Consider the following 60,320-nt stretch of genomic DNA (forward strand, 5'->3'; position numbering starts at 1 on the left):
CCAAGTTGGTTTCCACATCTCTTTTTTTTTTTTTTTTTTTTTTTTTTTTTTTTTTGCGAGATGGATTGCGTAAAAGCGAGAAGTGAAATTTTGGCCGAGGAAGAATTTATTTATTTTTTCTTTTTCACTTTTGCTTACATTCAGTTTCAGAATCTCTGACCTGTTTTTTTTTTGTTTTTTTTTGGTGAAAGTCCCTGCAACTTTATCGCTCAGAGATTTGTTTGCAATTACTTTATCGCTCTCACCCTTACAACTAACCCTTAAAATCATCCTCGTCTACAAACCAAAGGCTTCATCCGAAAACGCGCACCTGACCTTTAAACGATAACCGATCAATTTAGCCCAATCGATAAAACAAACTCTTCAACCTCACTGTGACACGACATGTTCACTTGCACAGGATCTGACGTACAGCTGAAAGGTTGCTTAAAAAAACAAAAAAACAACAAAACAACAACAACCATCGAGGAGGTCTCATTTTCAACATCAGTCTTTTTGATTCCGGAAAGGAAATCACTTTTCCGTCATCTGGCTTGTGTTACACGTGAAGTCAGCTGGCAGCACGTCGACTTCGACAAAATACCCTGTGAAATTACGTGGGCAGACAAACCGCGCCGAATACACACTTCCCATTGTGTTTGAGTGCGTAGGTGGACATTCTTCTTCCATTTCCTCTTTTCTGGTCACTGCTCATACAGTAGAGAGTGGAGCCAACTTCCCATTCAGATGTGATGTGACATCGACCATCCAGATGGGGAATCGAGTCTCATTGTAATACTTTTTTTTTTTTTCCCCCCAAGGTCTTTACACACACTGTAAAATTATACAAACACAAATTGAAAAATATTAAATATATAGATTCTTGTGTTCATAAATCCTGTTTTATTTTTTTTCAAACCTACAAGCTTTGTCATCTCACAGTAACCGTCAAAAATCACGCAAGAGGTACATTCAACCGTTGCTTTCTGTGGGTGAAAAACGCAGGATGGTAGAGGATTTCAGACATTCAATAATCTCTTTCTAATCTTGACAGCAAAAATGAAGTAGCGTTTCAAACCCTTTCGTTTTCTTTTCTGCTTACAAAGTTACAGTTCAATAACGCCGTGCACCCCCAAACAAAATGGAGTTATAACCTGCAATGGTGGGGCCGGGGTATTGTACGATGAAAAAGATGCGCACGTCAAAGCTACAAGCTGAGCAGAGGTGCTTTGCTAGTTCTGTACCTTTCCACACAATAAGTTTTGGAAAAATAGAAACAGACTAAGGTGTCATCTGGCAGATCGAATTAAGGTGTGGAATGCGGTCCCGTACGAGACTGTGATCTCATCGTAGCGCAAAAATGTGCCTGGCCATGCATCATGAGATCATACACATGGCAGCTTAGCCCAATCTTTATTCGTACGGACGACTGAGGTTGGAGCCAACTGTGAAGTTTCTTTGGACGAGCCTCTCGCGTCCCATCTGACGGAGTCTTGGAAAACGTGCTGTCTCGCCGCAGTTCTTTTATGGCCGACGAGCCATCAATCACGGCCTAATGTAAACATCCGCAGAGTACGAGCGGGGATGATGAATGAAGAGTAAAGTGCGACGAGCAGGATGTCCTTCGGGTAAGGACGGGATCCCGCAGCAGACATCTGGACTCGTTCACGTTTTGCGCTTCCTGCGCAGCCAGAGCGTTTCTGACAAGCGTGCAAATGATCGCTGCCGGCCTTTTAACGGGGACATGGCGGAGTTTCGTGGGGGTGGGACGGGTAAAGCCTGTTTTCAGAAGGCAGGACAATCTCATGCTGGCTTAATTGGGAATGCTGTTATTGTCATTTAGCATTTAGGAACCAGGAAGTAGCCTGCTAGCTAACACACTTGTGAAGTGAGTTGACTGCCACCATATGGCGCTAGTCTCTCAAATCCTCAAATCCGAGTCCAGACGTTGAGAATGAAAGGCCTAACTGAAGACGAGCAAGAGAGTATTTAAATGTACTTTTAAGATCATGCGGCTTGCGCCGACATGTAACATATTCACGTTCGAAATGTGTTGCTCTAGTGTGTGTGTGTGTGTGTGTGTGTGTGTGTGTGTGTGTGTGTGTGTGTGTGTGTGTGTGTGTCTGTCTGTGTGTGCGCGTGCGCGCCCGGCAGTTGTGTCACTTTCCCACACAAAGAGGAGTGACACCAGCGTTTGGGAATTCTCACACAACGCAAACATCCTTCAGTGCTTGGAATACGCCATTGTGAGCTACACTCAATGTTATGCGGGAGCTAATTAAAATGTGTGACCTGAGGTTACTGCGTAGGAATGGCGTGCATACGCTACGTAACTATTTTTGCATATAATGTACGTTGTGAAAGTATTGCATTGTCTGTTTTGAACAAAGGGATGTTTATTAATAATCTACAAACACGAACAGTGACTTTCCATGTGCGCTCGTCATCATGGGGAACTGCACCTCGTGCGGTCAGTCGACGCACCGTTTGCTATGGAAGAGAGGTATTTATAAAGTGTTTCAGGTGAAACGTTTGCGCCTGTGGAAAGTGAAAAAGTGATCTGAAATCGAAACGTGGTCTCCAACTATTTGGGCGGAATGTGCCATTAAGATCCAACGGCAGTGGGCCCTCGAATAGAGTCAGGTGGAACCCCCGTTTTAAATGTTTGTGGAGAAACTGTTATGGTGTTTGTGGATCATTTGATAAACATCGACATAGTTATGATTCATGAGTTCAAAATAGAACACAGGCGGCTTGGAAGAGAACCAAGTGAAACAATGCTTACTTTTTTTTCGCAGACTGAGGAATTGTACTGAATTTGATTAACATTTTCTATAACCGTGCATCAGTCCCGAAACATACAGAACTGTGATTGTTTAGCATCTTGTTTGGTCTTGTGAGCCTTTCCAAATTGTTCTTTTATGGCGAGTTTGTCAAAAGACGTTTTTGTTTTTCACATTTGTGTAATGATTTCGATTGACACTGTCACCAACTCCACATCATTCAGTAAAGATGCATAGTTCTGATTGTGTATTTTTAATCATGTGTGTCTTTCGCAATAATAAAGGGGCCCTTAGAACAGAGCCAGGTAGAGCACCACTTTTGACCCCTGTGGAGAAATTATTTTGGCTAAGACTGTCAATACGTTAAATAAATAAATAGAGATTGATGATTATCACGTTTCTGAGTCAGTGAGTCCTTCAAAACAGAAATAAGGGGGGCGTAGAATTGAACCAGGTGGATTGCCTTTCATACCACATGCATTCAGAGCGTTATCATGTTCGTCCAGGCAGATTTGCTGCAGTCAAATGACACTCTATCGACTTTATATGCTATAAAAATGTGTGTTTATTAACATTTCCGGTCCTTGGCCCATATTTGGCCTTTCAGAAATGCAACCGTACAACACCACCTGGCAACCCCGGCTGGGCCGTTGTGATTGTACAGCGGTTTTAGGAATGCGAGCAAGTACTCTATAAAGCAAAAGGAAACCTTCAAAAACATCCCCACGCTTAAATTGCTAGGACACGCGTGACTCGCCCGCGGCGGCTTTGCTAGCTCTGATTACATTATCACGGCGCGTGTTGCTCAATTTGGCCGATGAAACAGAAAATTGTGCAAGTGTGTCAGATGAAAGAGTGCAAAACGAGAAAAAAAAAACAACCTTTCGCACAGCTCAACCTGCCTTTCCTCTTTCTTAGAACGCTGCTATTTGCTTTGGGCAAAAGAGGCCGACGCATTGCGCAATGGTGGAGCTCCTTCACACACACACACACACACACACACACACACACACACACACACACACACACACACACACACACACACACACACACACACACACACATGGACACATCTGCAATAAATAGTGATTGGAAAAGCAGGCTGAAGTACAGTATTGTTTTTTTCTTTCGCCACTTAATTTGATTTAAAAGAAACAAGCTATAAATTAATGTCAACTCATTGCTTTTGTTTTTTTTTTCCCCCAGTGTGTTAATACAGAACAGTGATTTCATTGCACAATGAATGCCTACAAGCACATTTTTCTTCTGGCTTTTATAGTTTTGTCCCCTAATCGCTGGTTTGCCTTCCATATTATAATCAGAAGTGGGGGAGTTATGATTGAGCTCCGTGATATCTGCCAAGCAGCAAGTGAGCTAGCTCGAATAAAAGTTCCCAAAAATTTTTGAGGGGGTTCGTGGGGGGTAGTCCTTAGTCCTGAGTTTGTCATCCCTTCTCACAAGTGCACAAAGTAGTGATTAAATTGCCAATTCTCTCATCAGCGTCAATAAGGAATGCACCCTGTGAAATCTGCCTAGCGACAAGTGAGGCGGCAAAATGATGGCAGAAATACAAAACCTACGCTGGGAAAAAAATTGGACTTTTTTTGAAAAAAAAACAAGTGTATTCTTGCACAATGCTACTTTGTCAACAGCATGTCATTTTTCTTGCCAATGAGAGTTTTATATTTAACACCAAGCAATGATTAAAGTTGACAATTTTCTCATCGGCCTGTGGGGCAGTTATAATTGAGCCCTGTGAATTCTGCCTAGCAACAAGTGACCATGTACTGCTGTTTATCCATGTCATGTCCACTTGTTTTTATTTTTTTATTTTTTTTATTGTGTCCCTATATACTAGTTTATCATTCCTTCTTGCCAATATGGATTTTCTATTGAATACAGAGCAGTGATTCACTTGTGAAATCCGTGGCTACAAGCCCATTTTTCCCCATGATTTTCCATCCCTGCAGGCTCATGAAATTGCATTAGGGTCACGTTACGCAAAAAATGCTCTCCAAATGATCCCGATCGGACCAAGTTTTTCATTTCCAGTAGCTTAGAGTTGAGGCGGCGCACTGCTGTGTGTTGCACGCTCACTGTTCAACATGCATCGGGGTCACGCTTTGGGGCTGGAAAACACAGCCCCCTCCAAAAAATTAAACAAAACATGACGGATTACCGAGCGAGACAAGTGAAGACCACACGTCAGTCATCGGACCAATGTAGTTTCTTTTCATAACAGAGATGGCATAAGTGCAGCTGAAGCAGAAGCACTTACACATGAAATTCATTCCACGGGAAATCCCCCTGCAGACAGTTGTGGGGGCCCTCCTATTAACTTCATACTTTTTCCCCCCCCCCCCCCCCCCCGACAAAAAAAAAACCAAAAAAAAAAAAAACAAACCTTTGCGTGTCCTGTCCCGTCACATCGTCCTTGGTGGAGGTCCTCCCCCCTCCCCCAGTCAAGGGGGTAGGTTGGCCCCTCCACGCTCACGCCAAGGTTAACTGCGGCAGCACGTGTCCCCCCCCCCCGCATATTTTGCCCCTTAGGTGGGAACACGTCGGTAACTCGAGATGAGGACAAGGTGACTAGACCTGAGGACTTTAGAATACACAGTGGTGCCTTGAGAAACATGTTGAAATGGTTCTGTGGCCACTCGTATCACAAACAATCTTTCCCTATTGAAATCAATGGAATGCCCCCCCCCCGCCAAAAAAAAAAACAAAAAACTTTTGCAATATTTTTGAAAAAGGAAAACGCAGACATATGCATAAATACAGTCACAATTGGTCATTAAACTGCCGTACAATTAGAGGATAAAGAATATATGCCTGTCTACATGTGTTGCGGCACATTTGGAGTTCAAATATCCGCTGCTTAAAGGGTTAGAACAGAACGACACCAATTATATGTTAGCCATTCTATGGGCTTATATATTGTTTCTAAGCTGGAAGCTAAGTGGCCGTAGCTTGTTCTTAAATACACATCTATTTGATGTTTATTTTGAAAGTAAACTTCTGTCTAAACTAAACTGGGAGTGGCAATGTATTTTTTGAGTCACTTCTTGTTCACTCTGTGCCAAACTGCTGTTTGTTGTCATGTCAGTTGAGTTGACTGGTTCACATCACATTCTAATAAAATAACGATATGTAAATGATAACTGAAATGATGCAAAATGGGGAAAACATTTAACTTTTTTTTTTTTTTAGTCAGCATGTTATAAAACTATCGGGTCACTCAAGTAAAATATAATTGGAAAAGTGTTGGAATTAGTTCTGCAGCAATTCAGAAATTTGAGGAATTGTGCACCCATTTTTTTTTGAGCAAATGCTCACAAATGTTTGACAATTGATTTTATTTTTATTTTTTTGTGTACTTGCCACTCACTAGGGGGTCTTCAATCAGAGCAAAAAAAAAAAAAAAAATTACTAGGGTCTTCAATCAGAGCAAAAAAAAAAAAAAAATAGCGCTCTCAACTTCTCTGCAAAATGTTTGGGAGAACATGTCACTGCTTTCCCAATACTTGTTAACGAGGCGAGGACGAGGATGTATGCGGATGAAGCAATCTTTGCATCCGCTACAGGCCAGTTGTGCAATTGGCCGTTCTTAATTACCCACTGTCGCCATGGCAACAAACTTTCCAAAAGCAAAAAAAAAAAAAAAAAAGTAGGCATGCGGTGGTGTCGCACACCAAAGCTTAGCTGCAGTCTACTTTTTTGTTTGTTGACAAGCTATCTAAAAGTTGTGGCCGGTTTCCGGCGTCTGGCTCGAGAACACAACATATCCTGCGACCGGTCGTCTGACTGCCTCTCGGGTTCGTGTCACATTCCCCCGGTGGGCTCCTCGAAATCTCGCTCCCCCCCTTGCTTGCATGACCAGGCGTCCTATTCCTAGATGCCTTCTGTCACTTCTCAGTCATGTGTAAAAGGGCAAGGCCGGGACAGTGTGTGTGTGTGCGTGTCGGCGTGTGTGTGCGTGTCGGCGTAGCTCAGCCATGAGAGCCGAGAGGCCGCATTCCACCGAGGACAACTAAATCCTCAAGGGATAGACCTTCTTAGTCCACTGACGACCGTTCCCAGGCTGTCCCATGCTCCTCTGTCCGCGTGTGTGTGTTCTTGTTTTTTTGTCGCAGTGGGGACACCGCCCCCCCCCACCCGTGACGTGCCACATTTATTGCGTTTCTGTTTTTATGTTGTGTGGCAACATGGAAGACACAAAGATAGGAACCGTTTTTTTTCTCGGGGGATTTTTTTTCTTTGAAATATTTTGGATTTGTAAGAATGTTTTTTGGTTTCTAATTGCCTTGTGCATGTTGCCGTGCAATCTTTTTTGATAATGAAGCGAGATCGCTATTGATTTTGAAGGCGAGCTGTTCATCTTCCTGACCCATCCGCAAAATTGAAGGAGCCCTATTAACTTTTCCCTAACTGGTTCTCACTTCAAAATCAATTCTTTCCGCCACCGCTGCTCAATAACAATAAGTCGCAGTGCGCAGCGGGTGCGTTGATGAGGCGGGCCAAGGTTCAGGCATTTTTTTTTTTTTTTTTATGGAGTTGACGAAGGTCGCCGGCCCACAGATAACCGGTGCACTTGTCTACCAGGAAGCGTTTCACTGTCAACACAGCTGAGGTTGACCAACGCCGAGACAAACTTCGCCAGCTCGCCGTGACCCCGTCGTAGCGCGCCGCTAACTCCCGGAAATCAGAAGCTGTTCGCTGACGTCACAATACGGACAAACAGATATCATCTCCATGGTGACGCTCACCACTCCTCAGGAAGCTGCAGTAATAGTCGTCAGCCACACTCAACGCACAGATACAAGCCGCTTGTTGCTCGACAGTCCTTGCGAGCGCAATCTTAACTGAGCATGTCAAAAAAATAAAAAATAAATAATTCCATGTCCACCACAACAAAAATCCCATTCGTTTTACGTGTATATTTTGACTTAGCAAGACACGTAACAGTGAAATCAAGCTTCTGCGAGCCCCTCATTTTTTCATATGAGCCCTGATGATGAATACCAAATATGGACTGAGGTTTCCCCTTGCCCAGACCAAGTCACCGGGGGCCCCTTTGGAGCCAGGCCTGGAGGTGAGGCTGGTTGGCAAGCGCCTGGAGGCTGGGCCTGGACCCCATGGGGCCCAAAGAGGCAACGTGGGTCCCCCACCGCCCCACCCTGCACTTGAGCTCAGCGCCTGTGGGAGGGGGGAAAAGGGGTCGGGTACTTTGACATTGAGTCCGAGTGAAGCAGAAGGAGGAGTCCTAGTAGCTAAGCGGTGTACAACTTTGACAAGGCGGAGTTTTTGGGGCACAAACATAACCGCTGAACGTGCCATTAAAAAAAACAAACAAACCAAAAAAAAAACATGCTATTTTACATGTAGCTCCGCAGTATTTTGTCTTTTGCATAAAAAGTCATGTTTGCATGGTTGGCTGTTGCTAGGCAGAATCATGGCGCACAAGTGTAACTGCCCCATCGACCTCATGCAAACCACATTAGCTACTGCCGCTCGCCTGCTTTTTACACACTCATGGCATGTATCGCTATCGAGTAGAAGTACAAGACAAGTTTGTGTTGAAGCTTGCTTTGGTGAGAGAGAAGTGCGGTATTCTTGTAGTTGTACTTTTCTTATTCTTAGAATCACCACTCGTGCACTGTTGGTCTGCCAGAGGAGCCAAAGTGTGAGAAGCGCACGCACCCATCCAATAACAGCGCCGTGAGTGAGTCAGTGCGTGAGTCACGCTCCAGCAATGTTGTTCAATTTTATAACAGCCAGACAGTCAGCGCGGCCATACACACTACTCAGAAAAACTGTACGTACACGCACACACATGCAGTTGTTTTCATGCAAAAATAAAAAAAAAATGCTGCTCACAGTCACTGATGTCGGCCGCAGTGTGTCAGGGAACCCTAACGGCAAGTGTTTTTGTTTCTGTCAGAGATGCTGTTGTTAAAACACACACACAGACACACACACACACACACACGGCCAATTATGTTAAGAACTTGCGAGGAGTGTATTGTCGGGAAGTCACTTAGACTTTGAAAGGTCACCTTACCCCGAATAAGTCTCGACTCATTGTCATTAAGTCAGTCAGTCAGTCAGTCAGTCATATACATGCTCAAATATTATTTACATTTGGAAAACATTTTGACCCCTGAACAAATACAAATGACTATTATTCCAAAAAATTATTCAAATTAAAATTATGACATATTCAGAAAAGGATTTTAAAAAAAAGATATCAACTAAATAATTCTGCTCGGCCAAAAGAAACGGGAACGAATTCGTTGATGCGACATTTGGTTTTTTGTGACGAGCCCTCTTTGAAATGCCAATCAGTCCCCTCCCTCCCCAAAAATGACACACAATTTTGAGACGTAAGATATTGAATACAAGATGCTCACAACTGCTCATTAATTAGCAGTAATCGTAGTCACTCTTTGCAGATGATAAAGAACTTGTGGAGCAAGCCCATCTTCATGCCTTCATGTCAGTGTGCCGAGCGCGATTCGATCTGTCACGCTTTGCTGCGTGAGTCACCGGCTGAGGAGTTTCAGTGCGTTATGAAAGGGAAAATGGGGGCCAAGGGCAGAACATTTCCTACATAAAAATGCAACTCTGAGTGCTGTGCAATTAAAAAAATCAAAAATACAAAAAAAAAGATTTCTCTCAAATCTTACTTAAAGACGGTAAATTAGCTACAGGTTTGTAATTATTAAAAACATTGGGGCCCAAACTGCTCTTCTTCAGAAGGGGCCTCACCACCGCCGTTCTAAAGTCGGCGGGGAATACGTTCGTCTGAAGAGAAGACTTTTTGTGTTTATTTGAATAGTTAAAGTGGAGCCACTGAATGTAATGTTGGTTTTAAATTCCTGTTAAAATTATCAACAATAAAATCACAGGGTGCAGGTAAAACGTCAGCAGGAGCGCTCTTTAAAATCTTCATAAAATCTGCACTTCAGAAGTTGGCTACAGCGTTTCCTCACTATTCTGACCGGGGCCGAGGAGGACTGTTATAAACAAAGGCGTGGCGTTGAAACGATAAATATCTGTTAAACATTATTATTAAGAGTCGTTTTAAAAAGTGGTGCAGTGCCACCTCCTCTTTTCACATCCCTGGTAGAAAATAAGAAGTGAAAATTTGGCAGGCAAGCCTCGGTGAGAGCAGCTGGTAATGGCCTGTAGGTGGGTGTAGTGAGCTTTTGATTTCAGTGGTTGCTGGTAGAAGAAGAAGCAGGGACCCGCACTGATTGATTTGTAAACAAGAGGCAGGTGGGAGCGGAATTGATGACTGCTGGGTGGATATTGGCTGCTAGCATTGAGCTGCCCAAAATGTTTCGACGGACACCGTCCGGCTGGTAAAAAGAACGACGATTCCAAAATAGGTTAAATTTGTCAATAAAAGCAAAATCGAGATGACCACAGGTGCTTAGGAGCCATGTAGTCAGACTTAAAAGGCGACTGAAGCGCTCGATGCCGCGGGATAGAGTCGGTAAAATGTCGCTCATCCAGACCGACAGCTCGCAAGTTCTCAGCAAAGCTCAGACGGCATGAACGTCTCTCTTCGTCTGCTCCGACTGTCGACGCGCAGTCTCGTTCGTCCCCAAGTGGACAATGAGCCGGGATATGGATGGTGGAAGAGAATCAAGAAGACAAGGCAGAATGCTTATTATGTCAATAACTTTGCCTTGTCCCCGACTATAATGGCAGTTGGTGGAAACAGAGGATGTGAAGAAGGAGCGCCAGGGGAACCGCAGACTCTTGTGGCAGAATCCCGACCCCGTTGTCCAAAAATGGTGCTGTTGAGGTCAGGTGGCGGCTGAGGACGGCCCCGGCAATTGGCGCCGAGGATGTGACTTACTCTTGACCGCCTTTGAGCGGGCAACCGGGCCACAGGTGGACTAACCCGCTCCGGGATTCCTGGCAGAGTTGGTGATGGTTCTCTGTTCTTCTTGTCGCGAGACATCCCCTCCACCCAGTTGGTACCACGCAGTGGTGTTGAGCAGAATGGACCCGGGATGGCGGCCTGATCCCAAATCACCGTGTCCGTCAGAGAGGAGCCTCAGTCGTCTTTGTCAAGATCTCGCTTTGAGTGCCCATCCATGATGAAAGCGAAGAGTTGGTGGAGACAAGGACTCTTTATTCCAGACATCCTCTCTCAGGTCAGTGATTGTTTTATTTGCGTTTTCCAGTAGGCTTTTTGATTGTCGCTGTGATAGTCAGGTATTTCGATGCACTAACCCCGGTGTCATATGTCAGGCTAACAACGGTTTGATCAACCCGGGCCGGCGTATGCTAGCTGTATGCTAGATGGGAGCATGTCCATAAAAATAAATAAAAGATTCACTGCGTGCAAAAATGGAAGAAAAATAGCTTGAAAAGAAGCTCTGCCAACTGGAAACAAACTGGGAACAGCAACAATGACTTCAAATTCCCTCTGGCATCCTTTTTTATAGCCTTCACACCACTTGGCAAAAGTCTTTACAGTGCTGTTAAAATGCCAGATTTTTGTGATTGGGGGGAAAAAAAAATATCCATCCATCCATCCATACATCCGAGCTGTTTATCCGGACGAGGGTTGCGGGCAGTCGTTGTGTTTGGAAAAAAAAGTCACAATAAGTCTTCAAGAACAGTTTATTTGGAGTTCTTAATAAGATGGCTGCCAGTTCATTTTGAACATAGCCATGCCGCCGCTTATCTTGTTTCAGGTTTGCACTTACTTTCCCTCGAAAAGTTTTCCCTTTTTTCCCGAATAATTGGGAAGCTGTGAAAAATGTCAAAAACAGTGGGATATGATCAATGAAGTAACACCTCCCTCTAGTGGTCCGGCTGACATGGTACAGATGATATGTCCTGATTGTTGTTGACTGTTGAACCACCAGAGGGCACACTTGGACAATATATGCTGTGCATTGTTGTCACTGATTGAATGAATGAATATCCTTTTTTGGGGGGTTAATGTTCTCGAAAACGCGCCAGTTTTTGCAAGACTGTTCTGTTGCAAATGTGTCCCATCGGTGGTCTCCGAAATCACCCTGTAGCGCCCCCTGCCGGATTAGAAAAGCGGTGTCCCTGACAACAGGTTGGCCAATTGAGATCAAGGAGGAGATGCCAGGAATCGAACAGGAAGTTGGCCATTTTAGACTGAAATGGCAATTTTAGGGTCGATTTCATGGCTTGAAAGTTTAAAAAAAAACAAACTACCATAGGGCCTGACCTCCGTTTTGCCCCTCGTAAAGAAATTGGGCTGTCATGAGAGGACACCACAAGATTTCTCAAGCTCCAATTGCACCAGAAGTTGACCAGTTTAAAATGAAAGAGCCATCTAGGTGAAATTTCCAGGGTATGTAATTAGGGTTAGGTGGCTAGGGTTAGTCGCTAACACCTTCAAGGGAATTCACCCAAATGCCCCCAATCGGAAGCAGATGGTTGACTCTAATTTGCCGGAGATTTTAGTCTACCGGTACGCCGTCATCTGTCAGAGGGGTCTTGGCTTCAAATCTGCATCATTTCAAGGATTTTAGTTTGTAAATGAAATACTGTCATAGAAATAAAGCCTTTGTGATGTGGCGCTCCTGGCGGAATGAATGAATGAATGAATGAATGACGGGAGGCACGACCGGCCTCTGCCTCAGGATTGTGTGCGTGTGCGTGTGTGTGTGTTTGGGAATGCATGAATGTCACCAGCTGGCGCATCTGCTCGGCTGGTGGAATACGTCCAAAAAGCTTAATTATCAAGCGTAATCATGCGTGAGATTGAAGCGAGGGAGCGGGCTCTGCGTGTAAAAACAACACACACTGGCTGCTGTGTGTCGCACATCCCACGAGGCTGCCTTGCGTGTGTGTTTGTTGTGTACTCATGTTGTTCATTAAACTCCACTAATAGAAGCTTTCTCCAGCTCCAGCGCTGCTTCACCGCGTGTCAATATTTGGCTAAAAATGGGACATTTAACAATTCATGCGCAAACGCCGTGTTGCACTTTTTGGCTCCACCCAGCAGACAATTCAAGAGGCGCACCTTCTTCCGAATGTTTTGACCTTCTCACGTGGTCACTGGGGTGACTGACAGCCTTTTTTCGCACTCCACCTCCAACCACCTTGAACAATGTCACCGCAGCCAAGACACCGCTGACACGCTCCATCGCTTTTATTGACCGGCTGACAAAGCCCAGGGTCCTGTGGTTGCGGGGGGGTGGACAACCAGGTGGGGGTCCGCACTCATTAGTGTCCATGCGGCCGTCATTGTGCTTATTGGGCTTCCCGTCTCTCGGGCTCCCTCAGGAGCCGTGTGGCAAAATGTCAGACTAATTAGCCTCGGACGACTCTGAGACACTACCTGCTGCACTCTCCAGCGGCTAGCACGAGAAGCTAACGTAGCACTTTTAACATTATCAGGCAGCAAGGGATGCAAATGTGCACAAGCCATGAAATTCACCCCCAAATTGGCCACTTCGAACCAAAATATTTGCCTTCAGCCTCAATTCTGGGCATGGGAATTTGAGACTTTTTCATGCATCCTATTATGATAGACATGTCATTGACATTTCGTGTCCATGAAATTTTTTTCCCAAACTTTCAAGACGTGAAATTTGCTCAAAAGTGGTTGCTTCGAACCAAACTGTCTGACTTTGTTTGATTTTGGTGTATGGGTCCATGAGACTTTTTCATGCATCTTGGACATGTCGATTTTGATTTCAATATGGGGAGTGAAACTGGAGTCGTGGGCAATTTTCTTTTCTAATTTACCAGTCTTAGAATTCACCCCATAATGGCTGCTTCAATACAATACAATACATCTTTATTTATATAACGCTTTCACAACAGCTCCAGCTGTAACAAACCGCTTGACAAAAGGTGGAGGTGTTCCTAATAATTGCACGTTTCCCAAAAATGTGTTGAAATGGGTGTTCCTCAAGGCTCACATCTTAGCCCCCTGACTTTATTGTTTTCGATACAACCTGTCTTGTCAGATGTGATGGCAAACTGATCGATGTATATTCCATTTCATAATGGGCAGTGGCTCATGACGTATTTGTATGTATTTGGTATCACTGGCAAATAATTTTCAAATGTTTCCATTTTCAGACTCCAAAAATCCGTTGTCCACCATTTTATTTCTACTGGGTAAAACACCTGAGTTTTGACCATGTAGATCGAAGCGAGAGTGTCTTTTTTTGGGGTGGAAAATCTCCACTCTGAGACGCGTTCAAACCTTTTTACATTGCGGGTGTTTTGATTTGAATGTGCATGCCTCAATTTGATCGTTTTGAACATTTAACGCCGGCGCCATTCATGGTGCCATTTTGAAACGAGCCGGTTAAAAGACTGACGTCTGTTTCCGCGGCGATCCATCATCACCCCCACATCCCGCCGCCATCAATATGCAAATGAGGGGGAATAAAACGGCCGCCGAAGCGCGAGTGCCTTCCCCAAGTGCATTCATTAGCCACCGTTAGCATAATTGATTCCCAGCACAGCCGTAAAAAAGACGGGCCACTCCTTCTATTCCCCGTAGTGTCGCCCTTTGGGACCCGGGCGGGCTGACTTCCATCATCAATCATTAAAGTGCATAAAGTGCTCGACTCAAAGAGGGGAGTCCCAGAGAGGAGAGCCCCAGAGCGGAGACCCCAGGTCGGTGATGCCTAAATCACCGAGTGACACGTACTAAAGTCCACCTGCACCCCAAACAATCATTTCTTAAGGAGCTAGGTGAATTGAAGTCCGCAACACAGAACCCCATTCATGTAAAAAGTTTAAAAATGACAAAAATTGACGTGTTTTTCGCCAGGACGGATATGAAACTTCACTTTTACCCCACCTCAATGACATCATATTTATTGCCTCATTCTTTCCTCAATTAAACTAGCTTACCGAATTAGCATATTCGCTAATTAAAATGCCAGCGTTGTCGTAACTCTGAGACGTCGACGTTCCGAGCAGGTGTAGGCCCCATTGAGGCGCCATAACCAAACTAGAATTCCCAAACGGATATTTCATCTGCCTGTCAACATCCTTCATCTTTAAGGTTATGATCGGGCGGCAAAGGCCCGACCCACATATCCCCGTCCCGCCCACCAAAGTAGGGACGCCCCTTTCCGTGATGTGCGGCACCTTGCAAAATGGCACATATTCATCAAGAATATTCATGATGGGCACAGATGGTGCGGAAATGGACTCGGTGTTGAAGACGCCGCAACCGGGCAGGCATATTAATGGAGCACGGATGCAAATGATGCATTTTGATATTTTGCCGCGATAATGCCTCGGCTTCAGGGGAGCCAGGAAGTGAAGCTGCAGCCAGCAAGTGGCTCCCACTTAGTCAACTTTTCAAGATATTGACGCGACACTAAGTGAAGTCAACCTTCAGTTCCAGATGCTTCTCCTAGAGGGCAGTGATGCTTTTCCTCCACTTGAGATGATATCATGAGACGCTTTATTAAGCACACGCAATGACAAACCAACCGTACTGTTTTTAAATCCGTTGGTTTCATATGCATCTGCACACACACAGACATTTATTTTCTCTTTTTTTTTTTTGTGACGAATACATGTGTTGAATGTTGGAAAAATAGAAAAACGAAAGACGCAAGGCCTTTTTGCCGTCCCCGCTCCTCCGGCTTTTTAGTGCCTCTCAAATGAAATGGAGGCAGGTGGCGCTCATGCATTTTTAACACTTGTGCGCCACCGTCAACGCTGATTTGCAGGCCGCCTGCACCTGTTTTCTTTGCCCGCCTTGATCCTCCATCGCGCCGCGTCGACTTCGAAATGGACTTTGGCTGTGAGGCTCAAAAGTTCTCCGCCGACATCTGCAATTGCCTCACACCCTGGAAACAAACACAGGGCGGCTTCGCTACAGCTGACCCCAAAATAGTTTATGGGGCACTTTGCAATTAAAATAAATAAATAAAATCAAAAATAAAAATAATAGTTTTAAAAAATGGTTTAAATACCAAATAATCTGCCAACAAAGGTTTTCCACCCCACAAAATTATATATTTTTTAATATTAAAAAAATTTATATAAAAAATATTGTACTTAAGTGACTGGGTGAATCCAAGATACTGAACCGCGAGTCTGCGCGATCCACTGTAATTTGCCATCGGGGGGGGGGGCTGATTGTCACCAGTAGCAACAGTCAAGTGGTTTGGTCATGCTAACCATAGTTGTAGCACATGTGGCTGTTCCACGCCCAAGCGCACTTTTGTCCAAAGTGCAAAGAAAACGCTTTCGTGTGCGGCAGCCTGGCGCCGTCCTGGCTAAATGCACTTTCACTGTTGACTGCTAACAGCAGTCAAGTTGCTTGCGTCTGAGAGCAAAACATCTGTCCAACGGGCTTTTTTTTTTTTCTCCTTTCTAACATGCCTAAAAATGCCACTAAGGGAGAATGTGGGCCGGAGAGATGGCAGGTCGACTAATGGGCCCGGACAACAGACAGATGCGCAATGGACGCGCATGCGCACATGCACATGATGGGCGGCCATGGCCGAGGGGAAAAGCAGCACCTGCTCCTCCAGTTGAAAACTATTTAAGGAGGCATCAAACTCCATCAGGGCGAGTCTGATTGCTCGAGTCTCTTCACACTCGCCGAGTCAATTACCCCCCTTCCCCCTTTCACCTTACACACGCACACTTTTTTTTTTTCCTCCTGCTGCCCAGCAACACCTGAGCCGCAGCCTCGGCCCTTTTGCGGGCTAATAGCGGTGCTCCAAGGGCACCTGCCGCCACAATGGCGTCCAATTGTGCCCCAATGTCACCCTTTTACCAAGCCTAATAGCCTCGGCAAGAGATGTGAGCTCGAAGTTAGTGGCAGCGTTTGCACATTGGCGTTTTTGCGACGACTCCTTGGCCGCGGCTTATTTATCCGTCGCTGTTTTGTTTTTTTGTTTTTTTAATCATCATCTTGACACATCTGTCAGATGGCGCGAGCAGGAATGCTAAAAGGTCAGCGGGCGATGCCGGCAGCTGCTCCCGCGCCCAAAAACCCCTCCCACCACCACCGAATAGCGCCGTCGTCATTATGCCGCAACAGATGGGACTTTTATTTGGCGGCGGCGGCGGGCACGAGCTTGTGAGAGAGTTACGCCACATCTGTACTCCTGAGCAGGTTCGAATGCAAGGTTGAGACGTGCTTTCAAGGACAAAAGTGGTCACACTTCAAGTAAAGAGAACAACTACAGGTACCCTCGTCGTCATCTTTTTAGCAGAAGAGAAAACCAATCCGGGGCCCTTGTCTTTTTTTTTTTTTGGAACAACAGAGAAAATAACTCTTGCCTCTTTTAAGAGTACCATAACCATCTCCATGTCTCCTTTATTAGAAGGGCGAACAAATTTGTGTCGCGTTGTGGTCGCTTTTACTCGTAAACAACTCTGGGTCGGGCGGTCCCGTGATCTAGTGGTTAGCGCGTTGACCTCACATTGCAGAGGTTGTTTGTTTGATCCCGGCTCCGGCCTCCCTGTGTGGAGTTTGCATGTTCTCCCCGGGCCTGCGTGGGTTTTCTCCGGGTACTCCGGTTTCCTCCCACATTCCAAAAACATGCATGGCAGGCTGCTTGAACACTCCAAATTGTCCCTAGGTGTGAGCGTAGATGGTTGTTCGTCTCTGTGTGCCCTGCGATTGGCTGACAACGCGTTCAGGGTGTTCCCCGCCTACTGCCTGAAGACAGCTGGGATAGGCTCCAGCACCCCCCGCGACCCTTGTGAGGATAAAGCGATTCGGAAAATGGATGGATGGATGGACAACTCTGGGTACTCTGATCAGAGATGAAAGTCCTCCGGATTTTCCCGGAATTCCGGGTTTTTCAAATTTTTATGAAAATTTCTCCGGAGAATTGAGGAAAATTTGCATAATCCGGATATTAGTTGACAACATTGAACGAAGACGCGTTTGAGTTCGTTGTATTGCTTTCACGAGCTTAGCCATATTGAGGCACTAACACTAGTAACAGTAAAGAGATTTTTGTTTGTGTAATGACAGAAGGCATGATGGCGTTTGACTCATGGTTTAGTAGAACGAATGGCAACTCGCAACAACAGTAGCAAGCGTCATTTTGCCTCTCGGGTTATACCATCTCAACTTGAACGTGGGGGATAGTCCCCAAACAATTTTCGTCTCTTTATAAACACACCTGCTAAACCCCAGTGGAACGAATAAAAGACGCCGTCAACAAGACAGTTGTCGTAAAAAATATATTTGGCCAAAAAGGGAAAAACACAGATTGGCAGAAAATCGTGTCCCTCCGACTTCGAGTGTCGTCTCGGCTAACTTAGCTTAGCTGTTGTCGTGTGTGACGTCATTTGCGTCGGCGCTGATTGGTTGAAATCAAAAGACGCGCTTGCGTACATGTTCGAGCTGAAACACGCACAGCAGAGAGCAGCGGACTATCTACTGCTGAGGCTCGCTTAGCTTGAGTGGAGTCGTCACAACAGTAATACCCTCGCCTCGCATTCTCATGGCCTCGTCATATCTTGGAGATTTCGAAATTTCGGCCCTAACGGAAGCCACAAAGGGTACCACACACACACACACACACACACACACACACACACATTTATTTATTTATTTTCCGGAATTTTCAGAAAAGTCCACTTTCATCTCTGTCTGATGGTCGCATTCACGAGGACAGAAAACAACCTCTTTGTGTTCACCTTTTATTAGAAATGTAAAAAACTCTGGGTCCTTTTTTTAAAATATTTTTTTAATCAAGAGCAATATGTACGCTGAACAGAACCAGGGAGCAGATGACCCCTGACCTCTGGTCATCTGAACAAGAAGAGAAAACAAATGCAGGTCCCCTTTTATTGGAAGAGTGAACATCTTCCGGTTTGTGGTCATTTTACTCTCTTTGGATGAGCAAACACCTTCAGGTCATCCTGTGGTGACCTGTAATCGAAGCGGAAGCAGCTCCGCGACTCGGTTTCTTGGAAGAGTCAACAATTCAGTGTTTCTTTCCCCTTTAACTGGAAGAGCAAAGCGCTCTTGCTTCTCATTCGGTCACCCTTTTTTTTTTTTTTTTGGAAGCAAAAACAATTAAGTAGAACAACAAACAATTCCAGGACCCCGTTTTATTAGAGGAGCAAACAACTCCAAAAACTCCTTTCTTAGAAGAGTGAACAACTTCCTGTTTGGGGTCATTAATTAGAAGACCAAACAATTTCAAGTCCTCTTATGGTTTCCTTCGCTGAAAGGGCAATCAATTCCAGATCCCACTGTGCTCACTTTTATGAGAAGAGCAAACAACTCCATGACCTGCTTTATTTGAAGGGTAGCAAACTGCAGATCTTGGTCTTGTGGCTCCATTTATGAGAAGAGCTTCTTGTCATCTGATCAAGTCTTTCAATTCCAAATTATGCACACAAACACACACACCATACTGTGATTGGTTACAAAACTAACATGATCATTTGTTGCTAGGTGGAATGTGTGTGCCATTTAAGAGTTGTTTTCTTTATTAGTTCAGACATAATGACCATTTGTGTGTTTGTATGTGTCAGCGCTCATATTTTTAACAAATGCGCCGCTCTGCTTTGACTGACAGCTCCCTATCTCATGAAGCCCCCCCCCCCCTTGCCAAATAAGCGGCCCATTGACTTTACAACTGCACTTTCCCTGAACTTCAGCGTCTGAACGCAATGTCATACATCTTCGCTGTGAGCGTGGGCGTCGGCAGCTGGTTGCAGTTCGACTTTGAGGCAATCAACAGAAGAATAAAAAGTTAATTATGAATGAATTAAAAGTGGATCTGTAACGGTTGCGTTTGGGAGGATGTCGGGCGTGATGGATTCTGTGAATTAGATGTCGTAATGGGCTTCGCTGAAGCACTTGTGCATCCGTGATGGGACTGGAAGGGGCTGATGTGTACATTATGTAGCGCTATTAACCTCTTGATATACAATTTGCCACCCACTTATGGCGCGGGTACAAGGACATTAAGGCCACTTGGATCTCCTTATATTCGGCGTTAGCTGATTTATGGAATTCTATAGTGAGGAACTTGACATCCTGGATAACAAGGAACAGACAAAAAGTACATTAAAACAAGAAGCTTGAATGCAGTAATAAAATACAAAATGCGCGTTTCTATACTAGCTAGCCAACAACTGCGATAATGACTTGATGGTACCAAGCCAGCTAGCTTGGGACTAACGTTAGCAGCTAACATTCTTAAACATCCACAACTGTCAGCCAGAAGCGAATTGCTAGATGGCCAGCAGCAGCAGCTAGCAGTTGTTGGTTAACTAGCTAGCTCATGATTCATGTTGGCCTCAAGCATATTTAAGGACTCAACAGTCGTAAGAGTGCTAAAATAAGTGGCAGCTATCTAGTAGCTAACAGTCTGCAGGTGGCTAGTTAGCTTGTGGTTAATGATGGCAACTAACATTTTGTCTCCTGCACAAGTGTAAAAATAAGTGCCAGTTTGCTAGTTGCTGACAGCAAATTAGCCAGCTAGCTGTCTAGCTAACAGTTGCTGACGAGCTTGCTTGCTAGATCAAATTAATGTTAGTAAACATTTTTAATAACCACAACTGTTATACGAGTATAAAAATAACTGGTAAAAAATAAGCTGTTGGTAACAGCTGACCTTAGATGGGTATACAGCTAGCTAACTTGCAATTAATATCAGTGGCTAACATTCCGAAACACCCTCAACTGTTACACAAGTGTAAAAATAAGTCGTAGATAGCTAATTTCTAACTGGTAGCAGTTGGTGGATATTTAACTAGCTATCTAGCTAATTAGCTTGAGCTATTTTGCACAAATGTCATGCAAGTGTAAAAGTATATTTAACTCTATATTTGATAAGTTTGCATCTAGCAAGCAGCACTCATACAAGGTAACCATGATAAAAACGCCCAAACAGCAAAATTTGCTGTTTGGGCGTTTGCTGTTTGAGTCCACTGTGGTTTAGTATCGTCGGCCCGCAGAAAACGACAACGCAGGAACACTAATCACCATTCCGCCTTTCACCGTTGTGACTGATGAGCTCCTTTGACCCATCAAGTCGCTAATGTACCTCTTTTGTACCGTTCCCGCTCATTTTCAATTAAGCGGCGTGGCCATTTACATATGTTAATGAGTGTCATATTAATTATCCTGGAATTGGCTATGGATGAAGTCATTGTTCGTGACATGGGAAAGGTGTGTTAATTTTTAATTTTTTTTTTTTTTTGCTGGGCCGCATGCCATGTCTGAGTCGAGCCTTGCTGACGTTTTTAATAATTGAAGCGTCCCATCTCGCACAAAGGATGTGCACCCGCGAAACACCCCCCCACCCCCAATCATGTAGCTTTCACGGTTCGCAAGCATATGGTTGTGTAATGAGCTTGTAAAATAGTCATGCCAAGTGGCCAGCATCTTCTTCCTCTTCTTCCGCCTTGTTTATGTGAGATTGATGACAAATCATCCAAGTCTAGCAATGTGGACTCGTCCATCTGTTTGGCACACGGGGTTTAAATTTGGTTATAATCTGAAAAAAAAAATCGCTCAGACAGGTGCTCATCGAAAGACTGTCGGAAATGGCCAAAACGACACTGAAACTGTTGATTTGAACCAAAATGAAATTTTGATGTCTTTTCCAGACATTTCATTGAGACTTTTTAGTGGGTCTTCTCATGATATTGCTACGAAATTCCATGTTGCAAAGTGAAACTGTTTTCGGCGGCAGGATTTTTGTACTTCACTTGTTGGCTCGTGATCAACAGAAGTAACTAGCCTCTAGGGAGAGCTGTAGCACACATTTGGAGATGTCTCCTGCGGTATAAAAATCCGACACATAATCCAGCATCCTTAGTTCTTTTCAGCTACAATTTGAAATGAATAGGTAGCATCAAAAGACAAGTGGGCACTCCACATGAAGACGCCTCCCCCCACCCCCACCCTCTTTCACCCATGTACCCCTCCCTTTATTTCACACAGCTACACTTCACAGGCACGAAGTAATCACACACCCCCTGCTGAGATGAAAGCCTGATTGGATATCTGAGGGCGGCCTCCCGCCTTCATTTGCATGCTAATTGATGAACGTGCGCACACGCGCGCACATATACAGTTACACACTCAGACCTGACATCTGTGGCATAGCGTTAGCGTTTTGGCGAACAGCATAGCGTTAGTTTACAGATTGTCATGGAGTGCGTTGTATGGTGATGGGACAAAAACAAAAACACTTGTGCGTCAGCATTGTGCCGTGTTTGAAACTCCCTATTGGTGCGTGTGTCACTTTAACAACAACAAAATCATGTGATCAATATAGCAAGTGTGTCGTTTGGATGTGCCGCGCCAAATTGTGTTTGCAAGGAAACAAACTGTAGTGCTATGTTGTGGGTTTGCTGGATGGATATTATACCCCTGCCCGTGTCTGTGTTGGAGTTTGGCTTTGCTTCTACAGGGATCGTTCTCGAAAATTTTCCACAAGTTTGCAAATATTTTCATCTTCTGATCCCAAATAAGCGAATTTTTTCTCCTCCATTGGGCTTAGTTTACGGTTAGTTTTTAATCAAACGTTTCTATTCTTCACTCGTAAGAGATTTGACTTTTTTTTTTTTTGGCTTGTAGACGCAAATGACGATGCAGACGACCACGTAGCTGTTGATTTTTGATGGATGTAACTGAGTTAGTACGGACAGAAGCATGACTCTGGGCCTTGTTGACTTTAGCCTCGCGTTATTTGAAAAGTAGCCTACCAATCCATCCCTGCTCTTCTTTCACCTCATCAATAATACGTGAGCACACACACACAGCAACACAACACCCATGTAATATGTATGGACACACGCGCAGCAGGGCTTCTTCTTGTTTCGTTTGAAACCAACCAAAACTATTTCAAAGATAGACACTGCTGAAATTTTGATGAGTGCGCCGCTCTCTCGCTCGCCCCCCCGCCAGACAGAATTGATTCTCTCACACGACATCAATACGAGCAGTGCTGTAACATCAGAGACACGTCGAGTGCGCAACATGCGCATGCACGAGCAAATCAATGGAAAGTCCAAAAAAAAAAATGCAATCAATGTGAAACCAAAAGAAATCAGTAACAGCAATATAAGTCAAATGTATTAAAATAAACAAAAATTACATTTCGCATCAAATCATGACCTTAAAAAGGTCAAAAAAATTAGAACATGATGAAATTTGCATTACCTAGTTAGCATGGCATTATTTTACAACTATTACACAGTGTGCATGGTCCAACTGAATTCGCGGATGACATCATAGCTTTATTCTCAGCCTCCGTTTGAGGTTTTCTGAATGTTTTGGTGTTGTTTTTTGTTTTTTTGCCACAGAGGTGACATTAATATTTTGCGAGGCTGCGCCATACCACTAGCATGTCATTTTCCCAGCATCCTTCCCGACCTGCTTTTTGCGTTTTCTTCTGTCAAAGCTGTGATTTCTTTTTTTTTCTCTTTCCTACACTTGCTGCGTCTTTGTATGGAAAAATACCCCGAAAAAATGGATAGAGTTGAAAGTCAATAGGCCGCGTAAGTCCCGGCGTCAGCTTGGCAGAACGATTGGTTCTGCTGGCCTCTTAATGAATGTGGACTGCAGCTACAGGGCGCCCTTTGGGTCTCTAAAAGCCGACAAGATGCTAAGCGCTCCCTCGAGGATCAAGGGGGCCTGTCATGGCCGACCCTAATGCGAGCTGGTGGCCCGCGCAGATCAGCTAGCACCACCAATAGTTACTAGTATCTTAAAGTGAGCATTTTGATCAACAAGCTAATAACACCAGAGCAATATTGGACGTACCGGTAACGTCTTCCCTTCAATTATGTGTTCCCCGACTTGTATTTTTCAAGTTGTAAATCCATCCATCTACCCATTATTCGAGTTGGTTATCCTTTAAATAATAATAATTATAATAATAATGGCGAGTAAGCCAACACCAGTTTAGCATTTTTACATACAGGGTTAAGAACAGTTAGTAGCCTACCGTTAGCATTTTGGCTAACAAGCGCGATAACAAAATGAATGGCTGGCTTTTTTTTTTTTTTATGTTTTTTTTTATTTTATTTTTTTTATTTTTTTTTATAAAGCACTACAAAATTGTCACAGAAGTGGCACTCGGCTGTGATAGAAATTGGCAGCGACCCGGATGGATGGCTTTGGATTTTCGAGTGGCGGCGTGGATGAAAGGCGCCTTTGAAAAGAGCCTCGCTGGTGGAGAAGTGAGCAAGGAGGAGCTGACAAAATGTTGTTTTCAAGGCTTTTTATTTTTTTTCCCCTACATCAATTAGTAAAACCGTCTCTTTCCTTCGCGTTCCCCTTTTTGAACCTGGCATTACGCTCACTTTTCAAACAAAAACAGACACAAATGCAGAGACGCTAGCTAAAGCTATGCAGTCAATTTTATATATATCTCAAATGCTTCACGGACAGAGAGCGTTGGAAGAAAATGACTTTGAACTTAATGTCAGCTGACATGAAAGCAGCCAGGCGGGATCACGGCCTTTCTTTCTCAGGTGTGATGAGGCGTCAACGTTCTATGAGCGACGGGGTCGCCGCCACGAAGGCGGCGGGTGAGGGCGGGCCGCTTACTGAGCCAGATGATCGCACGCCAAGCGGGCCTCTTTTGTCACCGCCAGACAAAAGTGTCGGTTCTCCCACGGGAGGTGAAAATAACAGCTGGCTCCAAAATGTTGGGTCTGTTGGTATTTGGTTTGAAGTGTTCCAATACTTTTGTCCATGTTGGAAATGATCGTGGTTTCTGACGTCATCGTGCAACAACGATGAACAGCTTCGATGAATGGTTTAAAATTGTGAATTTCTAACAGAGTGATTAGAATCCAAATCATCTTTCCTGGCCATGTATGTAAATATATACATTTTATTTAAAGATGTTAATTGTGCATGTTAATTTATTCATGAATTAATAGTTGAATGTGGAAATTAACAATCAGAAGAAAAGAATTGTAGTGCCTTATCTTTGTATAAGAGAACCGTTCAAAACAAATGCAACTGGTTGACGAACGACATGGCTGGAGATTAACAATTTTACACACACACACACACGCACACACGCACCCGCGTACGCGCACACACATTTCACACGCATTTGATTAATTGTATCCGTGCGTCATTATGCGGCAGCCTGCTGCTAATTAACTTAAGCGCACTTTTGCATATTGCACTTGTTTAATTTCTTCAGCGGCAGCGCCATTAATGACCAAAAAAAAAAAAAAACAACAAAAAGAAATTTCATCGGTTTTCACTTGCTGCTGAATGCCAAACGAAATGCTCGCAAGAAAATGCTCGCCAGCGCGAGACGCTTTGTCCTGGTAGTGTCCACTTTAGAATCATTTCATCCTAAATTATTCACCAAACAAGTTGAATTAAATGAAGCTGTGACATTTTGTCAAACTATTTGAAAGCATGTTTGATATTTTGTGGGAAATTGCCCAATTTGGGTCTGTTTTCAAATTTTTGTCGATTTCCTGCTGAATTCTTTGCACACTGTGCACCCAAACAGTGGCGTGTATACTGTGTCCTGTTTCTTTTCATTGATTTATTTGTTATATCGATGTCAGTTTTTGTTTAATTTCCGATTAAATTCTTAGCACATTTTCCACCAGAACAGGATGTGAAATGTTGCGCTTTCTAAAACACCCTTGACAGCATTTGTTCCTATTTGTCGAAAATTGACCAGTTGGGCCAATAATAGCGTGTTATTTTTTTTGTATAATTACCTACAAAATTATTCAGAAAAACATGTTTTCTACAGCATTTTTTAAGTCATTTGGGCAAAATAGGTGAGTTGGGAAAATAATCGTTTTTGTGTGATGTCTTCCTGGATTATTGAGAAAACATGTTTCGGGCTAAATTTTAAATTTGTTATTATTATTATTATTATTATTATTATTATTATTATTTTTGCACCAAAACAAGATGTCGAATCCCTGTTTTTATTTCTGGAAAATAGTTCAGTTCAGACAAGAAAATCATGTGACACGTTTTTGTATGATTTCTTATTATCAAGTCAAGTGACGCACAAATTTATTGTCAAATGTGCTGTATGTGCAGCACAGATGAAATTTCTTCCCTCTCAAGACAACATGCAACAAGAGGAGCCGCTGCGGGTGCCCGCGCCGCCATCAAAAGAAAAGTGAACATAAAATGACAAAATAATACAAGACAACACATTATAATAATCAGATAACCAAACAAGACACTTTGAAGTCTCATTTTTTTGCCATTCATACATATTTTGACGATTGGTGTGATTTTGAGAAATTCTCCTGTGGGCGTTCATGGTCGTACGAGTAAAACAATTTCCAAGTGAAGCGCGGCCACCTTCCCCGCCAAGCGACCGCCGTGATGACTCATTTGCCTCCGAATGATGTAACAGACAAACGAGCGGGGCGTCGCGGCGATTCACGGCGCCCATGCGTGGTCGTCGGCGCGGCGCTAACTTGAACCTCTTCATTGCCATTGACGGCTAAAAACGTCAAAGATCCATTTGAACCGGACTGGGAGTGAATGGTTGAAAACAAAAAAAATGAAAGAACTCTTTTGACGACACAAAACACGGAAATGCCTGTTCATTTCCCATAAATATCGGAAAAGAAAAACTGCCCGCACACAAAGTGAGGTTTGTTTGTCGGCTAAAAACAGCACTGCAATTTCGTGCAATCAGACACAGGCTGCTCACCCGAGCACCATTTTTTTTGTGTGTGTGTGTGTGTGTGTGTGTGTGTGTGTGTGTGTGTGTGTGTGTGTGTGTGTGTGTGTGTATGTGTGTGTATGTGTGTGTGTGTCTACCCTGCAGTGCAATAACTGTCAACAACATCACCCCCTCCCTGCCACCCCCCCATAGCGTGGGTCAGCTGTAAGAGTAGCGCATCATTATGCACCGCATCACGTATGCCACGCCCCCTTTCAATACATTCGCTTGTATTTTACCCTCGCGCAAAACAATTTGAATACTTTACTGCGCAAACGGACGTCGGAAAACGTCAGTCTGTCGTTTCATTCATGATTTGTGCGCGAGTGGCACCGACGCGCGTAGCAACACGCGTGTGAGAGAAAACCGACAAAAGTGCTTTGATTTTGTTCGATTGTTTGTTTCGTTTCTCGCCGTGAGTCAAACTTCTGGTTTCATCCGGATCGTCTTTATTTTTTTGCACGCCCGAGAGTGACGCGTTAAAAAGAGGAGATGCTCTCTCGCTGTCATCACAAAGAACTATTTATTTTCTCCCGCTGTGAAGCACTTCAGCTCAGATCATTGACAAAACGCCCCGCCCCCCCTGCACCCGATTCCTGAGTGCCTTCATTTACTTTTGTTGTTACCGTTAATATTTCATGGCAACTCGTTTCAATATTTATCCCGCCCGCCGCTTCATGAATTTTAATGCCGCTTGAGCATGCGTGCGTCCCCCCGCCACCCCCCACCCGAGTGGCGCGCTTGTGAATTTTCAAGGCGTGATTGAAACATGAAGTTTACCTTCGGCCGTGACAACACAACAGCGGGCCGCGTCCTGTTGTTTCCTCTTTTGCCTGGTAAATAAGCAAAATGTCGGGCCGGGTGGTTGTCATGACAACTGCGAACCTCACCCGGTGCTGGCTTGTTACCTCTTCCAAGCACAAGGCTAAAAAAAAAAAAAAAGACTTGACAACATCAAGTTCTTCGGCCGTAGTTGGCGCTGTACTGCGGCATTTTGGCGCTTCGGCAAGTTCTCATCTGCATCAGAGTTGAAATGTCTTTGCTCACAATCTCTTGTCAGTTTTTTTTGGAATGAAATTTGATCGATCAAAAGTACGAGGTATCAATACTCGGTATCACAGCCTACTCAGGAAAAAAAAAAGTGATATTGAACATCCCGTCATCAATGTGCAATGCAAACATCAGTCGGCAAGTCGCAAAGGCAACTCATGTTTTTTGTTTCCCTTTCGCATCCACACCCAAACTAATGCAAGCCTCAGTCCGTTCATTCAAATACCCAAATATTGTAAATGTTGTCGGTGTCTACAAATGTGAACATCCCTCTTCTCCGCGCACCTTGTGCCTCTTGCCATCCACTCATGTACACGGTTCACACCGGACCTCCTTCTCCTGCTTGTTCGCCTCCAAATGGACTGGACGCCCTCACGCGGAGAACGCTAGCGTCCGTTCAATATTTAACCTGCCGGCCTTGTAGCGTGTGAATTTTTCATGCGTGTACACTGTAGCATTGTCTCACACAAGTTGACACGCAACCCATGAATAAACGATTGCATGCCGGTAGCGCTCTTTCTCGCTCTCTCATACCAACCAAAGTTGGAGCAAATTTTTTCTTTTTATTAATTTATTTTTTAAGACCATTTTTATTTTATTTCAAAACTCTTTTTTCCATTTTAATTTGCGTTATTTTCCATGAACTTGCTTCAACGCGCTTGCACGGAAAGCTCCCGACAAAAGCGTATGGACGTGCAAATTAGAGCACGTTGTAATAAGGGCTGAGAGCAACCTGTCCCTTCCAAATGAGCGCTTGTTACTTTGACAGCCGCCGCCTTATTAAGGCTTTGAAGCGGGCCCGGCCATGACAGGCGTATTGTTAAAAATTAAGGCCTCTAAATGCCTAAGGACCGGTCTCTTGACACGTGGTCATTCAGCAGCGGCTGACGGCGAGAATTAGCGGCGGTTCCTGCCTCTCTTGTTCAAAAGACGCGGTGGAGAAATTTCTTTCTGCCCCGGTAACCGGAAAAAAATAAAATAAAATAAAAACTGGACATTTCTGTGCTAAAATTATAAGAATGGACCCAAGCAAAATGATAATATCACGACAATCATTAAAGCTGAATATGTGATAATTGTAGCATAAATAAACAGCCTTACAGTCATATGCAAGTGACGCTTTTCCTCTGTTGTCTTTATTGGTCTGTAATATTTGTCGACTAGCCAGGACACTTTTCATATTTCGTGTTTTTGTCGTCAACGAGGTTCCCTGGTGACCAATATGCTGTTTTCGTGCTCTGTATGATTGGCGGATTGGCCTGCACACCCCTCGTGTTGTGCTGCATTAGCATTTAGCGCGTTCGTTTGTCATCACACCCACCGTATGACGACAATCGCAATCATCAATTGTAGCTTCAAATTATGAGGAGGTAACTCTCTGGCCTCTTCCGTTACCACAGCAACCCTGCTGATCAGTCCGTGATAACGGCGAGCCAGCCAGGGCAACTCTCGTTTTTATTTTATTTTTTTTCCATCGTGTCTATTTAGCATCTATCATCCATTGACTCGCTATTTACCATATTTGGATTTATATCACATCGGTTAAGTAAATAGTGAAAGTACTGTATGTGACGTATTTGCCGATAATTTGGCAGATTTAGTGATTTCTAATATTGGTGGACCAGCCTTGTCCGCCTCCCGTGTTGTGTTCAAGCGCACTAAAGTGGAGTCAGTCATTAAAGGTGAATATGTGATTGGAGTTTAAAACACAGCGTAAAAATCATCACAAGGTAACGCCTGCCTCTGCCGTTACCATGGCAACTCTGCATTCATCCGTCTGTAATATTAGCGGGCCAACCAGGGCACTTCCCGTATTGAGCTTTTTTTTTTTTTTTAAATCAATGGAGTTCTGTTAGCAATGAGCAAGTAAGCTAATGAAGTAGTTGTAGCTTAGCCTCAAAAATCATTTGGCCGCGGCACTGGCTTGCAACTCGGAACGTAATTGCGACTCTGTCGTTGCCATGGCGACCCAGATCACCTCCTTTATTGATCGCTAAAGGTGGTGGAACCAGCCCTGAATGCCTCTCGTTGTGTTCAACCATTAGCATTCATTGTCTATGCGCCGAGCTTCAACTAGTCAAGTGTTTACTGGGCGTCAATTGACTTGTAAATGGAAAGGAGGTATTATTCATATACTCATGGTGAGTTCATAATTAACCAAAGTTCAAACAAATCAAACGCAGAACCTCTTGGGGCGCGGGGTGGGGGTGGGATTTACAAAAATACACAAAGAGAGAGAATGGAGTGGGGGGGGGCTCATTAATAATTCACAGTATTAATTTAATCACATTTCAGATGCCGAGTTGCCTCTAATCCCAATCTAATGACTAATTATACGCTCAGAGGTTGATTGGAGCCAACCTCCCAGCCAAGGCCGATTGGACTCCCTCTGGTGTGTGTGTGTGTGTGTGTGTGTGTGTGTGTGTGTGTGTGTGTGTGTGTGTGTGTGTGAGTGAGTGTGTGTCGTGTGCACGAATCAAAACATTATTCAGCTCCCCGTGTCAGGAATAAAATGAGGTTTCCCACTGCTTCTCGCCGAATAAAATTTGAAAGTTAAATATGTGATGACTCAAGGTAAACAATTTAAAACGGGTATTTTTCAAAAAATATTTTTTAGGTTTTATGGTACCGTAGTTTTTGAAATTGCTTTGAGAGTTCAAAGTAAAATGAGTAAAATTATCAGTCTATTTTTTTCAGTGTCTGGTTCCGGGTTAAAAAGCTTTCAATGTTCAATTTTGCATATTTTAATTTGGTTTTGTTTGGGCCCAACATCAATCCATAAACACTAAAACATCGCTAGTACAATAAAGTAATAAACGGGTCCGAAAGCACTTCCCTAAACCGCGCAAATCTGTAAAATTCGACGATTATGGAAATAGCTTTGACATGCGCAAACTTCGGTTGCCATGAGACAGCGCGTTGGCGCTCTTTTGTTGCCGATCGGAGGGGGTCGCGCGGCTCACCCGCTTTCTCGCCTTTTGTGTTTGGTCCCTCCGTACGCCCACCGGGCAGGCAGCGTTTAGCTCGGCACGCTGTAATAGCCGCCATTAGACAGAGACTGCCACTGACGATGATGGCGTCGGCCCTAATGGCCCCCTTTGCCAGCTTGCGTGCAACGAAAGTGCCCGCGCGTCAGTCTCGGCCAACGTGGACAGTTAGCAATGGCTCATGAATAAACAAATACATTCGGTAAAATCACCGTTAATATATTCTTTTTCACATAGTTGCTCCATCCAGTGTGAAATTTGACCCTGGGATGGTGTTTTTCAGATCTAACTGCAAGTCTGCAATGTATCACGGGCATCAAGTTGCTATGCCCATCAACCTTTATCCAAATAACAGCCGGCCTGATGCGGATGATGCGACATTTTATTGTTTACATTCATCTTAAGTCTGAAAATTCTGTGGAAAAAAAAAAAATTACATTTGGTGGGGATAACTCCAAATAAATGTCATCTTTTGCGATTGGCTGGCAACCAGTTAAGGGTGTACCCCGCCTACTGCCCAAAGACAGCTGGGATAGGCTCCGGCATGCCCCGCGACCTTCATGAGGAGAAGCGGACCAGAAAATGGATGGATGGATGGATGGAACTCCAAATAAACAAGTGTCCCAAATTTTTTTATTTAAAAATCACTTTAAAATGTCATAAGAATAGTCAAATACAATACAAACACAACAAAATGCCCCCCCACCCCAAAAAATAAAAATAATTAAAATGCAAAAGAAATACAGAATAAATATTTATTTATTATAATATTTATTACATTTATTTTTTATTATAATATATATATATATATATAAACAAATGGAATTAGAATATGAGATGCAATAAAAATGCAATAAAATGCAATAAAATGACAATAAAACACCAAAAATGGCATTAAAAGACAGTAAATTTTGATTCAAGTACAATACAAATACAATCGACTCCGAAAAAAAAAAACGCAGTAAAAATGCAATAAAATATTTTTCTTGGCAATAAAATAAGTTGAACGCTATCATTTTGAAGTCGCGTTGTTATCAAGCAAATGGGGCTTGTATTTGGTTGGGCCCATAAAAAGGAAGGGGAAAAATAAAAAATCCACATTGTCACGACTGTAACATTCATTTTCTTCGATGGGATGCTGCACTTCCTTCTCGCCGCCCCGGAGCGTGAAAAGCCATCTCCGAATTGCGTGGCCGTGAAAGCACATAAAGCCGTTCACGTCGCACTCGCTCCTCGGGGAAATATTGTTTGGGGCCATTACTCTTCATCAACGGAGGGGGTTGGGGGGACACGGGAGATGGGGGGGACGTGTCCTGGCCTGCTCGCTGCTGCCGCTGTTGTCCTCCACGGCCTCCCTCACCTCATATCAAAACGTTACAAGCCGCGCAGTCCTCCGCTGATCCTTCAATGCCAATTGCGTGGGAATTTCATCAGCGTTGCGGGTTTTCAGAGGCAGCTCAAAGGTGCTTGCGTCATACACTAGACGGGGCTGTTCTTGAGAGAAAAAAAAAAAAGCTAATTTATGTCGATGTTTTATATTTAATACAGAGTGCCGTAAAATGGGACAGCAAAAAAATGTCAGAATTATTATCGACCTACATTCCACGAAGAGATTGCGAAGTTGTTGCCACGTCGCAAAATGAGAACTCAAAGCAGAAGTGCTGCTTAAAAGTTGCTAGCTTAACCACTCTTGGTTCATATGGACCAGAATGATTAGCCGCAAATATTCAATTCATGACCAGGATTGTAGTCTTGGTTGCGTGTTAAAAGTAAACAGCAAAAGTCAAGGTTGTTTTTTTTTTTTTTTCTTTTCCCTCATTGGCATTTGGCTCAAAAGTGAAAACAAGACTTTGTCGTCCTGCACAGAGTGAAGTTGGACTGTCACATCCGTCAATCAATAATCCTCGCCCCCTCTGCCCAATCATCCTCGCCGCACGCTTGCATGTGCGGAGCATTGCAAATTACAGCCCGGGCTTGGGTTCACGCTGCTCTAATCCTCAAGCGAACCCGGTAGTTGCCTTGGGGGAGGGCCACTGATCTCTCCGGTGCTCGCACCTCCTGCCGTTGAGCATGAATCATACCTGTCACTCCCACAGGCCGCCCGCCCAACGACAACCTCTTGGCCTTGTTTGTTTTTATTGATCGGAAACCCAGACCGCACAAACTTTGCCGTTCTACCACAGGTAGCTAAAGTACTCACGGTTTGATACTTCACTCGTACTTAAGTACAGATACAGTCCAGTGGCGTGCTGATTTCGACTTTCTCCACGCTGGTACCAAGCTACAGTAAACCCCTATGGGTGTCGAATTGAGCGCAATGTTCAAATAAAGCTTCGATTGAATGATTCTCTTGAGTCAGTCGGGCCAGAAAGTCAACAAAGCTCGCCGTTTAGTGAAGCGAGGCGTCAATTAACCCAAACGTTATGAATGAGTGCAGGAAACCGTGTCCGTGTGCAGCATCTGGAGACTATTAGCCCTCATGAAGCGGTGTTAACGCGCGTTCAAATTTATGGCGTCAAAGGCTGGGCCTTCTCTCTGATTGACAGGTAAGAGTGTCGACTGAGAGCTAACGAATGCACTGTCGAATTTCCTTGTTCTTTCTTAGCAATTCTGGACTTCTGTTCATCCACGACGCGTAACAGTTCACTTGCTTATCCCCATGCTAACACCTAGCTGTTACTTTATCTTTTCTCCCAGTATGGATTTTGTATTTATTACATAAGCGTACTTATAAATGTGCTGTCCGACTCAACATTTTTGGCTAATTTGTATGTCACCACCCTTAACCATTTCTTTGCTAACTTTATGGTAGCGCCTTGTCTAGCTTAGCTTTTCTTCCAACACGTAGTATATATTCAGTACAGAGTCGTTTTTTCCAAATAATTCTGTCTTTCCCTTTCTGTGTCTGCAATTTTTAGCAAGCTTCATGGTCACTACAAGCTCACCCCGAGAGCCAAATAAGCTCAAGCTAGTGTGTAAATATGTCTGCGTATCCACTCCTGGTTGATAAATTAGATACAAGACATACTGATATAAAGTTGATGCCGCTACGTTGGTCACATTAGCCCCCTTTTGTGCAAACTAAATCTGTTGGATGATAACGTATCTCCTCCAGGTCCCTGGTGTGTGACGCTTAACTTATAAAAAACTAATTTGGCTGGCTGTATCTGCTCTGATGCACCTCTCCCCCATCAATAAAGGGCTGCAGCAGCACGAAAAATGAGAGCGGAATATTAAACGGCAAATAATCCCCGCGTGTTCTCTCCTCCAGGCTAACAATATGACTTTAAATTGCCGCTATTCATGCTCTGATTTAGAGCCTACTGTATATCCGATTTATTTGACATCTACTTTCGAGCAATTGGGATGTAAACGGCCTAAAAAAAATGTGACAATTTCTTTTTCGTTTGGTATGGAAAGCTTAGTTATTATAGCTTGGATTTAAAATTTACTGTATATCCAATTTATTTGATACCACTTTCAAGCAAATCAGATGTAAGGGCAGATTTAAAAAAAGAACACACATTGCAGTTATGAATTTTATTGTAGCGCTAGTTGTGACGTCTGCTAGCTAAACTGCGACGTTGCATTTTACAGATTACACGATGTCCACCGCTTCTGGAAAATTATTTTAATATGCAGAAAAGTATCATAACGTGTGACTTTCACATCCATTATTTCAATTTTGCACAATCAAGAATAGAACGCCTGCAGTATTTTCCCACTCTAACCGCTTACGCATATTTTTGTGTGGAGTTTGCATGTTCTCCCTGAGCCTGCGTGGGTTTTCTCCGGGTACTCCGGTTTCCTCCCACATTCCAAAAACATGCATGGCAAGCTTATTGAACACTCTAAATTGTCCCTAGGTGTGAGTGTGAGTGCGAATGCTTGTTCGTCTCTGTGTGCCCTGCGATTGGCTGGCAACCGGTTCAGGGTGTCCCGCGCCTACTGCCCGGAGACGGCTGGGATAGGCTCCAGCACTCCCCGCGACCCTTGTGAGGATAAGCGGATCGAAAAATGGATGGATGGATCTATCAGTGTAACAGGTCACAGCACGTTTGGTTTGTTTCACTCAACGGGAGAAATTAATCACACAAGCGCTTTATACGGGCTGGTGTGCATTAAGCCACTCGCGCCCGCTGAGCTTGACGGCCATATTAGGACAACACAGTTGACGCGCCGGTCGATGCTGTTTGTTAACGCGTCAAACTCGGTTGTCATGGCAACTTGTGCGGGGAAACGAGTCGAGCGATTACGCTGTGTGTGTGTGTGTGTGTGTGTGTGTGTGTGTGTGTGTGTGTGTGTGTGTGTGTGTGTGTGTGTATTACAAATTCAGTCTGGTTACCAAATATGGTTCATTCATTGTAACCTTTCTTAGTTGAGTGAAACTTGATGGTTCTGGGGCCACTGCTCCAGTAGGACTCTGAGGTTTCCTGTTTTGAGTGAGTTAGTGGAGCCCAGGTCTCAAAGCAAACATGGTGAAGCGGCGTTTAGCTGTTATGCTGCACGCATATGGAGTAGGTTTTCAACAGAAGTGAAGTCAGCACCAAGTATGAATGCTTTTAAAATGGTGGCCTTTTAAGCATTTTTAAAATCAATTTCACTACACGGGCTTTTATTTTATTTCTGTCCTTAGTTTTTAAGTGTCTAAAAATCTTTTGTTTGTGTTTAAATGTTGTCAGTGTCTGTTATTTTGAGTAGTTTTAAGAAGCAATGATTGTTGTCTTTGCTTTGTGAATGTCTTCAGCTTTGTAAATGCTTTTAGGTAGTGTGCTTTTGATTGTGTGAAGCACATTGTCACCTTGATTATGAAATGTGTCTTATAAAGTTGCATTACCTTGCCTTGCGGCATCCATTTTGGCTCAAGACACCAAACACGTCTCCTTGTCCAGCGGGAATATTTTTCTTTGTTATACTGTACTAATTTTTTTCAACATGTGCCAATTTTATAGCAGTATAGTTTTTTAATCACTGTGTTGGATTTTGTCAGCTTCCTAAAATAATTGCTGAAGTCATATTTTCATTTTTTTCAGGAAAAAAATATTTTAACATCCTGATGATATTGTTTATGGTCAACCTGACTGGCTGCTAGAATTTAAGCAATTCCGCTGCTGAAGACCATTTTGGCTCAAGCTTTTTAAAAAAATGATCTTTTCTTTGTTTATTTATTCAATTAATTATTTTTGGGGGTGGGGGCAGACGAAAAAAAGTAAAGATTTACGATTGTATTGACATTTTTGGGGGGCAGGACAAGCGACCCGTCCATCCCCGCCCCTCCCTCCCTCCTATTGGCGGATGTCACCGATTTTCGTATCTGATTGGACGATACTCCGCTCGTCACCCTTGTAGACGTGTAAACCCGGAACACGCTGCCAAACAGTGCTGCGCTGGCGTTTTGGAAGAAATGAAGACCAAAGTACAATAAAACGCTTTTTGTTTGTCTGTTTTTGATTTTTGGCTGATTCGTGTGTCCCCCCCGCGTTGCAGCTGTTGCCTCCTCTACGGAGCGCCGTAACAATAACTTAAAAGAACACGGACTGTGAGTATCGATGAATGGAAACTGTAGTGGGATGTTTCGCTTTTGAAGTAGTAATTGTGGTGTGTGTATTTGTACAAAATGCAACATTAGGTGCTCCTAACGGCTTTTCGTGCAATTCTCTGTGATTGTCAATGTGTCTCCCACGAGAAGGCATCATTATGCACGCTCCTTGAGTGTGCTCATTTCGTGCGCATATCTCCGTCACACTTTTCCCAATAGAGACCTTAGTTTCCACACTTGGTTTACTTGCTCGCGTCACGATGCTTTTTGAATAATATTTCAAGCACGCAAGTGTGAGGTATTAAAAAAAAAAAATCAAAGGCTTCTTCTCAAATAAATGCTTGTTTCGCCCTCATACCAAATTAACAGGTATAGCCTCACGAAAGTTGACCATACACCGTATTCAAATTAAACACCCACTCGTGTCTGCACTTAATATCAACAAATAAATGCCTCTCCTCAATTAGATATCTTTTTTTTTAGTCTAAAGGGGTGGGGGGAACAAGATAACCTTAGGTGGGCAAGTAGGTGGCAATAATTACCATAATAAGTCCACAAATTGGCACCTCCTCTAAATAAACGTCTACTCCTGTACACAATACCACCTCTTCTCAAATAGATGGCTCCTTTTTTCATCTCAGGAAAAAAATAACAGCGTAGCGCCAATAAGTAACTGCAATAAACCTTTCTGACAGAAAAACCTTTCTTCAAATAGTTTCTTGGCATGATCTACAAATATATCTTATCCACTCTTTCAATATTGTCTTCAAAAATCTGCTATAAGTGCTTCTCCTTCATTTGGTCCCTCATTTTTCATTTTGCCACAGGAAAAATGTGCTTGCCACATCATGTGGCTATAATTGATTAGCTGTGGCCAAATTTTCCCCAAAATAATTACCTTTTTGTAAATAACTGCAGTTGAGTAAAGAAGGAAAAGTGTTCTTCCTTTAATGCTAACACTTGGCTAATGAGAGTCTCCCCGCAGTTTATTTTTAGCCTGGTGGAGCTGTTGAACTAATTAAAGTGGAGCTACTTGCTCGAATGCGACGGTTCCGTCAATGAGATGGATCGCGAGCGTTCTCGCTGACAAAAAGGTGACGGAAATGAATGAAATCCCACCTCGTGGATGTACGGAAATCAACCACATGTCCCATCTTTTGTTTTTCTCACCGAACAACTTGACAATGACACATTTCCTTCCTGTAACCTTGCCAACCAAACAGCAGCATCCATCTCGTTTGAAAATTCAACCCTTGAAACCAGCTTTCGTTTCGGAACACAGAATTTGGTCGGCATGTCAATCATGAGTTGACCAGCAAAAAGATTCTCAAGAAGCCATGACTAAAAACTAATTAACACTTAATTTTAAAAAGCAAAAGTCCAAATTAAATAAAGGCTAACGATAATGAAAAATCTTACCGAGGAGGTGGCTCGGTCCTCGTGGAGTTCATAGGCAAGGTGTGCAGACCAAAAAGAGCAGCACCATGTCCATTGAATTGAAGTCAGAAAAATGGCAAAAATTGTTTAATATTTACTTTACCGTATGTTTTTAAATATTATAGAGTGCTTTTTTTGCATTGAAAATCGAAATATAAATATTTTAATCGTTTTTTTGTTTTTTTTTCGGGGGAAGTTGGAAGGAGTTTAATGGAAATTACATACGCTTCTTTTTTTCTAGGTGACGAAGGAAAATGGGGAGGAAGGACGCCAGCGCCACCAACCTACCAGTCGATCAGTACAGGAAACAAATTGGTGGGTGCCCCCACCCCCACACACACCTCCTTTCAAAAGCATCTTAGACACTAAAACAATCAATCAATCATGCAATAAAAAAAATGTGATTTTTGCAGGGAAGCAGGACTACAAAAAGACAAAGTCGGTTCTGAAGGCCACGCGGCTCAAAGCGGAAGCCAAGAAGAGCTCCTCCGGATTCAGGGTAAGATTACATTTTTTTCAGTCGACGGGGGAAAAAAAGAATTTGAATTCAAGTAAGTACCGAGTCCCTGTGCGCTGTAATTGAGTACAAATATAGCACTATTGTTCCGTTCCGGTGTTTGAATAATTGGTCGCCTTTCCTCGTTAATGTTCCGCCATCCTGTCGCAGGATTAAACGCACGCCTATGATGAAATGGTCATCTTTTTTTAAAAATATGCACCGCCGAGCCACGGCAGGGCCTCATCAAGCACCTCTTTAATCCAATTAGATTAGTCGCTATCTTGAAATATTGATACGGCTCGTGAATTATTCATGTTTGGACAAGAAGACAAGGAGAGTCTTGGATTAAAAATACCTCAGGGACCGAGGGTATTAAGAGTCTCGGAGCTCTTTGGCCTCAAGTGGTGCCATGGCAGCTTCAGCCTGGGTGCGAGGGTGTTAAGGTGAACGCTTTAGCAATTCCACATCTCTCAACAGACCAGGCCCGCCTTTTAAAGATACAGTCGTAGTTACTGCAATGTCGAATGTGTGGACAAAAAAAATAACTAAAATCCTGATGATTAGTTGTCGACGAATCATTTCATTGTTGCGCTTCTGGACCTTTTTAGCATTTTAGTTGAAAAACCACTGGTTTAGAGTTTTGGGGAAGGACTGGTTGGAATCTGGTTTTGGGTTTGTCTCACGATTGGGATTAGAGTATATAGATCAGGGGTGGTGTTTTTGGTTTAGGGCAGGGGTCGGGAACCTATGGCTCGCGAGCCAGATGTGGCTCTTTTGATGATTGCATCTGGCTCGCAGATAAAACAAAATATTCTCGCTTGTTTCATCCATCCATCGATTTTTCACTGCTCACGTTCTGTTCAGGGCTGCAGTTGGCGGCAAGAGCAATTTTAATTGGATGATAGTGGCCTACGTAGGCCGTTGCTGGGGAAACAGGTATACGCCCCCTTTTGAATCAGCCCGCTCGGTCATTAGCTCAAAGCTAATCCTTTGACGAATAAAATGGCGAAAAGAAAAAAAAGATGACGAGTATGGTAGACTTCAGCACGAATGGATCGATGAAACGGTCGAATGTAAAGCGGCACTTTGACACGCGCCATGCTACGTTCGCATCAAAATACCCGGCGGGAGACACCAGAAAGGAAGCATGCAGGCTACTGAGCCGGGTGCAAAGTTAGCCAGCACCAACTCTGCGGATGGATCCAGCAAGCTGACTATAATTCCGCTCGTTTTGCTGGATTTTTAGCAATCGAGAGGAACGGAAAACCATTCACATAAATGGTGAGTATTATCACAAAGTTATTTAAAAGAATACATTCAGAGGCTTATTATACTGACATTTTGTTGAATTCACTTTTAAAATACAGTTCAAAAAGGTTCCCGACCCCTGGATTAGAGTATATGGATCAGAGGGGGCTGTGTTTTTGGTTTAGGGGTTTCTCCATAAATATTCCTTCCCCATCATCCACGCTTGTCCTCCTGTCTTGTGGAGGCAGCTGGCCTCCCTTCGTGTAGCGCCAACCCGACGTAGCGGCATGAGGAGTCAGCAGCTGCCAGGACAGCCTGTCTGGCGGCTGTGCTGCGAGCAGGGCCGTCTGGACCACTTGGCATGGAGAGAGCGAGCGAGAGAGTGTTAGACGGGTGGGACTTTTGCTATCACAACTGTGATCGGTTGGCGGTGACTTGTGTGGAACTTGACGCGTTCTGCGTTCGCAAAAACGCGCATTGCTATCGTAGCTGGAGCTGGACCGAGATATTTGGTGAAATTCGACCAATCTTAACGTTTGTCACGACATGATGACGCGAGGGAAGGAGCACTAGATTCCTGCTTTAACAGGAGGCTGATGAAGACGAATCAGGGAATTAAACACATGCAATGCGGAATCAAAATAAAAATGAAGGCAGTTATTGTCACAGCATTTTGAGGCATCAAGACCGGTTTGCTCCCTCGATGGGTTGCGGACAAAAATCTAAACCAGAATGTTTTGCTGCTGACCTGCAAACTTGAGAGCAACGTTTGATGATGTACATTTTGAGGCATTGCGACCGAACTAGTTTGCTGCCTAAATGTGTTGCCTAACAGGAAATAAATGATACGTAGCACTACCTCCAAACATGAAAGGCTAAAGTGACAACCAAGTTTGGTGTTGGGTAATTTGGCAACACTCAGCCCAACTAGTTTGCTAAAGAAACAGAAATTGGAAGGGAATGATCTCCAGCACTATCTACAAATGTCGTCATGATGAAACAAAAAACGTGATGCTGTACAAATTGATTGTTTGAGACCAAGCTAGCTTGCTGCCTAAACGGGTTGCTGACAAACACGAAACCTTGCTTGAAACTCAAAAAAATGAACGATCTGTAACGCTTCTTCTGAATGTGTGATTCTTACTGCAAATGGTGAGCCACGTTTCAAGTCAGACAATTTTTAGACCGGCCTGAGTTGGCTGCCTTATCGGGAAGTACGTTGTTTTTTTTTTTTTCCTTTTTTAAATATACGTGTCTCTGCAGTGGCTCTGGCCCAGTTTGACTCAAGTTCTTCTCAGCGTTAGAAGCCCTCCAAGCTCTCCATGGCTGATGAGAAAGTTTTTGCTAATGACTCGGGGCGGATAACGAACAAGTGGAGAAAGTCGGAGTGGCCCTCATGAAAGTGGAGCTGATTAAGATGATTTAACGAGCGGCGGCGCCACTCGTCAAGTGGACCGCCACTCGTGTGTGTGAAGGGACAATTAAACAATAGAACCGCAAAAAATAGGTCACTTCTCTTTTTGAGTTGGTGATTGCAGCCAGACTCTTAAATTGAGATTAGCGCTTTTTTTTTTCTTTTCTTTTTCAGGGCCTCTGCAAATCACACCAAATTACACAACGCATTGCTAGTTGTTCTTCACAAAGCGTCGATGCTCAAATAGTAGATCTTTTATTAATTTTGTAAATCTCTAAGCGTGTTCAATGGAATCGTGCAGGCAACCTCATGCTTCCTTTAGTTCGCCATTAGTGGCGCATGACAGCAACTTACTAGAGTCGATTTTGAATGTACCTTTAAAAATACTTTGATGTCACTCTTAACTCTTTGATTCCACAAGACGTACTTTTAAAATTAGGCCCCGCCGACTAAGGACGTACTTGTACGTCTGTCTTTTTTTTTTTGCGTCATAGAGAGGGGAGGGTCTGATGCAATCTGAGAATGAGAATAAGCCGTTTGCATTGTAAAGCATGAAAAAAGTGACCAGTAGGTGGCAGTGGTGCCTCACATGCTTGAAATGCATGCTTTTACAAAAAGATCTTTTTCTTCACTTTTTGCCCAGGAATCGCCATTTTCATTAAACTTAGCCATTTTGTAATGCCGATTGCTGAAGAATGGAAAAATATTTTTTTCTGCTGAAAGAAGAGAGTCCAAACTTTATTTTGGTAGGCTCCATGTTTATACAGCATTAGAACCAAATATTTTGTGGGCCTTGCAAGATCAGTCAAAATTCAGTAAAACGCTGGGATTAAGGGGGTTGCTCCAGTGAAAATGGCTGCGATTGAATGAGTTAAGTGTATGATGTACTTATTTACATCTACTTAAGTATTTCCTATATATATAAGTGCGTATTTACTGAGGTGCTTGTTGTACCTTGCTCATTTATCCTTCGGTCTTGTACATACTTCCCAATTTCCTAACTTTTATTTCGTGTGGGCCAATGGAAGCATCAGCGCAACGCAAGTGACCAACCCGTGACAAAATGTGATTTTTTTCTTCCCAGGACGCCTTTTTGGTCGTCGTGGCCATCTTGTTCTTTGTCGTCTGCGTCTACGCCTTTTTCTACCTCAACCTCAGCAACGAGATTAACATGGACATGGACGTGGACTAAAAGCAGCCGTGGGAGACCTTGTAAACACAAACAGGAAGTGATGTCATCAGTCTTTCAGACTCTTCATTAGGTAGACCCACATAATGCAATCCTAGCAATCCTGCCACCTAGAGGAAGGATATTCAATTGTACGGCCAATATGTCTCAGCAGCAAAAACAAAACAAAAAAAAAAAAAAAGAAAATCGTCAAGTTTTTGTCCCCGTTCGTACATCTACTTGGTTTTTGTACATTAAAAAAGCGTGACTTGGTCATTCGTTTCCTGGAATCGGTGCACATTCATCCAAAGCGTTACGTACATTTTGTAATAAGGGCCCAACAGATGGCAAGGCGTATTTTCGTACGTTTTTATTCGCAACTCAAGGCACTAACTAGCTTTTCGGTGTGCTCGGCAACAAATCCTGTCAAAGCTCGATCTCACTGCGTATGTAAAAGAAGCTAGTTTCCCTCAAATGTATTTTTGCTAATACAGTCATACCTCGGCTTTCGAACGTCTCTGTTCTCGACCAAATCGGTTTTTGACCAGAAAATTCGAGATTTTTACGCCTCGGAATACGACGACGGAATACGAAAATCGGTTTTCGACCAAACTGAGCAAACCCAAATACGCCACTCGAAGTCTCACTTCCTCGCGGAACGTTCATTGTGAGCCGACCTGTTTGTTGTGATTTACGCAAATCTGACGTTTTTTGTTTTTTTTTTAATTTCTCCATCGTGTATTAGCCCCTAATCATGGGCTACTAAAATAGTTTTGTATTTCAAACAAATCGCTTTTCAAACAGCCTTCTGGAACGGATTATGGTCGAAAACCGAGATATGACTGTATTAGTGGCTGTCTGGAACAGATTACTTGGATGCAAATAATTTCAAAGCAGACAAATTGCTTTGGTTTTCAAACTTTAGCTTGACTGTCAAGAATGGATTAATCTGGAAAACCGAGGTTCCGCTGTAAATCATTTTTGTGAAGATTTTAACGGTGGGGAGGTGGGGGTGGGTTGAAAGCATCATTTCCCTCTGCACAATGGTTGGGAACGACTCGCCCTTCCGGTAATTCCGCGGAGTCACGTCCTCTCCGAGGGGGGAAAAAAAATATGTAAATCTCCCTTCATGGCACAGGAGACAATCATTTTTCCCGTCACGTTGCGCCGCACCTCCCCCTTCGCTGCCCCGGCGGAGACGTGCGAGATTGGAATCCGTGCGCGAAATAGTGATGGGCGCGTTTCTACCTGGATTAGCATCGCAAATGCGCTGCGTTCATTTGAATGCGAGAGACGCCACGGCGGCCGGGAGCAGTTATGCCGCTGCGGCGGCGGCCTCTTAAGGACGAGAATGCGTCAATGCTTTCTTTATCCCACCCTGAGCGCTCTCCCATGACCTCCTCACCTCCAGTAAAAGGCTGCATGGCAAAGGAGCCTCTCGGATAAAAGCAGAACGCTTTCATCCGCGCACACCTGCCACTTCGCAACATTAGGATTAGTTGACGTAATAGACCTTCAAGACATCGACCTGGAAGTTTATTGCCGATTCTCCCAAATGCCATCACAGTTGTGACGGAAGCTTTATTTGTATGACTGATTGACACTTGCTGGCCAATTCATTCGGTACAGCCTTCAAAATAACTTCTTGTTTTTTTTTTTAAACACCATGCACTAATTTTGACCCACATTGGGTTCATTTTAACCCCGAAATTCTGTGGCTGTTCTTGGATTGGGGCTACCAATGAGTGTTAAAATACACTGAAAAAGAAATGTCGCAAAATTTCAACTCGTGATTTATGTTTGGAAAAATCATGTGTGAAAAATGTTTTTTTTTTTTTTTGTTTTTTAAAAATAATCTCCCCCAAAATGTTGCTCGTCCTAACATTTTTGTTCTTTTAAAATTCCCACATTTTCCAATGTGGCCCTACCAAATCTTTATATTCCGCCGATTGTCGGGAGAGTGTGATGTGATTTTTTTTTTTCCCCCCCTTTTGTGTTGTCACCACACGAACAAGTTTGTAATACATTTAATAAGAATAAAACACGTTTTTCTTGAAATGGGATTTTTTTTTTCCCTTCCTTCCCCACTTGTACTTTTTCAGCCACATTGTCATTGAAGTTTTTTTTTTTTCTCAATATATTGCGGCACAGTTAAAAGCAGGTGTAGTCATTATCTTCAGCTCTTAAAAGGTAATGGATATTACAACCTATAGCGTCTATTTGCTTTTTATGGCCTTCCCATTATTCTCTTTCACGTCGCTTCATTTCCAAGCCATAAACGTGTAAGTCACGGCTGCTTAAGTATCTCGCGTTAACGTCCTGGCTGCCGTGCGGCTGTCTTGTTTGAGGGCGCCGGCTGGGGCCGCCTTCACGGAAGGACCAAATTGTTTCTTGGTCAAGTGTCCAACACGAAAGCGAGCAATCGATAGGAAATGTTTACATTTGGAATATTTGGTTTGTCAAATGCCGGAAGCACTTTTCGTGTATCGTTAGCTTGTTTGTGTACTCGATTAACTCAATTATAACAATCGACACATTAAATTGTGCTCATAAAGTGAATACACGCGCTATAAACTTTTGAACATTTGTTTGTGCCGTGACGTGCCGCTCCTCTTCCTTATTTGACCTTGGCACATCAACCTAACAGCGGCCCAAACAAAGCAAATCGTCATTACTTTATGCGCATAAACCAAGCGGCGCCAACCTTTCAGTAAATGACACGACAACAAATCAAAGGTGTTTCCGAGTCATTGGAAATGTCGCCAAGAGTCTTTTGCCAGGGGTGATGCTATCGGAGATGTTCCCACGCACGCCACTCGCCCTCGAGAGCGTCCGGGCTGGCTGCCATTTACGTTTTTGTCATGTTTTTCATGTCAACAGAAATGAGCTCACGCTTTATCTCGTCTAGTTTAGAAGTGGGCCAGGTTTGTGTGCACCTCCCATCAATTTGTGTGTGTGTGTGTGTGTGTGTGTGTGTGTGTGTGTGTGTGTGTGTGTGTGTGTGTGTGAGTGAGAGTGTGAGAGAGGTTAGTGTGCCTGCGGCCTCGCTCCAGCGGAGCGCTACCAGTCGTCTCGGCGAGAAGAAGGGTCAGCACCTCCAGGAGCTCATTTAGGCCCCATCTCCTTTTTCACACGCGCGCGCTCACTCGCTTCTGGACTAGTGATGCATGTCTCCGAGTGCTGGCAATGAAAAGACTGCATTTTCTTTTCCCTCACTGCTATGTCAAACTAGAATGTCGTGAAACCTCCTCGGAAAATACTAGTTATTGCTAAAATTCAACCACATGATCGATTAAATAAACAACTCGCACACCTTGGTGATGGTACGCCGTACCGAAGTAAATACAGTGGAACAGCAGTTTTAAAACAAAAAATCGGATGGATTATGTTGGAAAAAAAAGAACTCCACACAGATGTCAACATATAGCATGTAGATAAATATCCATCTATCCGTTTTCTGATCCGCTTATCCTCACAAGGGTCGCGCGGCGCGCTGGAGCCTATCTCAGCCGACATCGGGCATTACGCGGGGTACACCCCGAACTGGTTACCGGCCAATCGCAGTGCACACATAGACGAACAACCATTCGCCCTTGCAGTCGCACTATTTGGAGTGCCCAATCACTCTGCGTGTTTTTTGGAATGTGGTAGGAAACCGGAGTACCCGGAGAAAACCCACACAGGCTCAGGGAGAACATGCAAACTCCACACAGGAAGACCACAGCCGGAATCGAACCCTTGCACCTCTGAACTGTGACCCCGACGCGCTAACCAGTTGACCACCGGGCCGCGATATCATCAACAAACATAGATATTCTGCGGAAAACCCCCCGAACGATACCAAGTCATTAACAAAATTACTTTCAATTTATTCCCTCGTCCTGATGAAACCAGTCGACTTTATGTATTACCCTTGGAGAACAATACATATTTATTGGTGGGGGTGGTTCAACGGTGTGCGTGCGTGCGTGCGTGCGTGTGTGTGTGTGTGTGGGTGAGTGTCATGTGGGTGTCCCTTGCGTATCCCGTGCAGGTGCTCAGCAGGTGTCCTCTCGCAAAGCCGTCGCTCTCCATTTGCTTGTCTGTCCCAGTGTATTTGCACACGTCCACTATTGTGTTGTTCACGGAGGAACACCTGGGCCTCGCTGCACCTGGGCCCGTTGTCCACACACACACACACACACACACACACTGGAACACAGCCAGTTCCTGTTGCGCGATAAAGGCAGGAAGCAGCAGCTGTCACCCAAGCTGACAATTCCCCAGTGAAAATGAAAAAAAAAAATCGGAGTTCGTCTCACCTGAGTGCTTAGGTAGACCTGGAAGCGAGCAAACCTTTTGCTTTCCCGATACTGATAACGACCTCTGAAGGTTTAAACAAAACAAAACAAAAAATTTTTAAATTGCTTTGTCGGTTTCCCTTTTACGGCAACCCGAGATAAATCACCGAAATGTACGTGCACCATTTTTTATTATTATTTTTTTTTTTGACGGACGTCTGGCTAAATAGTACCTGAAGGTTCTCTTGACATCTCAGTCATTTGGTGGAATGTGCTATGGATCTGTTCATCACCTCGGCCTTACGACAATCCAAAATGTTTTTACGGTGACGTGACGAAATCATCGTCGGGTGGGGAAAAATTGCAAGGGCAAATCTGTCCCATCGGTTTCGTGTCGCTGACTTTTACGTCCAGTGGCAACATGAGAACATTGGTTGGGCAGTTCAGGAGGCTTTGGCGCCTCCTTCAGAAAGTGGAACGTTTTCCGTTTGTCACATTTGTCCGCCCATTCCGTTGTCTGTCCGGAGAACCAGAAAAAAACAGACCCGTCTTTCCCTTGGACTAGCTGCAAATCTAAAGCCGAGCGAGCCAAGAAGATGGCTGAGTGAAGGGGAAGAGGGACGGACCGTCGATCATCTTCCCACTTTATTGCACGTCCGAGTTGATTTAAGAATGGAATAACCCGATTCCCATATATTGCCTCGAAGGGCCACTATTCTTGCCTATTTTGATTTTTAGTCTTTATTTTATTCATTTATTCTTATTTTTTTAAATATAAATGATTCCGATCAACTTGGATAGGAATTTCAGCTGCGTTGCCAGATATGCCGTTCGTATCGGCTTGCTCGGATTTTCTCCGCTCCATGTGGTGAAAACAAACAGTTTAGCCGCAAAGCTTCCTTAAACGCGATGCTCGCTCACTTTCCGGAACAGTGACTCGTCAGCAGGAGGAAGATCGCCTTACGGATTGTGACGGAAACAATCTGTTGGACCGGTTTGCCTCGGGTGTTCACGGCGCTCGCCGGTGCGTAACATTCGGCGCCTTCGTGTTGCTCGCCGCGCAATAGATGCAGGTCAGAGATTGTTCGCACCTAACAAACGTTTTGGGGGATTTTACAATCTGTTTACATCATTTATGAGGGGGGGCAAAAAATAATGTCACCGTTGTTTTTTATTTATTTATTATTATTATTTATTTGTTTGTTTTGTTTTTTTAAATAAATATATAAATATAACCAAAATTGTATGAGAGGGGGAATAAGTAAAATGATTCTGCAGGGAAATAAAAGCTTTTTTTGAGATTATTTTTCAATTGTAAAATAAAAAGAATTTTGAAAAGGCTGTTTTTTTTCAATTAAAATAGAATTTTGTCAAATTTTATTTTTGCCAGAAAGTCGTATTTCTAGAGGAAAAAGTCGTTCATATTTTTAAGAAAAAAGTAAGTTAAAAAGTTGCCTATTTTTAGATTGAAAGGGCACCATTTTACATTTCAGAAGTTCAAATACGTCGCAGAACTTTTTCTCAGTACATTTCAACTCTAATTGTGCAAAACTATTTTTTTAAAATAAAAAAACAATTCATATTGTGGGTTTTTTTGGGGGGTTTATTTTGAAAATAGTTGATTTCACTTGACCTGTTTTGAATTTGCGTTGTTGCTGTTTTTTTGCGCCGCCGCATTGACGGCCAATGTTTGCAGTCCCACGCAGAGTTTGTCCCATGTGGCCCAGAACCTCTTTTGGAGTGTTGGCAAAGGGTCATTGAGGCCCCTCAAAGAGCATGTTGCCTCTTAAGAAGGCTTTGAGCTGCTAACCTCCTTTAAGTGTGGGGGGAGGGGGGGGGGCAACCACTCGCCGCACACTGGCCCCTCTGTGCGCTCGGCGGCGACCACTCCATCTATGGGTCAGCGCCGGTCAAGACGGGCGTCAGTCGTTCAGCCCTGGCGACTGAGCAGCTTTCGGCCAAATGCTTGCGTCGATGGCAGCTTTGATGATGGATGCGCAAAAGAAAAAAAAAAAAAAGGGACTTCTGAGGCTTGGGTGGGGCGCTTGTGCCAATCCATTAGGCGCTCTAGAAATGACAAATTGCCTGCAATAAAAATCGCAATGCTTGTCAGAGTCAAAGAAGGAATGGGGACCCTCGTGAAAGAAAACAATTGCCGCCCCCGGATAGTAGTTGCATTTGCTACCTTTTTTTTTTTTTTGTGCATTAAAATATATTTTCAAGGAAAAGTTAGGGGCAGAGTTCAAAAAATTGAATTTTACGTGTCGAATGTCACATTTGTCAAAGGAAAAATTTGATTTTAAATTTGCCTGTTTTGAAGTATGTAAAAAAAAAAAAAAAGTTTTGGGGACGGTCATTTTATTTTGCAAGAATTTTTTTCCTTGAAAAGAACAGCCTTTCTTTTTTTCTTGTTTTTTTTTTTTGGGGTGTGTTACAATAGTTCAAATCCTTCTTGTGTGCCCGCCCCTCCGTGATCACAACATGTCAAACTAGGAGGTATACCGGGCACTAACTCCTTGAAAAATATGAGCAGGGTGAGCATTTTCCCGTGTTGTCAGCGAAATGGAAGACTAACGCCTTCAAAATGACCATAAAATAAATCAACGCCCCCGTAAAAACGATTCAATAAAAAGGCAACATTCTAATCTTGCAGATTTACGGCGCGGTCGTGACATCGGACCGCATTAGTTAACCACGTACATACTTGTCATGGTTTGTATTTTTTGACATATTGGACGAGGGAGCGCACGTAAAGGGTTTTTTTTTTAATTTTTATTTTATTTTTTTATGACCAGCAGATGCGCCTGGCTTAAGATGTTGCGTTTAGCCCATCGTACGCTAGCGTTAAGCTGCCATACGCGTGTGATGGACGTCCTTGCAAGATGTCCGCTTGCTCGCGCCGATGATGTTTGACATTGGCTTTATAAGTCACGTTTATGCCCCCCGGGAAGATTAGATCTTGGCTAAAGCTTTTATGACGTGCAGCGTTTTGTGCGACGGAAGCTAACTGTAGTGCAAGGCGATTTTTAAAAAAAACGGTGATGTCGTGACAAGGATGCGTCTTTTCAAAGAATTTGGGGATCAAGAATAAATTAAGAACTGGAGCAATTTTTCCACAAATTTACAATCTTTGCCGAATTTTGTATCGTTTACGCTAACATCAGTGGAACAAATTCCGAACGGTTACGTTTTCTATTTCAGTCTCTGAAGTTTTGAATGACTTCAGAAGTATATTTTTGCAGAAAAGATTATTTTTGTTAACATCTCGTCAATAGTATAAATTCCCAATATATTATTTAATTTTATGGGGGGGGGTCAAATTCAAAGTTTTGTTTGTTTGACTTTCGAAGCTGATGATTCTCAGAATTATGTTTTATGCCAACCTCTCATATTGACGTCATGGGTGAAAATGATCCCAACTCCGAACTGGACACACATTTTGCATCACTGTTGATGCTTTTTTTAATGTCCATATTTGCCACTAAAGTCTTGTTGTGGGATTTTTTATTATGTTTTGTATCAGAGAATTCCCAATCCTTGACTTTTTTTTTCTTTCTTCAAAAGCTCTATTTTGTAAGCTTACATTTTTCACTGCAACTGGATGACTTTGGCAGCATATTACGTATTTTTATTTCTTTTTTTACTCTGTCTTGTATTGTTGTCATCTGTCAATTTTCTGTTAAAATTCCAAAGTGGCTGCTAACTTCGGGGGGGGGGGGTTGAAATTTTGCGGTTCGTTTTCATGTTTCATGATCAGCGCAGGTACTTGTAGCCGCTGTGCTATTGCATGTGCAAATTTAGCAGTCAGTGTGACATTGAAGTGAATTTCCAGAAATGCAGCGGGTGTAATGGTTGTAATCACATGATATATTTTTTTCTTTTCTCTTATGCTATGGAGCCGCTTGGCACGGTGTCATTTTTGTGAAAGGCAGCGGCGCCTTTCAGGAGCCAATCAGCCCAATGGGCTGTCCATGGCTCCCGCCAGAGAATTGGCAAATTGCATCCGGAGTTCAAATTGCTCAATCTTTGTACATAATGCCGAGGCTAAGTCATTGTTAATAAACGCATGTGGGCCTTTTTTTTTTTCTTCTTCTTCTTCAGCCCCTACATTTGCGCGGCACAATGTCCGCCGCGAATAAAAGCCGCGACGGGAATCTTATTTGTGCTTTTTTTGGGGTGGGGTTGGGGGGGGGGGGCGCTCGTCTCGAGCGACACCAGCGTTGCGGCATTTCTTGCCAATGGCAGCAGGTCACTTCCTGCGCCATTGGTTGGTGCCGTACCACCTTTGCGGTTAACACATACAAATAGTCGTTCTCCAAGAAAGTCAAAACGTTACCAAATTACGATGTAACAATTTTTTTAAATGGAAACAAAAGTGATATAATTGTTTTTTTAACCGTAAAAAGGTTCAATCCTAATGACTTGTAATATGACGTATTCAAAAGTTACAGTTGCCAAATGGAAAGTCATGTCGTCAGATTTGTACACTCACATTCGTCGTCAACATGAAGCGAATTCTTGTGGAATGCTTTATCCGGCGCTCCAGCCTTTTTTATGTCCCTCATATGTAAGTAAACAGAGCGCTTGTTGCATAATAGCGACGTGGGGTTCCGGAGCCAAAATGTTGGGGTGACACAGGTGTTCCTTCTAAATGATGGAGCGCCGCAGCACCACACATATAGATAGGAGATGGCAGGCAGATGGCGGCCCCCGGGCCCGCCGTGTCAGGCGAAGCGTGTCAATGAAAGGTTAGAGCCTGCAGGTTTGAAACCCTGCCAGGCTGGTGGCGGGGGCGGCGGCGGCTGCGGCGCCGTACCCGGCCCACCTGTTTTTTACGCTCGGGGACATCTGGCGAATTAATTTTTTTTTTATACATTGAAAATTCAGAACATTTTATGGGAATCTTTCTCTTTCTGTGTATTTATTTTTTTATTTATCGATTTTTTTTTGGTGGGGGGGGTTTGCAAATATTTCTATTCATTTGCATTTTATGACAGGACTTAATATCTTCTATTGAGATTTTTTTTTATTTTTTTTATGTATCTGTGCTATCTTGTACCTTTTCAAGTACAGTCGAACCTCTGTTTTCGAACGTCTCTGTTATCGACCAAATCGGATTTCGACCAGAAAATTTGAGATTTTTACACCTCAGATTGCGACCGAAAACCGGTTTTCGACCAAACTGAGCAAACCCGAATACGCCACTTGACCCCTCTCGGCTTCCTTACACCAGGAAGTGACTCTTCCTTGTGTAGCGTTTGACGTGTTTGTTGTGATTTACGCAAATCTGACTGTTTTTTTAATTTCTTCATAGTGTATTAGCTTCTAATCATGGGCTAATAAAGTAATTTTGGATTTTGAACAAATCATTTTTCGAACAGCCTTCTGGAACGGATTATGGTCGAAAACCGAAGTATGACTGTAGATAGATACATAAAAGATAAATTAACAGACTTAACATAAAATGAATGCAGTTCACACCTCTTTCCATATTTGCACAATTCAGTTGTTGTGAATTCCTTTCCAATACGAATGGAGAGGACTCCCCTTCAGCGGCATGTTAGCCAACAATGACTCGGCGCTTAACCGTGCCAAACTTGGCAAGCCAAAGCGCCTCGCAAATCTCTCAGGCCCCGAGGCTTGCCAGGTCCCGGGCGTGGTTGCCAGGTCAGGCAGGCCGTCTGCGAGGCTGAAAGAGAGGGAGACGCGTCGCCGGCGAAAGTGTAGCGTTTGGCCGGGGGATTGACAATGCGGCCTTTTCTCAAAGCCGCCCCTTAATGCCTCCGCAATATGTTTGGACCCGCGTATGCTTTTGCTCGCCGAGGAGCTTCGCAGATGTTACGGCATATTTGCGCTCCCACCCGCACTAAAAAGACACATTACAAGTACCTCGGGGAACCACTGACAGTCATGATTGGAGGTGCTTTCCATGAGGTTTAAACGTGCCAAGTTTTGGGACAAGAGTCCAGATTTACTTTCATGATGAAGCCACTGAAATAGGCCGTTAACTATTATTAGGCAGTAAATAGTGTTTGTTTACCTCTGCGTGCCAAAATAAACCGTTAGCGCTTCATGTTGTGCCGTCTTGAGTCGATAAATAGGCAGCATGTTCGCAAAAGTTGTTGAAATGGAAATGCTAACTAGCTTCGTAGCAACACGAAAAGTCAAATCACAAAATTGGCTGAAGTCCTCACTTAAAACAGCATTTCAACGCAACAAAGATCTTTTACAAGGGCCTCGATACGCTTTGCAGCCAATATGTAAGTCGCAGAACTAAATCATTTCATGATCCAGAAATGCTACCGTTCTTAGCATAAGCTGAGCAAAACGCGTCAATTTTGGTCGCTACAATTGACATGGGCTTACTTGACACAGGCCTATTCTCCACAGCCCAAGATGTCAGCAACATTTTATCAGGCAACTCAAAAGTCAAAACAGTCCAATAATTTCTTGTAAACGCTAACTTCCTTAGCAGTAGCGGAATGAAAAGCAGCGATTTTTGTTAATTTTTCAACAGAATGCAACCAGCTCAGAAACTTGACACACGGGCAAAAAGGAAAAACCAGAAGCTCGCCGAGGGTGTTGACACGCGTTGGGGCCGTGAACTTGGCGTTGAATTCCGTCGGAATTCCGATGCACGTGTTTGTCACCGTTTGGATGGAAACAGACTCATCCTGGAGCATTTTTCCACCGACTCTGTTGAAGCACTTGGGCTTGATGGGAAAAGCAGGATTAGAGCCAGATTCAGGGCCACTGGTTGGACTGGAGGATGATTGATTTTGAAGGACGATATCGGATAGTGGAATTTTTTCTCCCAGGTTGAATGATTGTGATGCCTTCTGGTGCTCTGAAGGCGTGTTTCACAGATGACAGAAAAAAAGTCAAAGACGACACAACGTTGCTCGTCAACAAAAGAGATTGATTGTCGGCCATTTTGGTGTTGGAGGTGCCGTTTTAGGGCCACTTCCATTTGTTGTACTACAGCCAACTACTCCCAAAATGGAAACTAATACACTAAATGGATGAAGGAACATGAAAAACTGTGAAAAGTGTAAATATTTGACGATGTTGGTGGAGGTCTGTGTCCAAGTTTGCCGATTTGCCATGAAAGTCGTCAAATTGTTGCCAACTCCAGCGCAGCGTTTCTGACCCTGGCGGAGACTTTGTTTATTTTTGCTTACATGCTCCTCGTAGACCCCGCGGCACTCGAAAAATAAAATATCGCCAAGGGAAGTTGCCCCGCCCCCTTCTGCGCTCCCCCAATCACATTTAGCCACCTTTGCTGCTCCGCAGGAATCCACAAAACGTCATCCACTCAACACAACTGAGGACGTGCGACTTGCTACAGTATTATTGTTTTTAAAAAAAAAAAAAAAAAAAAGAAGAAGGTGACGAGGGAGGGCGATGACGTACAGTATTTTGCTACATGCGCAGAGCCGGGATGCTGGGCAGCGATGACAAAGTGCCCTTGATAACAACCGCAGATGTGACATCGCAGGAGAGTCACGGGAAGTTTGACTTGGAAATGACCAAGTAGTAGACTGCTGCGAGCGAAAACCGACATCTCAGCTCATTTCTGCCGTTTTAAGAAAGCAAAAACTCTTAAGTCATACGGGTTGGTTCGGTCTGGTTTCTGCCGGCAAAAGTCCCAAAGGAAAATGGAATCGGAAAAATAAAATATCGCCAAGTGAAGTTGCCCCGCCCCTTATGCGCTCCCCCAATCACATTTAGCCACCTTTGCTGCTCCGCAGGAATCCACAAAACGTCATCCACTCAACACAACTGAGGACGTGCGACTTGCTACAGTATTATTGTTTTTAAAAAAAAAAAAAAAAAAAAGGATGAATTTTTGGATTCCGACAGTTCCGACAGCCCGCGAGGCAGTGAAGCAGCAGCAGCAGCAGCACTTGTCGCTCGTTCAATGCAACCCCCTCCAAGGCGCAAATATTTTCACCTTGTACTTTTTAATCCCATGCCTTTTCTGATAATTCCTTAATTTATTAATCGCAACATTTTCAACAAAATTCCGCCCTTTCGTTGCAGCATTTCTTGTATTATTCCAATTTTGTTCTTGTGACACGACCTCATTCTGACTTTATTCTTAGCTCGGCACACACACGTTCAATGCAACGTCGCAAATATTTTCACCTTGTATTTTTTAATCCCATGCCTTTTCTGATAATTCCTTAATTTATTAATCGCAACATTTTCAACAAAATTCCGCCCTTTCGTTGCAGCATTTCTTGTATTATTCCAATTTTGTTCTTGTGACACGACCTCATTCTGACTTTATTCTTAGCTCGGCGGCGTCATATTTTATTGCTGTAGCGTTAACGTGACGTGACTAGTTTGATCATAGTTTCGTAAAATTGTGCTGCTTTTCTCATAACGTGGTTGATTCCTGACAATTTCCGTCGAAAATACTACGATTCAAACTATATCGTAACTTCACAATTTTTTTTTTCTTGTGATATTGACATTGTCACATTACACTTCAATTCCAGCATCAAAACTTTACCGGTGACTTAGTAGTTTTTTTTTTTTTTTTATTGCTGTAGCGTTAACGTGACGTGACTAGTTTCGTAAAATTGTGCTGCTTTTCTCGTAACGTGGTTTATTCCTGACAATTTCCGTCTAAAATACTACGATTCAAACTATATCGTGACTTCACAATTTTTTTTTCTGGTGATATTGACATTGTCACTTTGCACTTCAATTCCAGCATCAGAACTTTACCGGTGACTTCGTAGTTTTTTTTTTTGGAACATTAGAATGTCTTCCTCAGAGCCTTATTATGACTTTCTTCTGATGACATTTACACTTTTTCTCTTGATTTGTCATTCAATTATGACAACTTTTTTTCCTCGTACTATTCTGACTTTATTCTCATGTACTCCCTCAAGATATTTTTAACAATTTTAGAAAAACTTTATTCTCAAAATTGATCCCATCTGGATTTTTTTGAAGGGGTGGGGGGTGGTGGCCTATAATGCTGACTATCAGGACAGTATGTCACCAAACGAAGGTTAAATAATGAGACAAAGCAAAAAAGATGGCGAGCAGCAACGTGGCTAGCCATTTAAAATTTATTTATTTATTTATTTTTTTGGAAGGGGTCCTAAAAATGCGTCACGGCGGAAAAATTGATCCCATCTGGATTTTTTTGAAGGGGGGGGCGATAATGCCGACTATCAGCACAGTATGTCACCAAACGAAGGTTAAATAATGAGACGAAGCAAAAAAGATGGCGAGCAGCAACGTGGCCAGCCATTTAAAAATTTATTTTTTTTTGGAAGGGGTCCTAAAAGTGCGTCACGGCGGCAGCTGTTTGGGCAGACGGCGTTCGCACGCTGTTGTTTTTGCACGCCGCCATACGGGACGCAGCGTGACCACCCCAATAACCGACTGCTCGGTAACACTTGCCGCGCGGAGGCACGCCTGGCCAACTTCCACCGGGAGGCAAGGCGCACCCCCGCCGATGGAGACGCACCTCCCGTAATGACTTGCGTTTTGCACTTTTTTCCTCTCGCCTTTTCAAACGCATAAAAACAAATCCAGTGGGATGCATTGTGGTCGCCTTCCACGATGCATTTGTGCCTTGTCCAGCACTTAGTGCACGGAATGCAATTTAGATACAGAATCAATTACACCACTATAAATAAAATACATAAGTCAAGAGAAGATGCTGTAATGATGTCCGTTTGAATTGATTCTACATTTTATGAGAATAGAATAAGATCAACTAGCTCATGCAACTCATCAGATCAAAACATCATCCTCCCCCAAAAAGTGAAAAGATCCCAAAATATAAAATGCACATAACGGCGGATAGGTTTGAAAAATAAATAAATAGGCACATTTGCGAATGGTGAGCCATGAAGACGCGGGGGTCCTCTTCAATTGATGCCCACCCAAATTGGTTTGTCATGACCTAGAGCTGCCTCTAGAGGGCAGGAAAGCATTTCTATTCTGTTAGACAAGGCTATGGCCGAACTAATTGGAACTCCTCCTCCTCACGTCAACACACTACAAGATGGAAGTAAAGCTATTGGGTAATATATATTTTACCTGACAACAAAAAAAACGTTTTTCACCAAAAAAACGTAGGACCAAATTGACTTGAATTGTCACACCCACAATATTGCCAACCTCAAATGTGCTGGGCTTCACTCTATCAGTGTATTCCAGTTGATGTGGAGTTCAAGATGTGGGGGGCTGATGGGAGGTGTCCATCTGTCCGCTGTCCCAATTGAGCCTTACAAGATGGCCGCCGTCACCTCACTTGACTTTTTTCCTCCAATTGCAGATGCTGGCGTCAATCCTCATCTTTTGTCTTTTTTTTTTTTTTTTTTGGGGTGTGGGAAGCGGAATGTTAATTTTGCATTCGTGAACATGGATCCATTTACATGTCGGCCTGTGGTGTAAACGAGCTCCTGGAGATGCTCCAGGTGGCCAACGAGGGGTGGTCGGGTGGTGGTTGGGGGGGAACAAGCGAGAGTGGAGGAAGAACAGCAGGAAAGGCTGAAACAATCTCCTGACCTCTGTCGCCCCGCTAAGCTGTCGCATCAATCACACACAGAGAATGGGAAGTGGTTGGTGGGGGGGGGGTGGACAAACACCTGCTAGAAGTCTACATTGAGCAGGTTCAGCTTCACACATATTTGAAGGAGGGTAAACGGCACCGCAGTCCAAATTTCGAGTTGTGCGCTTTCAGTGTAGTACCACATTGGGCCACAAAATGCCAGGCAGCACTGAGCCCAATACTGCCTAATTACAAGCATGAAGAAGAGGCATGAGCGAGAATATACCCGTGTTTATTATGTTGATTGTCGTATGTACCGAGCTGCTTGATGTGGTTGTTTGAAGGGTTCCTGCTACTGTACCATCGATGCTAATTTTCGTTCGCATCAAGCTAACGAACTGAAACAATATTCTGAGCATTTTCAATGTATAATTCTCTTTTTTTTCTGTTGTTTTTACAGTAAACCAACTGGGCGGCACAAATTAAAAGCTTGAAGCAAGCACGCCGAGTGTCTTGTTTGGAGAGCTTGGTGAGTGATTCTTTTTGTTTCTTCAAAGTGATATGACATCACATATCTTAATTCAGAGGGAAAAGACACTAAGGAATGCTTTAAAAATGTCTGAATGAGTGGGAGGGGTACATTGTTTGGTGTGTATTTTATTTATTTGTTATGTGGTTTGTTTATCATCGCCTGTATTATTTTAAAAATCTCAAACTATGGCCCCCAAAACACTTCAATGTCATTTCATACTCATTTTGCAACACTGCCGTTATTTAATTTTGCAAGTGCAAAGATGCCGGCATGTATGTAGCCGCTTCACAACTCATAAAAATACAAATGACGACGTCCCTTTTAACCCCTGGAGGTTTTTGGCATGCTTTGGTAGGAAGCGGGTGGGGGGTGGGGGTGGATGCCAACCCGGCGTCCCCCAAGGCTCGACTCTCCTAAAACGGGCTGCCATCTTGCCTTAATACAGTCAATAATTGTAATGGCGTGATCAGCGCGGCAGGCCCCCGTGAAATGGCTCCACAGCTGGCAGGTGGGTGGGGTTGCGCTGGGGGGCAGGTGCACGCCGATGAATTAGACCAAGTGACAGAAGAAAGTGTGGAGGAGTGGAATAGAAAGGTGGAGGCTTTACGGCAAGGCAGATGGGACGATTGATGATGTCGGGGGGAAAAAATGGAGGAGGGGGCGGGGGGGTCTTAAAAGTGTAATATAGGCATCCCCCAAGGAGGAGATTAATGGCGTGCACCTCTTCAGCACGCTGGCACCGCCTCGTAAAGCAGGGCTGCACATCTGGCACAAACGGGGGGGTGTGGGGGGTGTTGGTGAAGATACGTGCCCATCCCTCGGTGCTCTGCTTGAATGTCTGCTGCACGTTGTTGAAAAACCTGGACGGGATTCATTTTCTGTTTTTGTTATCGAATGGCGCCGGTATTTTCCGCCCATTTTCGAAATTCACTCACGATGCGTGACAAGAATTTGAAGTCATCCTGAAACACAGTTTGAAACTTGTTACTTTAATCTTGGCTCAGGATGTTCAATACCACTTTTTCCCCCCCCAGATCAATACAAGTGTAAAGACTTAACTCTTGAGTATCCGCCCACACCAAGTTTGTATGTATGTATGTATTTATGTATTTATTTATTTATTTATGAATGAATGAATGAATGAATGAAAGAAAGAACACCTATCACCCACGCATGCCATTTTCTTTCTGATTGTGGAATGGTCATAAGAGCCTGCCAAAGAATGGTGTTGGTGACTAGTATCCACAGGCTTCGTAAATACTCGATACCTGGTATCGAAATTAGGCCATCCCTATTTTTGGCTGAGTGAATTTTTGACATATCAGGAAATTCATCCGATCCTTCTGACCGCAGTTAAAAAAAAAATAAATCTACCGAACCAAATGAGGCCTAAAATTTTTGATTCACCGATGCCCAGAATGAAAAATACTTTCCAAAATCAAATGGGGAAGAGGTACAAAATCAACCAAATTTCTATGTAATGGCGCTTCACGTCAGACCGAAGTGCCGCTTTTCTACTCGCTTAAGTGGCACATCCCCCCCTCGCCTCTGCCGCCGCATTCCGACACAGATGGCGTCATTAAACGGGGGTGAGGCGGGGAGGGAAATTTATCTTTGATCAGCACCTTCCGCCTCCAGATTGTCATTGCCGTTGCTAGCGCGATAGCATCGCTAACGCGCCCGAGATGGATGGAGGACGGTGAGCAGGCGGGGGGGTGTGGCCGTGCCGTCGAGGCAGCCGTCCGTCCTTTTGTTCGCCGCGTGCTACCGCAGCCTCCCGCTGGGAGGAGGAGTGCCGCAATGATCTTTGCAGAGCTCTTCAGAGGGAATCAAACATGCTGAAATGGAGACTGCAGGCTGCGTGTGCATGATGCACCTTTTGGCTGCAGCTCATTCTTTTTTTTTTTTCCCCCCCAATGCAAAGGACTTCGATCTCTTCACGTTAGCGCCCTTTCATTACTTTTCTTGGATTTTCTACACAATGCCTATCAGAATATAAATTCACACTTTTGGTGAGCAAATCTGTCACGGTTGTTGATATTATCGCAGTATTGCTCAATTGTTTGTAAAAAAATAAAATTAAGAGCACAGCCTTGAATCGTCACACAAAATGGCCGACTTCCAGTTCAATTTTGCGTATGGGTGCGTGAGACTTTTTCATGTCCATTAAATTTCAGGTTGATTTGTGAAACTGCTGACGGGGGCTCTTTTTTTTTTTTTTTTTCACTTTCCGAATCCTTGAAATGATTTTTGCAATTTGCCAAAAATGACTGCTTCAAATCAGAATGGTCAACTTTCTGGGGTTTTTTTTTCTTTTGTTTTTTTTTTGCTTCTGAGACTTTTTTTGTGTGTCCTGTCATGACAGACCCAATGTCCTATCGATCAGAGAATCAGCTGGAAAGTTCGAGAAATTAGTTTCTCGAATTTTCCCAATCACCCAGATGATGATCAAATTTACTCCAAATGGCCCACGTCCTGTTCAAATTTGGCCATGTCACTCACTGAAACTAATGTCTGCGGCTCATTTATTTTCTAACTTACCACCACCGAGGGAATTTAGGAGGTCCTGTTTAAAAATGAATAAATTAACCCTTTCATGCACCCTGTAACCTGACAACACGATAAGCTGTCCACTGAAAGGGTTAAACACAGCGCTCACTCACACGCCCCCACCAAAAATCAATCCTCTGCACTCGCGTCCATCCTTGCGATGTCAAACGCGCACTCTCCCGTTTTCTATTTACATTCTTCTCCCACCCGAGCGGAAAGCATCTCATTCATATAGGCCAGCAACTCTATTAGTATGCTGAGAATTTATCACGTCATTAAGATGCATTGGAGGCACTAATGCTAAATGGCCCCCGCACAGCTCATCTGTGTAATGCATGGCAAAGCCCTTCACAATTAGCAAAAACAGGAGCACATGTGCCGAATGTTTGAGGGTTTATTGCTGTGGAGGGAGTAAAAAAAAAAAAAAAATGCAACTAAAATCATTTATGATGCGCATAAATACGCTGTGTCACTCGTTTCATCCTGCTTGCTGTTATTTAGCTGTTGCTTATGATATCTGTCGAGCCCCCCCCCCCCCCCCTCTCCCCCATGACTATAAAAAAAAAAAAAAAATCCGCACAGCTAACTAGCTAGCCACATCAGCCACCGATTGACCACCGAGTGGATAAATGCATCAGCAGGGATAGAAAAAGGGGTGTGGGGGTGGGGGGGGGG

General features: G+C 43.6%; 1 protein-coding gene across 2 annotated transcripts; it reads left to right on the forward strand.

Annotated features, from left to right (window-relative positions):
* Positions 1–10,528: 10,528 nt before the first annotated feature.
* triqk (triple QxxK/R motif containing) lies at positions 10,529–42,269 on the forward strand. 2 transcript variants are annotated; one of them, XM_019895975.1, is made up of 4 exons: positions 10,529–10,930; positions 37,674–37,747; positions 37,846–37,931; positions 41,678–42,269. In XM_019895975.1, exons 2-4 carry the CDS (start codon positions 37,687–37,689, stop codon positions 41,783–41,785), a joined length of 255 nt encoding a protein of 84 aa, XP_019751534.1. In that variant the 5' UTR covers positions 10,529–10,930; positions 37,674–37,686; the 3' UTR covers positions 41,786–42,269. The 2 variants fall into 2 exon arrangements, with proteins under 2 accessions (XP_019751534.1, XP_019751533.1); XM_019895974.1 differs by lacking the exon at positions 10,529–10,930 and adding an exon at positions 35,791–35,995.
* Positions 42,270–60,320: the final 18,051 nt, after the last annotated feature.

Source organism: Hippocampus comes, unplaced genomic scaffold (genome assembly GCF_001891065.2).
Source record: "Hippocampus comes isolate QL1 unplaced genomic scaffold, H_comes_QL1_v1.1 scaffold16, whole genome shotgun sequence".
NCBI classification, from domain to species: Eukaryota; Metazoa; Chordata; class Actinopteri; order Syngnathiformes; family Syngnathidae; genus Hippocampus; species Hippocampus comes.

Excerpts from the sequence above, each read along its gene's own strand:
- triqk (XM_019895975.1), top strand. The coding sequence starts at position 37,687 with ATGGGGAGGAAGGACGCCAGCGCCACCAACCTACCAGTCGATCAGTAC. Across the intron at positions 37,748-37,845 it reads TCAGTACAGGAAACAAATTG|GGAAGCAGGACTACAAAAAG; the intron begins GTGGGTGCCCCC and ends TGATTTTTGCAG. Across the intron at positions 37,932-41,677 it reads AGAGCTCCTCCGGATTCAGG|GACGCCTTTTTGGTCGTCGT; the intron begins GTAAGATTACAT and ends TTTTCTTCCCAG.